General features: G+C 27.9%; 1 protein-coding gene across 2 annotated transcripts; it reads left to right on the forward strand.

The window, feature by feature from the left end:
- Window positions 1-29,959: 29,959 nt before the first annotated feature.
- LOC100199347 (heat shock protein 75 kDa, mitochondrial) lies at window positions 29,960-58,528 on the forward strand. Of its 2 annotated transcripts, none has more exons than XM_065813722.1 (12): window positions 29,960-30,334; window positions 32,722-32,762; window positions 37,908-37,968; window positions 38,618-38,700; window positions 39,658-40,037; window positions 40,146-40,255; window positions 40,387-40,460; window positions 41,830-42,449; window positions 42,554-42,747; window positions 47,889-48,132; window positions 52,401-52,473; window positions 58,318-58,528. In XM_065813722.1, the coding sequence occupies exons 1-12, from the start codon at window positions 30,196-30,198 to the stop codon at window positions 58,462-58,464; spliced, it is 2,166 nt and encodes a 721-aa protein (XP_065669794.1). In that variant the 5' UTR covers window positions 29,960-30,195; the 3' UTR covers window positions 58,465-58,528. The 2 variants fall into 2 exon arrangements, with proteins under 2 accessions (XP_065669794.1, XP_065669795.1); XM_065813723.1 differs by having other exon boundaries at window positions 29,965-30,020.
- Window positions 58,529-72,089: the final 13,561 nt, after the last annotated feature.

Genomic DNA, 72,089 nt, shown 5'->3' on the forward strand with positions numbered 1-72,089 from the left:
CCACATTTGAAGGTTTTCATAGTTTGTTACATGATTTTACGTTACATTACATTACCCGTTTTACGTTACATGATTTTGATAAAAGGTTTTAACTTAAACTTAATAATAATTTTACCGACGAACACTTATCAACAGTAACACGTTATAATAAAGCAAAAATAACATTATATTTATAGTACTCAATTAAATATCTTTAAATATAGTAACGGACAATAAAAATATTTATTTTAGAATATATATATATATATATATATATATATATATATATATATATATATATATATATATATATATATATATATATATATAAACGTGCTTGGTAAACATGACCTCAATATATATTTTTAACGTTCTCCAGCTTTCTTATGCCTATTGTGAAAAAGGATTTTGTAGAAACGAGCACTTGTTTATAATAAACATAATAATCATGGCTGACATTTTTTTTAAACTTTTAACAAATTATTTACTTAAAAGGAATTTTGCTGAAAGCTGCTTTTTGTTTGAGCTATTCTGGCGTAAGTTATTTTTGAAGATAATTTATTCAATTCGTAGTTTGAATTTGTTAAAACCAAAATAGTTTTGAGGGAGGTGGTTTCAATTGCTTTATTTTATGGTTTTATAAATAACTGTTTTATAATTTACTGAAATGTTAATTTGAAATCAAATATAATTTGATTAGTAAAGCAATACATACAGTGCCGCCGAAAAAGGGCGGAGGCGAAAAGGACAATTTGTCCCGGGCGGCAAATATACAAGGGGCGTCAAATGAAAACAAGGTACCCTAAAAAAAAAAAGCTCATTCTTCTGTAATATATAGAAATTTTGATAAATAAGGGCACCGATCAGAGTTGCTGTCCCAGGCGGCGTGATGGCTCTCGGCGGCCCTGCATACACATACATAGATTCATACGTATACATACATACATTGAACACTTACATAACATATATATATATATATATATATATATATATATATATATATATATATATATATATATATATATATATATATATATATATAATAATAATAATAACAATGATAACAATAAAATAATAATAGTAGTTATGATAAAAAACTAAGAAAAGTAGTAAAAAAAATATATATATATATATACATATATATATATATATATATATATATATATATATATATATATATATATATATATATATATATATGTATATATATATATATATATGTATATATATATATATATATATATATATATATATATATATATATATATATATATATATATATATATATATATATATATATATATATATATATATATATATATATAAAATAAGAATTATAAATTGATCAAAATCTGTGGCGTTTGGAAATGGGTTTATTTTGGTCTATTTATCACTGTATTGTTATTATGTGTGTGTGTTTTTTTTGTGTGGTAAACAAGAAAAAAAAAGTTTCAAGTAAACGTTTTTTAAACTTTTTGATAAAAGAAAATAGTTACTCGTTACAATTGCATATATTATTAAAAAAAAAAAGATTATTAAAAACAATAACCAATTTTATACATTGAGGATTAAAAGTAATAACCAGCTTTATACATTTGAGGATATAATTGCGTACATTTTAAAACACCTACACACCGTCTGGTTTGTATTTGTAACACTTTAACGAATAGCAAATAAAAACCACCGTTTGTTTGTCTAAAATAAGCTAAAATAATTTGTTCGTTAATTATGACGTCATAACTTCTTATGATAATTTATATAAAACATTCGCTTGTTATTGGTCGATTACATAAGTTTGTTTTGGGCATGCCTACGTTCAAAAATAACTAACATTCTTGCTTTATTAAATCTTTTAGATTTTATTAATGCGAGATTTCAGATACAATATTTTAGTAGCAAGTTTTACAATATTTTAGTAGCAAGGTTTCATTTTGTGATTTTTGAATTTTTATTTATAAACGGTATGTCTTTACCTACGCAAGTTACTTTTCACGAAGCAATTCTGCCACCACCAGCTCCTAAAAAAATTCCAATAAAAAAGCTTTTGAAGGCTTCTTCCCAAGTTAAGCGAAAACTTAATTTTGATTCATACGCAGATATAGTCTCCAGTGAAAAAAGAGCAAAGTTGGCGTGTCGTGTTGATAATTACAGTTTTTCTCATTATACAGTCAATGGTATGGCTATGCAAAACAAGATAAATGAACGAAACATTCAGAGTCAACTGTCATCGTACTCCAGCCGTATTCATATTATTCGACAAGGTTTGTTAGACAAATTAAATAAAGATAAACATTGTATCGTTCCCGACACCAATATCATTATACAAAATCGAGACACAAAGAATGATAATATAAGAACAAACGAGCTAAATAAAAATACCTAAGAATACAGATGTAATGGAGTGTAAATAAAACATGCGCTTTTCACGTTTTTGCTGTGAATTGCATTTATTCGTTTATAGTGCAGTTTAAGAATTTTAATTTATAAAAATTCATTTATAAATTTTAATGTTAAAGAAATTGGTTAGATTTATATATAAAATTTTGATTTTTTATTATTTTTTTTACTGTAATATAGATGTCTATAGTAAACTGTTATTTAAATAAATTAATATTTTTTATTGTTTGATATCCAAGAGTTATCTAAGTGGGAAGTCCAGTTTGTACTCGTATTTCTTTAGTTGAGAATTTCGTTTGTTTTTTTGTTAAAATGAAGTATTGTAAACGTTATAATAAAATAAACAAAAAGATTTGAGAGCTTAGAGAACAACTTTTCAAAGGATTATAAAGGTAGTGATATTTTTCATGTCTGAGAACATGTCGATCAGACGATTACTCAAATGTAAAACATTTGAAACCTTTTTATAAACAAAAGTTTGTTTTTTATGAAACTATGTTTTGGTCGTCTGTTAACATAAACTCGTGTTTTTTAATAAAAAAAAACCTTTTGTTACCAAATCAATAACTTTATTATGTTATTAAATGTCTTTGACAATTTAATTTACTTTATACTTTAGTTAACTTAAGGACAAGGCTCGTTTTATTTTAAACAATATTTAAAAATATTCTTGCTTGTACTAATGTACCAATTATTGAACGCAAAATTTAATGTGCATATATTACTTTTCATTATTGTGCCAAAAACTAAACATTAAGGCACATTTTTTATTAGTTAGCCAGCTGCCGCGTGTTTTGTGTTTATTTATTTGCCGTATAAATCTGAAATTACAGAAATAATAATAATAATAACAGTAATAATAGTAAAAATAACAAGAAAATTATACTGAACACATAAAATATTTTATGTCTTCGAGACATAAAATATTTTAGCTCTGGCAGCTGTACCCTGGTGTTTTAAAATACATAATACCAATTCGCTCAGTGCTTAATGAGTACTGATAGGAAGCTATCGTTCGTGTGCTCTGTGGGAAATTTATTGAACGTTTTCTGAGACACTAATGAAATTACTTTTTTACTAAGACGTTATAACTATTTTACTATCTTACTGTGCCTTTAAAATATAAACAATAATCACAACCGCTATTCCTTAGCGAATAAGAAAATGTATTTAACAGCGCATTTATAAAGAAATTATTTTAATGGAGTATTTCCTTCAAATAAAAAGATAAACTACTGGGGGAACTGATGCATTAATTAAAAAAAGATGATCAAGATTCCGCAATAAACTGCCGTAGAATTGAAAAAAACCGTCATTCCTTGGAAAAGTGTTTGTCAGAACAGTTCAACTAAAACTAGTCTTATTATGTCACATACCAGCGCAAAAAATATTGCTTATGGCTTTTATAGTTCAGAAAAGAGTTGATAAGGTCGTAGGCATAAGGATTGGGTACCAGAACAGATAAGTAGAAGCCAAATGCGAGTTTGTCATCACCGTGGCCCTGACAGGTTTAATCCCAAATACATTTAAAGAACTGTCATACTACTGCGTATGTAATAGTTTGTGGTTGTTTTAGTATAAAACAGGGCGAGAAACACAATGCTCTCTTTCTAAAAATGAAAAAACTATTTCTTAGCACTGCATAAAATGTTTTTTATGATATTACTTTATTTATAGGCAAAATTACCTAAAATCTACACGTATTTAATTTGTAAATGTGGCCATGAGAAGTTAATGTTTTTAAAATTACTTTTTTTTTTACCACGAAAGTAAACTTAATAATAATCAAACTTATCGAATTCTAGTAAACTAACTTAATGAACGTTTTATTTACAAAAAATGTGTGTGTATATATGTATATATATATATATATATATATATATATATATATATATATATATATATATATATATATATATATATATATATATATATATATATATATATATATATATATATATATACTGTGTTTTCAAAATATATATGGGCGCAGTAAAAAATTAAGTTCCTTTTCTTTTTTAAAACATTTTAAAAACCCATCCATATTTCCCTAATTTTTTTTTGAACAACAGGAAAAAATTTCTTTACAACTTTCATGTCAAAAACAAGTTCATATTAAGTTACTTTCTTTTGATAATTTACTTTTTCCAAAGGAATACAGAAAACATATCGGAAAAGATTGTAAAAAAAACAAGTAAGCGCACAATCTTTTTAATTGATATCCGTTCTATTTTCTTGTCAACCCAATTGTCAAAATAACATATAAATTAATTAAAAAATTCACAATTATTTTATTAATTTATATTTTAGTTTGACAATTTCCTATAAAAGGTTGGATAAAATTATTTATGATGATCAGTTTAGTCATATTTAAAGCCTTTTTAAATATTTTGATAAGACCTAAAAGTAAATATACAAAAAAATGGGTTGAAAGACAATAAGCGAAGCAACAAAGTGGCAAATAATAGGTATGAAGGATGGCTGATCAGTAATAAAGAAATTGATCAGTAATAAAGAAATTAAAAATTTTAGAGAATTTTTTTTTAATTTTATTTAGGTGCTCCAAGAAGTCCTTACGGCTTTATCACAGAGCACCGCGGAAGAGCATTTAACTGAAGTTCACGCCTTCATCCTAACCAATTTTATTAAAACTTGCCCAGAGGTGGGGTTTGAACCACGGATCCTTTGTTTTTGAGGCAAGTGCGTTACCACTGCGCCACGGCTGCTCTTACACTTTCTTATACTAGAATTGCGTCAGATATACTCTAAAGACATTTAAAACAGCAGGTGGCACCCAACGCTACGCTGGATCAAGAAGTTTCAAAAAAACTAATGAGCGCAAAAAAATTCTTATATTTCGTCAAGTAAGAGCCAATCCGATGTTAAATTATCGTGAACTCACCGACACATTCAAGGAAAACAATGAAAAAAAACCCAACGAAAACCATGAAAAAAAAGGTTTCTATGCAGCTGGTAGAAAACCTATGTTGATTGCCACAGATCTTAGTCAGAGAAATTAATCAAGGTGCAAATACAATCTATGAAAAGCCCTAAAGCAAGAATTAAGCACCATTTGAAGAAGAGTTCCAAACAAAATCTGTAACAATCTTGTAAAATCGATGCAAAGAAAACATATCTAATAGAATAGTAAACAATTCTATAAAATCAACAAGTAAAAAATTCTATGATTTAAAAATGTACTATAGTACATCTGCATTTTTAAATCGTAGAATTTTTATAGCATATCTTAAATTTAAAATATCCTTATATTATATATATTATATATATCCTCCACGAGTTTTTATGTAAGTCTAGTTGAGAATAGAACAAAAATTATTTTATCAACTTGTTGCCCCTCACGTTTTGGGTTGAGGGGATGAAGTTCTTTCTCAGAATCAAGAGGTCTAAGGTTCAATGTTGGCACAGACCAGATCAGCGATATTGGTAAGAAAGGATGTGTAGACTTTCTAGTTATATTGCTTTTCCACAATGCTTTGTAGTAAGACGCTAAGTCCTTCTTTTAGCACCTTAACAACTAAAAAAAAAAGTCATCGTAGGTGTTTGTGGATTGTTGTGAGGACTTTCCAAGTTAAGTAACAACTCTAAATTATTATCTTTATTAATTATTTTATTTATTATTAATTATTCTTCTTCTGAAGAATTAAGACGAAGTTTTTTTTATTTTTTATCAATAATTATGATTTTAAATAAATTGGATCTTTGTTGCAATGATTTAATATTTATGATTATTACTAAAATGAACATTCCATTCATCAATCGTTTTTTGAAATTTAACATATCTTTCTGTTTTCAATATATTTATTGACATCTGGTTCGCAAGTAAATAGACTGCCTTGTAATTTCAAACAAGCTAAGATATAATATCTCTTGGACGCCTAATGTAAAGATTGCAGTTCTTTCTTTGCTAACCCGCTCCGTCTCAGTTCTTTCTGTCACAGGTTTCAACTGTATTTTATATTTTTAAATTTTTTTTAACAATAATACACATTTCCTGAAATATTTCAAAATTACCTAAATCTTGATTTCACAATGGTTCCGATATTTAAGTATATTACCAGGAGAAATTTTAGTAATCGACGGTATTTCCGAAACCGATTGATTGAGTTCAACGTTATTTGAAATTGTTTTATAAATTGTAAAACCTTATTAAAAACGTAATACATCAGTTATTCCATTATTGTATCTTTTTTCAAAAACCATAATACTATTTTTTTTTCTTCTAAAGAAAAATAGCTAAATTTTGCTAAACTATTTGCAAAAATGATACAATCATCCAAGTTTTTTGATGCCTACAAACTGCTTCTACGACTACTGAGCAATCAATCTTATTTAATAAAAACTTCCGAAAAATAATTTATTGTTGACTTTATTAAAGATAAATACAATAACAACCCTGAGTAAAGGCAATTTTATAAAATAAAATACGCCTATTACTGGGAAGAATCTAAAGAAATTTATTAATATTGTTTACTAGTTTATGATTTATTAATTTATTAGTTTGTTACTTCTTGTTGCAATATTTTTTATTTTAATCGGTATCTAAAATCAGTTGACAAAATTAAAAGCAAATTATTTCCTAGCGAAAACAAATTTTTACTTTAGTTAAGACTTTTTTTTGTTTAAACCCAACTTTAATTCATTTTAGTTCAAAGTTATCCAACCAGAATATAAGTTGCATAAATTTCTGCAAAGATATCTTGTTTTTAAGTTTTTTAATATTTTTAAAATTTTAAAAATTGAATTTAAAGTTCAACCACAAAAAAAAAGCAAAAACTGAATTATTTATTTATTTAACTTTTATTTTGCTGATTAAACAATATTACAATTTTTCATATAAAATAAATAACATCGTAAACATAAAAAACCTTTATAAAAAACGTTTTTCAGCGGCGGTTTTAAGCACAGGCAAAGCAGGCATTTGCCGGTGGCCTCGCGCTCAGGTGGCCACGCATTTTTTTTTCTTAGTACAAGTAATATAAAAAAATTTTCTTAGTATAATAAATATAAACAACGAAACTCATTTATTAAAATTCAATATAATGTATGCGTACAGTATTTTTATAAACAGTATTTTTATAAAATATTCAACTTTACATATACATCTATTATTATGTATGCAGCAATTTTTTTTTGCGTTATACATAATGCCTGGCAACCATATGAAAGAGTATTCGGTTTCTAGTCTCATATACATTGACAATGACTGTGACAAATATATCTTTGCCCATATACACCTACACGTCTCAAAGGCTTTTTCTGTTTTTCCATCCTCCTAACTGAATGACTTTTTGTTTGTTTGTTTATTTATTTTATATAATATTGTCTTTACATTTTTACTGTTGCACAAGACATAATCTGAGCAGTGATGGGATGTTATGCTGGTTCCGGGTATTTGTTGTAGCGGTTTCTCTTTGAGCTATAGATCAGTGTTTACTCCATGTATAGGTGTTTTATCCATGTGGATAAAACACCTATACATGGTGTATAGGTGTTTTATACATATGTGGATTCGATGAAGTATAGCTATATTTGCTAACAGTTATTGACAATAGTCCCATAAGCGGGCCTGCCCCCTCCCTGGGAATATCCTTGGTGAGTTGGTGAAGTCTAAAGTTGGAGACTCTCCTTGCATTGCTGTTAAAGCCATCTTGGGTTCTTTGATTTACGACTGGCACTTCCCTTATTATTGTTGTGGCTTTTATATTCACTCCTTACGCTGGCTTTTGATTAGACTCGACGTTACAGAACTTACAACAAAGACTGATTTTTCTTTTACTAATTTATCACATTTACATACTATTTTTATTATTTTACATTAATGTTTCATGAGGACGCTTGTTCCTTCCTTCTGACTTTGAGTCTTTATGGATTTTATGAGTTGAGTTCTTTATGTACATTTTAATTTACAAAATCCTGGTACGTTTTTGGTTTTATATTGAAAAGATTTGTGGTTTCTGTAGTATTATATTAGTTTCTCGTTTGTTATAGTTTGTTATATTGCTATAGCTATAGTATGATTGTTGTTGGTATAAAAAATGTTGTGTTATGATTGTGCGAGTTACAATTTTTTGGTATAATGTAAGTAATGAATGATGTAAAAAACCAAATTAAAAACTCATAAAAATTTTCAAATTAAAACTCATAAAAAACTATTTACGTTCCACTATGGGTCAAGACCGCTTATCTGCATTAGCTTTAATTTCCATTGAAAATAAAATAAGCCGGTCCTTGGACTGTTCTGATTTAATTGATGAGTTTGCGTCTTTAAAAGTCAGAAAGGTTAAGTTTTAAGTCAATGTAATCGATCCTCCTAAAATCTGCGAAAAAAATAATATAATGGTATCGCATAAAATGGTATCGCATTTTGAGTAGTCTTATTAGTGCATCTTCATCTAAAATAAAAAAAATACTTAATGTACATTTAAAACCTATGTGCGTTTTTTGCTTCGTTACGTTCTAATAAATATCCAAAACACAATAGAACACAAGAATTAAAAACTCAACTAATATAATAGAAAACTTGCCTATGGCCTCGCATATGGTAAATCCGCCACTGTTTTTAATCTTTTTAATTTTTAATATATATATACTGTTATAATCGGTATTTTTTAATTTATAATATATATATATATATATATATATATATATATATATATATATATATATATATATATATACATATATATATATATATATATATATATATATATATATATATATATATATATATATATATATATATATATATATATATATATACTGTTATAATTGTTTATTGAACTTTTCTAAAAAAATTAAGTAAGAATAATTGGTTAAACAAAAAATATAGAATTTTGGACCCCCCCCCCCTCCCTAGTGTTGGAGTTTGGTTCGTGTGTGGAAGTTAGCTATCTCTTACACCAAAAAATCATGGATCCGTCACTGTCGCACATAATCCATAAGTGACCGAAGTTATAGTATTTTAAAATTCCACAGATTTTGAAGAAAAAGGGCACTTTATTTATGATTTTTTGGTCTTAAATGACCGAAGTTACATTAAAAGACCAAAGTAACTGTTTTTAAATGACCGAAGTAACATGTCAACCAAACTTAAGCGATTTTACGGTATATAAATTTGTACGCTCGAAAATAAAATACCTTTAGGTCAAATATAATCAAATATAATTAAACAATTTCATCGATATTTTTGATTCGGTTAAACTTCAATTAAATTCTATTATTTGATGACTATTATATTAATAATTCAAAAACATCAATTAAAATTCAAAACTTATAACGTTCAAAACTTAAATACTTTTGCGCTAAATATAATTTAACAAACTAAATGTTTTCCATTGATATATTCAATTAATTCGGTTAATTTTCGATTAAATTTTATTTATTAAAAATTTTTAAGGTTGCTTTAACAGAAAAATACATAATACTGGTAAAGTCGACAAAGAGGAATCATCTGAATCTATATCAAAGAAATATGGCATTCCAAGCAAACATTGTCCGTATGTTTGAAAGAAAAAAATACAATATATTCAGAAGTCTAAAAAAGTAAAACTTCTGTGAAAAGAGTAAGGATGCGAATCCCCCTCAATTAGGATTTGGATAAAGCATGCTATATGTGGCTTTTAAACAGCCGACACTAAAATATTCCTGTGTCATTCTGAGTCTACAAGTCTGGAAATCTCAATAAGTCGGATATTTTCAAAAAGTCAGATATAACGAGAGCTTCGCTTAATTCGGACATTCGCTAAGTCGGATAGTTTATATGGCGTCCTATGATTCAACCGAATCGTAAATTTCAATTTAGAACAGATTATGAGAAATTTATTTTGCAACCGAAAATATTCACGAAAAAAATTAGAACCGAAATAATTTCGATCGAATTTTCGATCGAAAGTTGTATTTTTATTATTTTATTATTATTTCGATCGAAAGTTGTATAATTGTATTTAGAACCGAAAAAATTTCGATCGAAATGTCATAGATAATTTTTGAACCGAAAAAATTTCGATCGAATTTTCGATCGAAAGTCGTGAAATAAAGTTTTTAAATTAAATTAAAATATTAAAAGGAGGGATTTTGTAATTCGATCTAAATTTTTTCGGTTGTAAAATTCGGTTTTAAAACTTTCGGCGCAAGAAAGGATTTTGTAATTCGATCCTGCTATGAAAGTATACTTTTCGGTTCTAAATTTTTCGGTTGTGAAATATTTCGGTGATATTTTCGAGGATAAATATTTTTGGCTCTATCATGTGACACGGTTTATATATACTCTTCAGAGCTCGAGTTGACGGTATTTTACTGTGTTTGCGTGTATATATATATATATATATATATATATATATATATATATATATATATATATATATATATATATATATATATATATATATATATATATATATATATATATATATATATATATAAATGTTTAGTTCAAGCAATTTTATATTAACTAAGATTAAAACTATTTTAAATTGTTTAACTCAATCGAGACAAGAGTAAAGCATACAAATCGTAATCATAAACAAATCTGTTTGCCAAGTATAACATTTACTTTAGACTAAGAATTTTAGTTAAAAAACAAACTATTTATTTTCATAACTTGATTACTTTAAAACAATTGTAATTATAAAAATTTTAATAAAAATCACAATATTTTTAATTCTTGACATGTTTCGTAGTCTTACTACATTTTCAAAAGATTTAATTTATATTAAAACTCTGGTAAATAAATTTAAAAAGCACTTCATATTAAATGGGAAAATCCTTCTTTAAATAAACAAACATCTCATTATATTATAAATTTATCTATCTAACTTACTATATTATTATTAATATTTTAATATTACGAAGTTTATTTTATCACAATTTGAAATATAATTTTTAATTGGTTTGTAACAAGTTTATTTGTCCGTTAATTTTTCTCTGTATTGTCTTCAGTTTTTAAATTTATTTACCAGAGTTTTAATTGTAAATTAAATCTTTTGAAAATATAGTAAGACTACGAAACATGTCAAGAATAAAAAATATTTTGATTTTTTTTAAATTTTTTACAAATTTATTGCTAATGCGATGTTCGAAAAAATTGTAATTATGTTCTAAATATTCTAAGATGTTAAAAGTTATCATTATTCGTTATTGGTCGTCAAATCTTTATCTTTAAACTAGAGAGCGGACAACCGCGATTTTCGATTATTGATTAATGACCAACCAAATTAAAAAATTAATGATTAATTCGATTAAAGTTGTGTGACCGTTTTAATCAGTTTCGAGTAAACTATTAATCATTTTAATCAAATAAAATCATTTTAATAAAACAAAAAGTCTCTCAGTTAGTTTAGATATTTTTGTTGGTTTGTTTAAGAGGCAAGGCTTCAGATGATTTAGGAATTTTTCCTCTTTTTTGAAGGCTGTCGTGTTGGCTGCTCTGCCATAGCATTATCTTCAAGTTCATTTAAATCTGAGCTTCTTCCAGGATTGGTTGAGTCAGAATTTGTGGCAGAAGAAGGTTCAGACTCTGAAATGTCATCCAAACTCTCAGCAGGGACATCCTTCTTGTTCAAATACCACTTTCCTTTTACCAAGTCTTTTCAATGATCATAATTTTTGTTAATGTAAATCATTTTCTCAGTTGTCTTTGGATTTAGATTATGCCTATGTTTTGTCAGCAGTTTCTCTGCAGTGGAAAAAACTCTCTCTGATGAAGATGAAGTTGGTGGAATGGCCAATACACCTCTTGCAATTTTGGCAAGCATTGGAATTACCTTTTCATTATTCCTATTATTGCGATTCTTATTATTTTAATTAAAACTGGTAGTTAAATTAATAATTTAACTGTTATATCATGTTAATTTAATACTTATGCAGATTTTAAAAGTGAAAACACCAAAATTAGTTATATTGGTACAGGTGAAACAGGACCAAAGACACCAAGGTCCAGGGGCATGCCCCTTTTTAAAAAAATTTACCTAGAAATAGACTTTTTTTTTCAAAATAAGGGAGTGTTCCCCCTCTATTTTGAAAACCGTGTCGTCGGCCCTGTGAAATAATAGCAACTAAACAAGTAACATATTAAACAATATATATGTTTGTATGGAACTTATTATTATTAAGAAACAAATAGTATAGTCATAAGTAATGGTAAAAGTGATCAGATACACAGAATGTTATCTTTTCAATCAGCTTTTACATATGATATTAGTACCGTTAGTACCGATAGTTAAGAAACGAGAGGTTCTTGTTCAAAAACACAAGCATTTGCACTCGGTCCGGAGCTAACCGGCTTCTTTTCCGGTCGCAGATAAGACCCGCAGTACTAAACAACCGCTCCGAAAACACTGTACATAGAGGCGTCCCTAAATACTTCTGTGCTAGTTTTTTCATGTTAAGAAATTTGGATTTTCTCCAGTATTCAGAGACGTCTTCGTGACTTGCAAGTAGAGGTTCTTTCAAGTACACTGCTACTTCGTCTGAGATTGTGCAATGCGCAATATAAATCTAAAACATTAAAATAATTTATAGGCTTGCAATATTTAAAGTACAATACTAATATAGAAGCACAATACTTACTACAGAATTTGTGTTGATTAATTGGTTATATAATGACCAGACAGCACCTGGAGCAGGTGTGGTAGATTCTTGATTTTCAGCAGCTTTAATTTCATGACCCTCGTCTATGTCCAATGCATTTAACTCGCCAATTAATAAAGTAACAGCTTTCTCAGCCATCATCCTGCTCCTAAAAATCTTGCTTTTAAATCTGGGATCTAGTATCGTTGCAAAAGCATATATAGGTTTGTTCTCGCAGTCTCCGTAACGTCGATGCAAAGATTGACACAGAGATTCTTTAAAATTTCCGTAGTCCTTGATGCGATCAATTGACTTGTTAACTGCATTTATTATTGGGATAACTTCTGATGTGGTCACTTACGATGAACTTGCAGTAAGCGTGACCTCTTCAAACACTTTTAAAGCAGCAACGAGAGGAACCAAATTATCCCATTCTCCGGTTGACAACTCCTTGTTTTGTCGAGTAGCTTTTGGAAAATGTGGCGTTACCAACAGAATCGCATCTTTTTGTTCAATTAAACGGTTCAGCATGTGGAAGGTGCTATTCCATCTAGTTGGCTCATCTTGAATAATGCTGTGTTTAGGCAGTCCCAGAATCTCCTGAGATTGTCTCAAAAGTTTGTATGACTTAACCGAATGTTTAAAGTTTCCTACTATTCTTCTACAGGTAGCAGTTAGTAAAGATATGCGTTCATTGTTGAGGCAGTTGTCTTTCACAACCAACTGAAGTGTATGGGCAAGACAAGAAATATTTGTAAACTTCCCGACTTCCATAGCAGAAACAATATTTCTGGCATTATCTCTTACTACTACATGTATATTATGTAAAAATTAAGTCATTCTTCTCTGAAATCTTTCGAAATTGCCCTTGCCAATGATAAGCGTAATCCTAAAAGACTGTTTTCATACATAAATAGTAAACGCTCTGTAATAAATCAGATCTCATCTATGCGAATCACCAGTTCCAGTGAGATCATTAGCTCTGACAAAATTACAATAGCCAACTCACTTAACAATCAATTTCAATCAGTTTTCAGCAAAGAGCCATCCAATGACAATCTTCCCCGTTTTGATCGTAGAACTAACACAATCCTCAATAGCATATCTTTTGATACTCTGGCCACTCTAATGGAACTCTCAGCACTAGATATATCTAAATCACTTGGTGTAGATAATGTCAGTCCTCACGTTTTACGCTTTTGTTCTACCTCAATGTCTTCTCCACTTACTCTCATCTTTCAAAAGTCATTTGACAATGGTGAAATTCCAAGCTCATGGTCCAAAGCAAATGTAACACCTTTATTTAAGAAGGGCTCCAGAATCGACCCATCAAACTATAGACCAATATTCCTCACCTCGATTCCGTGTAAAATAATGGAGAAATTAGTTAAGAAGGCAATCATGCAGCATTTAAAATCAAACAATCTTTTATCAGATAGTCAACACGGATTTTTAGAGAAAAAAGCATGCATTACAAATCTCCTTGAAACAATGGACTTCTTGACTGGAAATATAGCCAGAAAGCTACCAGTTGACGTCGTATTTCTGGATTTTGCTAAAGCTTTTGACAAAATCCCACATCAACGAATGCTTTACAAATTAAAAATGTACGGAATCGAAGGCAATCTTCTCAATTGGATAAAAGCTTTTCTACTCAACAGGTCTCAACGAGTCATCCTTGGCGACACTCAATCGAATTGGTTACCTGTGACAAGTGGAGTTCCGCAAGGATCAGTCTTGGGTCCAATTTTATTTGTTATTTTCATCAATGATCTGCCAGATGTAATAAGCAAAGAAAACAGTTGTAAGATTTACGCTGATGACACTAAAATCCTAAGCATTGTCAACTCACATATATATATATATATATATATATATATCACATATATAACTCACATATATATATATATATATATATATATATATATATATATATATATATATATATATATATATATATATATATATTCGTAGAAAATCACTTAACTAAATTTTTCCATTTGACGCTGTGTTTCATCAACAAAGATTCATCAGAAATGAATGATCAAATTAATAAAACTTCAATTTATACCAAAAATTAAATTACAGGAAGTTGCAAATGTCTTAACTACTGTAAATTTTCACACATTTGTGGAATTTACTGACACTATTATAAAAAGAATTCTTTAGAAATGATTACTTATGCTATTTTTTTACAATGTTTTTTTAAAAAAGGTAGTTAATGTAAATATTATTTGAACTCATTTATTTTTATAGTTTTTTAGGAGAAACTTATTTTCGTGCCTACATTTAGAAATTAATTCCGATCTTTTGTTTAATAAGCATTCTTGATTTGCATGTGTAATTATTTCAAACTTTTCTTGTAGGCATAGTATGCATTTTTTGGAAATATTGTTATATGCAGGCGCTGTTTTAAGGATAGACCAATTCAGTATAAAATCATCAATATTTTTTTCTTTTAATTCCCATATATATTTTGACAGCATGGTGTCTTTTGAATACTTTTTATTCTTGAAAGATTGCTTATGATTGGCAAAACGTTTTTTCCATTCACCCTCTGTTATGCCAATATATTGTTTATCAGGTACATTCTTAGAGGAAACAACACATTTATATACCACATTTTTTGATAAACAACTTCCACTCATTGGACAATTGATTTGATTGATGATTATATATATATATATATATATATATATAAATATATATATATATATATATAAATATATATATATATATATATATATATTTATATATATATATATATATATATATATATATTGTCGATCCATATATATATATATATATATATATATATATATATATATATATAGATCGACCATATATATATATATATATATATATATATATATATATATATATATATATATATATATATATATATATATATATATATATATATATATATATATATATATGGTCGATCAATTTTGAACTTTTTTTAACTCATCAATTTCTCCTTTTCAATGGGGGTTTCAATTAAATGCTCCATACTCAAGATGGGGACGAACTTGTATAATATGCTGATTATACTTTTATCTATATATTCAAATGCACGTTTAATTCTTCATATTTCTTTATTTGCTTTATTAATTGCATAGCATATATGGGGAGCCTTTTTCGACTTTTACTTTCTATAGTGTAACTTCATCAAGTTGTATTTTTATTTAGGGTTGTTATTTTCGAAATGCATTATTTTACATTTTTGCGTGCTTCATTTTATCTGCCAGTCATGTGTCCATTCTTGTAAAATATTAAGATCGTTTTGTAAACTAATACTATCTCATTCTGATTTAATCTACTTTCTGTCATTCTGAAACAAATCCTCCGACTATTACTCTTTGAAATCTTTCGCTTAGAAAACTGTTACACCAACATAATAATTTGTTTCTAATCCCGAGCCAATCGAGCCTTACTAATAACCTTAACAATAAAATAAAGAGTCAAGTTCTTTTGCAAAATCTAATAACAACTCATCTACATTGTATTCATCTGCAAGTGCCTTTGTGATTAAATCAATTGATTCAAGCAAGTTAGTAGTGCAATTTTTTTATTAACCAAGCCATGTTGTTGATTTATTATCAAATTGTGCACTACTAAATGATTCGTTATCTCATCACGTATAATTCGTTCCATTAATTTACATACAACTGAAATTAGTGAAATTGGAAAATAATTAGATATTTCTAGTTTACTTTTAATCATTTTTTAAACATGGGTATAATGTTTGCTTTTTTCCAAAGGTCTGGAACAACACTTGATTAAATATTGTTGTGATAGTGATTTAGAACACATTTTTTAATAAAAATTCAAAATAATATAAAAGTTACGTGTTTTTTGCAACAAAATTTTATTTCTACTTAGCTAAAATATAGGGTAGATTAGAGTAACTAAGCAAAAATTGAAACATTTTCAAAAATATTATTGCTGGATCCAAAATTGCTGCGAATAAAAAAATTTTTAGGAACCATTACTCATGATCCAACTAGATATTTGGGCAACCAAAATTTTTTTAAAAACACAAAGGTTACCAAAAGTGCCCTTTTTACCTAAACCACTTGGTAATATGAGCAATTTAAATTAGCTCAAAAAAATAACATTAAATAAAAAAAATACCAAACTGACAGTTCGAACTAATTTGTGGAATATAATGATTCGTTATTAACAAATCTTTGCATTAAAGATCAAATTTTGCCACTTTTTATTGAATACTACTTTGTTTTACTCAAAAAAAAAAAATTTTTACCTTTTCAACTTTATTAACTCTAACAGAACAGAACAATAATAAATAAACAGAAGTTTATTTAGTATTGTTAAAACATTAAATTGCAGTGGTTTTAATTGCTTTTTGAATTAAAACAAAACATTGTAAAAATTACTATGTTTTGTTTTAATTCAAAAAGCAATTGAAACCACTGCAATTTTAGGACTTTAAACTAGGTGTTTCAATGAAAACAAAGGATCCATTTGGAACTCCGTCTCGTCGGATTTTTCTCGGTTTTTCGGAGTTCGAGAGAAATCGAGGAACCTCGACAGAACTTCGACGAGGTTTTTAGAAAATATCAATTTTTACTTGTAAAGTAATTAAATTCTTATTTTATTTCTACGCTGCTTTTACAATAGTTCATGTTGTTTTCAAAATATAAGTGTTCTCTTTGTTCAATACCAACACTAATTTACATCACAAAGCAATTAGTAATGCACAGTAGGCCTAGTGGTGGTGGTTGAAAAAACCTCAAAAAAAAAGCTTATTCTATTCAAAACCATTTAATAAAACATTCTCGTACTTTTCCATTGTACTATTTCCAAAACTCTTTTGAGTATAAAAGTATCTTTTTAATAATAGAAGTTTTTAAATCCACAAAAATCAGTTGTGGCATAATAAAGTATAATGCATAATAAAATATCTTTTTTTATCAAAAAAGCAAGAATTTTTTAATTTTTAAGCAAAGATTGTTAACAGTAACTTTTAAAATATTATGCGTGTGTGATATTAGTTAATGTATTTTAACTATTTAATAGTTTACCTTAACAAAAAAAATTTTTAAGTCAAAATCATTATTTATAATATATACAAAAACTGGTCGAGGTAACAACGAGGTAAGTTTTAAACATATAATACATTTTTTTTTTTACAATAATGTCGTATATCGTATGATCAAAAAACTTTGTCCACCATAAGTCTAATATTCGGCCCACTGTGCATTGTGGCGAAATTATGTAATAAAATGTTATCACTGATAACAAATAATAATAATTAATGTTTCATTATACTTACCTATTAGAATAAATAACTTAATTAATAACTTAAAATGTGATAACTTATCAAAATTAAAATAAAATTAAGAACAAATATCTATCACAGTCAAATTGATAATTTTTCTTTTATAGAGAAAAATGGTTTCGAAAGCGTGGAAATACTTTGATAAAGTTGTGGTAAATGATAAGAAATACGGAGATTGCAAAAAATGCCATAAAAGAATCGCTTGTCCAGGAAACAGCACAAACGGCCTAATTGGTCACGTCAAAAGTTGCGAGAAAATAGTTTTAAAACCATCCAGTACCAGACCAGTTTTGATTAAGATGTCGTTAAACTATCTTCTTCCCAAGTTGACAGCTCTTGATGGATATTCGATTAGGTCCATAACTCAATCTGAAACACTTAGAATGCTTTTTGAAAATTATGGGGATAGTTTGCCCAAGTCAGCGTTCACAATTTCAGAAAAAATTAAGATGTTTCATGCTGAAGCCAAATGTTTAATGATAGCTGAATTGGCTACATTGAAAGCAAAAGGGAAAAAAATTTGGACTAACAAGTGACGAATGGTGTAGCAATAGAGGTAGATGATACTACAATTTAAATGTTCATCACGAGCGAACATATTGTTTAAGAATGGTAAGATTGCCAACTTCTTGTTCTGCCAAAACATTAAACATTTTGATAATGCAAAGATCAAAAGAATTCGATATAGATGATGAAGATGTTGCAGGTAAAACTTCGGATGGCTGTAGCTGGATGATGAAATTGGGTATCATATTTAAGTTTCCACATCAAATCTGCCAGAATCATTCAATTCATTTGAGTGTGTGTGATTTTATATACGCTAAGATTTTATAAAGATTGTCGCGAAACTGTGAACAAAGAAACTGAATCGGATATTGAAACAGAAACGGAAACTGACGGAGAGACTGAAGGAGAGTTTTTTATTGAATATTCGGAGAATGAGATTGAATATGAAGATCGAAAAAAATCTACAGAAACTTCGAATACTAATTAAGTTTTTAAAATATTCATCGTTTCGATATGAAGTTCTTAAAAGAATAATACACAAATTTTACGGATCTTCGCAAGATAAAGGACTGTTGCTCGACAACCGCACTAGATGGAACAGTGTTTTTCAGATGATCAAAAGATTTATGGATTGCTTAGAAGCTGTAAAAAAAAAACACTCGAAAAACTAAACTGCTTATACATGTTAGATGAAATTGACTTGGATTTCTTAAAATTGCTGTCTAACTTATTGGAAGTCATTGCTGACGCTGCAGTTCGCTTGGAAAAACCAAATACAACAATTTTGGAGTGTGACATCGTTATGGAAACGTTAGTAAGGAAATTGAAGGAACTAGAAACTAAAATCAGTTCTAATTTTGCTGAGGCGTTAATCTCCAGATACAAAAATCGTAAAAACATTATGTTGGTATCATTGAGTCGTTATTTGCACAATCCCGATTTTTTTAAAAATAAAAACTACACATTTTTTTACGCTTCTTAAAAAGATATTCAAGTTTATGCTGCAAAATTATTAGATAAACTATTTGCAGCAAAAGAAAATAGTCTCCAGACAAAATCAGATGATTGCGCTAAAAGCAAACACGAAGAACCATTACAATCGACATCTTTTTTTGCCGAAATTCAAGAAGTTTTATATCAAAATTAATCAACAGCTAAAAAGACAAAAAAAGTCAAGACCTTCACCGATAAGTTAAAAGAATACGAAGTAACTGGTGTGAAATCAGAAGCAGTTTTGAAATTTGAACAAGCCATCCACAGAATTCAAGCAATTTCCTCGGAAGCAGAAAGAGTTTTCTCCTCGTCTTACAGATTTGTCACAAAGTTTCGTAGTTCGCTTTCTGATGAAATGGTAGATGTTTTCATCTTTTTAAAAAAATTATTTTAAAAGATCTTCAGAATAAATACTGTTTTTTTTTAGTTTTTACTATAGGTACCTCAAGAAGTTTTTATTACAGAGCACCGCGGAAGGGCATTTAACTGAAAGTTCACGCCTTCTTCCTAACCAATGCCGGTTAGAAAGCCATTTATTAGATATGACTTGTTCGTTAAAAGATTGTGATAAGAAAAATATCTAAGTACTAAGAAATATATAAACATACATTTTTTAAAAGTTTATTATTAATTATAAATCGAAATATATAAAATTAAAAAAAATAAATATAAGAACAATGTTTAATTATCAACTAGATAGTTTAATTTTTTAATTTATAACAAAGTTTTATCGAGACTCCAATTTTTTCTCGACTCCGACGGAGTTTTTTCTCGATTTTTCTCGACTCCGTTTTTTCTCGATTTTGGATCCTTTGAATGAAAAACACTAGATAATTAGAGCATGCTCAAATTACACAAAATTAAACAAAATGGTATCTTTTAATAAAAAGCAGCATGTACACAGCATATAAATTACATTTAATTAATTATATACGCAGCATATAAATTTAAACCAATCATACAGCATATAAATTTACGCCAATTATACTGATTCCTGTTATCACCACATGAATTCGATTCAAAAAATACAAAACAACTTTAACTTCACTGCCTACATCTAAAAAATCTTTTAGCATGCTCATATTACCAAGGAGCTTTTATTACCCTAATCTACCCTAACCAAATTTAAGGTTAATTTGAATATTCAACGTTATCTTAAAATGTTTTTCTTACTGTCTGGGTCCTTTATGTAAAACTCTAAAAATAACCGAAAAAAGTTAAGACTACTATTTTTATTATTTTAAGTATGATTTTCAATAATATTCATTCTCAAACGACTCACTTTAAGGTGGTTCATAAATACACTTGAAATTTTTATTAAAATTTTTTTATTTTTTAAATTAAATTTACAAAGCTAAATTATGATTTAAATTTAGTATTTTAGTAATTCCAACGAAAATTTTGATTTTAGTTTCATTTTTTATCTAAAAATTATTTGTTAACTTTTTTTCTTTAGATAGATCTACATATCATAAATTTAAATCTCCTTTGCAGAGTTTGTGGTTGTTTTATTGGAAAAAAAAAGTACCCAATTGGAGCCATCCAAAAATATAAAATTGAATAAAGATGTTTCACATCAAATTAACAGATTTAGAAGGGGTTTATCCTTCACAAATTTGTCCCAAATGTTACAAAACAAATAACACAGTAATAAAAAGAATGTCATCAACTACTCTGCTTTTATGTACAAACTGGACATTGTGATGACTGCTATACTTGCGATCAGGTAAAAAAACAAGTCAAGGTGTTATTATTTCAAATTTCCAAATAAGGAATAAAAATAAGTTTATTGGCCGCCCTAGAATTGGCAAAAAGGTTTGGAATTTTACTATGTTGAGTACTTTAAAGGAAAATATTTTGACATTACACAAATTCGAAATAGACGATAACGATTTGATAAATGAATTTAATCCCTACTTACACCTATGCATTTGCAGTTTATGTGGTAAAATACCAAAGCAACCCATATCTTTGAAAAAATGTGAACATCTGTTTTGTTTTTTCTGTTTAGTGGAGATTATTAAAATTAAGTTTCTTAATGAAACTTTATGCCAAAAATGTAATGAACCTTTGATACCCGAAGACTTAGTTACCAGCAATAAAACAAATTTTCTTATAAAAATGTTGACTGTTGAATGTATTTTATGTAAAGCAAAGTTCAATGTAAGAAAAGAATATGATGTATATATACATTATAAGCTTATATGCAATGAAAAATCAGTAGCAATCATTATTTTTGTCATCGCCATTATCTTCACCAAGTTTATCACCATCATCATATACTTTCAACAATAGTATTTCAGAGATTTTTAATCTAACAGCTAGTAGTAATATACCAAGAATAGTTGAAGATGCTACCCTCCATGTTCTTAAACAAAAGATAAAAAAAAGTGCAACTGAAATGGTAGCTATGAAAGCAGATCTCTGCATACCTTGGGAAAAGCTAAAAAATATATCTAGGTTATTATTTTTCTGCCTGTTTTTAAGTTTGTTCAAAATATTATTTATTTTTATAAAATAGTGCAACTTTCTGGAAATGACTTTATTGTAGAGAATGCTTTGTTTACATTTGAAAAAGAAAGTAAAGGAATGTTTGAAATAAAGAATACAACTTTTGGCTACGTTGAAAGTTTGCAAAGACATATTTTGAGACACCTTGATCAATTAGAAAGGTGATTTTTATTAAAATAATGAATTAAATAAAAATTAGGAAACATATCTTTAAAATAATTTTGCACTTAAATTCCTAAATTTTGAATATCTAAACATACATATTTGTTACTTATTTAAGGTTAGAACAAAGACTCTTAAATTGTCTTATTTAACGCATTATACTTTAATTATTTTATTTTACTTTCCCAAAAGCTAAAACTGTAAACTACATATACACAAATTTTTATGCATAATATTATGGTAATCTGAATAATATTGATAAGCAGGTTAGGACAAAGTACACTCAATCAAATACAAAATATCTACATTCTAAGTTCCCAACTTTATATACATAATGTTTATAATGCCTGTTTTTAAAATACAAATACAAGTACGTATTTGAAAGGCCTTCGCTTAATGCTTTAAAGCAGGACTTGTTTTAAAGCGTTAAGCATAAAGCAATTTACTTTAAGAGATTTTAAGCAGTAAGTGATTTTGGTTAGGCAATTTTTTATTTTTTTAAATATTTTTAAAATAATAAAAAAATAAAAAATTGCATAACCAAAATCACTTACTGCTTAAAATCGCTTAACACATACGTAAATCGCCCTATGCGTAATGCTTTAAAACAAGGCCTGCTAATATACAGCAACTCTCCGTTGCTGTATGGTGTCTATAATTCCTTGTAGTTTGCTGTATTGACAAGTAATGATTGTGTTCAATAAAGTATTGAATGAATTTTTTTCAATCTTTTTTTTAATACTTTTCAATCAAATACAAACATTAAAAATTTTTTAATGGAAATTCATATAAAAAAATATGGCATATTAAAAAAATAAAAATAGTTGACCCCAACCGCTGTGATTAAGTTATTTATAATGTTATAAGCATGATTCGTGCTTATAACATTATAAATAGTTACATATTTGTAAAAAGTTTTATATTATGGTTAACAAAACATGTATACTCATTAATACTAGCCAATTTTTGTTAATATAGTATTAATATTATACTTATACCTCTTCTATAGTTGTAAAAGTCTTCATTACCATGAGTTTTTCTGACAAAGAAATACAGATTAAGATAGGAGGAGATTATGGCGGCGGAAGTTTCAAAATGACTTATCAGGTAGCAAATACCATGAACCCAAACAGCAAGGATAACACTGTTGTTTTTAGTATTTTTGAGGCAAAGGATTACCAAATCAACATTAAAGTTGCCATTTCAAGATTTGAAAAAGAAATAGAAGATCTTCAAAAAATGAAGTATAAGTAAGTTTTCTTTAAATACTATAAGATAAAGTATAATAATTTTTGCTTTATTTGTTTGCATTCACAATTCTAAATCATCAATATATTAGGTACATAATATTAGGTACATTTAGGTACATAATTAGGTATGTTTGTTTAGAGCTATGTTTAGTAAAACTTATGAAGGGATTTTTTTTTAATGAACAACTCAGATTTAAAAAAAAGACTTTAGCAAGTTGAATATTTTTATTTAGACCTAATAAGATGAATAATTGTTAAAATATATTGATAAGGTTTACATTATTCATTTCATAATCTTTATATGCGTGGAGATTTTATTACAATCATTTGTGTATTACACATTTATTTATAGTGATAGCAACATCAGAGTATTTATTTTTGATGATTACAAGTTTCTATGTGCACTTTATGGTATTTCAGGTGCTTCAGGTAATTTTTATTTCAAATTTTAAATTATTGGCTTTTTAGGCTTATAGATAACTGATTTTCAATTTATGAATTGAAAATCAGTTAATACTTGTCTAACCTAAAATTCAAAATGATGACCCTGTTTAAATAACACAAAATAATATAATTTTGATTCTTAATTATCAATATGTTGCTTATTTTATTCTTAAGGGTGGCATTGTTGTTTTTTCTGCTATGCGACAGCAAGTGAAATAAAATGTATTGACCCTGAAATAAAATATCGCACATTAGAAGATTTATGTTATGATCATAAAAGGTTTATGGAAAATGGAGGTCTAAAGAATATTACAAAAAATTTCAATAATGTCGTAAACGAGCCTATTTTAAAAATACTACTAGATCAAGTAATTTTATTTTTTTATTGTATAACAGTCAGATAATGATAAATCAGTAGGAGCAAGATATTCAAAAATAATAATATCAAAGTACTATACTATATACAAATTATATTTAATTTAATTTTTTAGGTATCTTTATCTAGTCTACACATGGCTCTTGGTATTTTTTTAAATTTTTTTAACATGTTTGAAGAAGAAGTTCATCAATTAGACATATTGATGGCTGCTGAACCACTAAAAAGCGATATGAAATGCTCAAAAGGGTATGAAGTTTTTATAAATAAACAAAAGCAATTGTGGAATCTTCAAATAGAGATTCTAAATATTGATGATCAAATTCAATTAATTAATTATGTCATTTTATTAGCTGCAGTTAACAGTTCAGATGATGTAGATGATGTTCAATCTACAGAAATTGACCTACTTGTTAATGAAAAAGAAAAAAAGGTAGTTTTCGGAGTTAATTATAATATTAATTATATGAAATTTATTATAATTATTTTTAATTATAATATGTTGATAGTAAGATTGTCTCGACGTAAACCTGAACTAGTTTTTTAAGCACTTGGTAAAGTAAGTGGATTTGGGATAAGTACATTTCAGGATAAGACATAAATTTTTTAGTTTTTACTCAATTAAGTTCATACTTAAAATGGTAATGTTAGGTATTAAATATATAAAGGTGGCTTTGGCTCCTGGCGCAAGTGGTTTTAATGGCTCAGAAAAAATAAAGAGCAAAAAAGAAAAGTTTTTTAATGTAAAAGGTATAATTACTATAAAAATTAAAAAAAGACACCTATTTAGTCATTTTTGCCTCATGCGCAAAATCTTCACTATGCCACTTGTTAATAATAGTATTGAAAAAATTTTGAAATCCATTGATGTTATGTTTTTTTTAGACGAATCTATTTAATACTCTTGAAGAATGTTTTTAAAAGAAGGGTCAAGGACCTTGCACTCAAATGATTGAGACAATATTACAACAGCCTAATGTTCAACGCCAAGCATATCATGGAAAAAGCTTTATTGGAAATCATGTGCATAAAATGCTCAAAGTAATATTTATTACTTTTTAAGTTTTATAAATAATTATATAAACTAAAATGTATATTTAAATAATTTTTTTACTAACTAGTAAGCAATTAACTAGTAAATAATTGTAAATAATGCGTTTATTTTAAATGATTTCTGTTTAGAAACGTTCAATACTGCGGTTATGCAACTCTCTTCCTAAGTTTGTTTATGATGAAGGTTATTCAGGGACCAATATACATATAAAATCAATTAAAATTAGCAACCGATACAAGCAGCTCTTTGACAAATTTGCTCAATGTTATAACATATTTTCATCCAAAAATATAGTATTTCAGCGGTAAAATAAAAGTATTTTAAGTAAGTTTTATTTATTATTTTTATAATTTGCTTAAATGTTATTCCTGATTTTTTGTATTACCTTTTATTACATTAATATTTAAATTGTTCAGAAAAGAAGATAAAGAAGTTGATGCAATTTTATCGGGAAAATTGGCCTGAGGCCTCAGTGTCGCCCAAGTTACATATGCTGGAACGTCATGCTATTCCGTTTTTAGAAAAATGGAGAGCGGGATTTGGGTTTTATGGCAAACAAGGCGGTGAGTCAATACATATGGAGTTCAATAAACTGAAAAATATATATCAATCAATTCCTTGTCCAACAATGCGATTAAAAAGTATTCTAAAATCCCATTACCAAAAGACAAACCCAGAGAATATGCGGCTTAGGCTATGTGTAAAAAAAAGAAAATTTGTTAAAAAACTTGCTTAAAACTTCAAGTCTCCGAAAATGGAAAATTAAAAACGGCTATTTTCATAGCCACAAATATATAAAAAGCATTATTTAGTATAAAATAAATTTTGAGCTATGGGCGGTAAATAAATATCTCCCTAGTTATTACTTTTTTTTTTACACGCTCATGCACCCAACATAGGCTGAGAGGCTGTTCAAATAATACGTGACACTTTTTAGATTCACTCCCTCCCCATGTGCCATTTTTGTCAACCCCCTTCCCCTATATGAGACGTGACATTATTTTTAAACAAAATATATCTTATTTGACCTCAGATTTCGCAATTTTCCGCTGAAAGTTCATTAATTCCGCTGTTATTAAAATTTAAATTCGAAAAAAATTTTGGCACGTCACACTGAAGCTAACCCCCTCCTTCCCCATGTAATATTTGGTGATACCCCGCCTACTCTAAAGACTGTCGCGTATTATTTGAACAGCCCCTAAGGCGGGAGTTTTGAGTGTGAAGGGGGTTCAAGATGCCAAAAAATTGAAAACGTCATTATTAGAAGTCTACTCCTAAGCATGCAACTCCGTGTATAAATAAAAGAAAAAGATGCAGATTATTCTATAGCAAGTAAAAAGTATTTTGTTTAAAAACAAAGTCACGTCTCATTTATTTGTTTCAGTATCTCCATAGATAATGATCCTGATAATGGTAAAATTGTTAGTTTTTAAATGATTAACAATTTGTGAAACTATGCCATTAGCAACATCATCATGACTTAACGTTAGATCGGGTATAATGCGCTCTACTTTGGCATGCTGATCAAACATTGAGTGTAGGAAACCATCTAACTTTTCGATTTTTAAACGTGCTATTTATAGTAGTATTGGATCTTTTATATTCCTTTCTTCTATTTTTAAATCGCCATATATCTAATACTTGTTTACGATTTATATATCGATCAATAGCAACTGAAGGAGAATTCGTAATAGCATAATCAATATCATTGCCAGCTAATAAATGGTTAACAAATTCTTTCACTTGATCAACTGATAGAGTTTTTCCTTCTTTACACAAAAAAATAACATTCTTATCAGCAGGTATGACTTTGAAATTTGGAGCTATTTTTGTTTTTCCATGGCAATTAAAAGCATCGCTTTCATTCTGATAAAATCTCCTGATTAGATTCATAAAAACCTAGACTTATTAGCTCAACATTTTTATATTCATCTATATTGTGTGTAACCATTACATAAGGTAATAAAAATTCAAAAAAATCGTTATTTACTAATTCTTTAGCAATACCAGGATTTTCTTTAATAATATTAAATTCTTCAGTGGTTTTTATTCTATTGAGAAACTCTTTTTTTTCTTCTGGGGATTTTAAAAAGTTAGGTTTGCTATTTTCTTGATTAAAAGCTCTTATTTTTTCTGAGAATTCTGCTAAAGAAGCCGATAATCTTTCATCATGCACTATTTTATCTATTTTTGAAATAAAATCCGCTTTACTAATATCTGCAAATGTTTTCATAATTATTACCAAATAATTAGTCTAATACCTATTATTATATTGAAGCATATAATAGCAAGCTCTAAATATATATATATATATATATATATATATATATATATATATATATATATATATATATATATATATATATATATATATATATATATATATATATATATATATATATATAATACGGCAATTTACGGGTACACAAAATATACCCATTATTATTTGTCCCCGTAGGTATATGTTATTTTAAAAAAAAAGTAAGAAAATGTTCGTAATATATATATATATATATATATATATATATATATTTATCTATATATATGTATATATATATATATACATATATATATATATATAGAACCCTTAGATGTTGTCCGAAAGTTTTTTCCATATTTTGTTGACAAAAAGTAAAAATTAAAATGCAAGACCGGAATTTTTTTTTTTTAATAATGATAGACTGCCTGCCCCAACCAAACCCTCAGTCGATGTAGCAGCACTCCCTTGCGGGTCAGGCTATTTGTCAGTCGATGTAGCAGCACTCCCTTGCGAGTCAGGCTATTTGTCAGTCGATGTAGCAGCACTCCCTTGCGAGTCAGGCTATTTGTCAGTCGATGTAGCAGCACTCCCTTGCGAGTCAGGCTATAAGATAGTCGATGTAGCAACACTCCGCGCATGATTTACAGTAAAAAAAATAAAATTAAAAACATTTTATTAAAAAAAATAAAAATAAAAACATTGTTTATATTGTTAAAAACATTCAAAATGTTTTAAAAACATTCAGAATGTTTTTAAAAACATTCTGGTCAATTAAATTTGCGTTTTTGTGGTTTTTTTAAAAAACGATTAATTTGTAATTAAATTAATGGTTTTTACTTTCGTCCAACACGGAAATGTTGGACGAAAGTTAAAAGTAATTAAAAGTGACGTATATGTTGGCGTAAGAATCACTTTTTTCCTTCCGCTCTTCCCAAAGCCAACAAACTATAGATCTATATATATATATATATATATATATATATATATATATATATATATATATATATATATATATATATATATATATATATATATATATATATATATATATATATATATATATATATATTTAAACAACTTTAAAAAGTATTCTACACAATAGAGTGCTCAATGTTCTTAAAAGAACAGAGCAATTAGTTAGCAGTGTCAAATGGAAAAATTTAGTTAAGTGATTTTCTACTAATATATATATATATATATATATATTTCCAAAAAATGCATACTATGCCTACAAGAAAAATTTGAAATAATTACACATGCAAATCAAGAATGCTTATTAAACAAAAGATCGGAATTAATTTCTAAATGTAGGCACGAAAATAAGTTTCTCCTAAAAAACTATAAAAATAAATGAGTTCAAATAATATTTACATTAACTACCCTTTTTAAAAAAACATTTTAAAAAAATAGCATAAGTAATCATTTCTAAAGAATTCTTTTTATAATAGTGTCAGCAAATTCCACAAATGTGTGAAAATTTACAGTAGTTAAGACATTTGCAACTTCCTGTAATTTAATTTTGGTATAAATTGAAGTTTTATTATTTTGACCATCCATTTCTGATGAATCTTTGTTGATGAAACACAGTGTTAAATGGAAAAAATTTTTTAAGTGATTTTCTACTACTAATATATATATATATATATATATATATATATATATATATATATATATATATATATATATATATATATATATATATATATATATATAATATTGTTTAAGTGATATATATAATATTGCAAAATATGTATTGTAAGTTATTGTAAAATACGTTATGATGTATGTTATTGAACATGATGTTAATTTAATTTTTATTACATACACAAACACACGCACATATATATATATATATATATATATATATATATATATATATATATATATATATATATATATATATATATATATATATATATATATATATATATATGTATACATATATATATATATAATATATATATATAATATATATATATATATATATATATATATATATATATATATATATATATATATATATATATATATATATATATATATATATATATGAATTGAATCGTTTAAAAATGACTTATTGTGGACAATAATGAGTTAATAAGTTGCAAATAACTATTGATTAAACTTTTAATTTAGGTGAATAATTGATTGGTCGGCTGTAAATGAAGTCTTTTAAAATGGTCGGTTGTGCAAAGGTTGGTTCTACCCTTTGTCTTAATTAAGAGCGATAATGCAGAAGTCGACTCTAAATTATTCTCACAAAGTAGTCGGTCGAAAAAAATTAGGAATCGGTTCTGTATTAAAATTGAAAAGTCAGCTTCGGCACTAAAAAACCAAAAAAATTGTTCCGTTTGGTCAGTAAAATCAAAAATGGCATTTAGAAGCGTGATTAAAGCATTTAAAAATAAAAAAATTGTCACATTTGTGCCAACATCAGTGAAACCGATTCCTTCTAAATACTTTTCTCATTCACATGATTATTTAACAAGATGTATTAAAAAGTCAAATGGTAATTAAAATTTGCATCTATCTAAATAGTTCCCAATATTCTTAAGCACCTACTTACCTAATTACTAGGCTATCTATTAGTTCAAAAAAGAAGATGTATTATCATAGGTAAATTCAAATATATGAATCTTCATACAATGTGTAATTCAAAAAAAAAAAAAGGTTTTAACAACTTTCAATAAGCTTTGGAAAGCTCAAAAATTTGAAATTATTTAAATATCTACTAGACATTAGTTCATATCTTGTCATTATTTATTCATAATAGAGCTTGCTGATGCGTATTATGTATATTTTTTTTATTTTTTCATTTTAAGTTGTTATTTTATATTCACATATAAACTTGTCGGCTGGCACAGTGGTTTATTGAATTCTTAGATTACTAAATTTCACATCAAAAGCAAGTCTAATTTAAAACTGCTTCTGCTTTACATGATTCTGTTTTTCTCAACTTCTCTCAAAATCAGACTGAATCATTTGCAAAGAATTTTCCGATTTATCTTTTGATTTTAAGGAAAAAATGAAACCAGAAGGAAGACAAACATGTCCTGTGTCTTTGTCAAACATTTTAGTTACTTCTGTTTCTATAGCTAAAGTATAAGTTCTGCTTCTATAGCTAAAGAGTCTAGTTTCTCACTTAGACTTTTATTATGTCTCTTACTGACTGTTTGTGTGAATGTTTTTGTAAGAATGCTTGCTCGAACTCTCCTCTTTACTCTTGTACAGTCTTATGTAATGTCTCCTCTTTAATCTGTAAATTCTTTTGTAATGACCATTGCATATACTGTCAAATTAATTTTTTATTATTATTAGTTATGGATATTTTTAATTTAATCCAATAACCTAGTTTCTGACAATGATTTCTTATTAGTTTGCTATGGTGCTGATTTATTAATATTAATTACCATATATTTTTATCATGCATAAATCTACTGTTGCGGAATAAAGTTATAATTGATAGACAACATCCCTCGATTCCAGTAGCCTCAGGGGTAACACAAGGCTTTATTCATCAAAGTCTCATTATTCCTACATTAACAATCCTTCTGACTGTCTTACCAACAAAGTGGCTTTATTTGCTCACAAACAACTGTATTGCCTAATTTTTTTTTTATTGATTAAATGTCTCGATAGTTTAAAACAGGCAGCTGATATAGAATCAAAGGTGGAAAGTAACAAATTACATTTACTCGTGTTACTGTAATTGAGTAGTTTTTTTGTGAATTTTTACTTTTTAAGTATTTCTTTAAATATTTACTTTTATTTTTGCTTAAATATACATTTTTAAAGTATTGTACTTTGCTACATTTTAAATCATACATGTTACTGAGAAAAAAATTTATTGCGTATTAGTATTTAATTTTACAAAAAGTATGAAATTAATTTTTTTAGTGGATAAAAATTGTTGCTTATTTCATAAAATTGTTTCCATATATTTTCAGTGATGTTTTAAGTGAAGTTACAAAGATATTAAAAATTGCCTTGCTTCCATTTTGAATTTTAATCTTTCTTGTTGAATTTTAAAAGAAAATTAAAAAAAAAATGTTTAAAGAGAAAATTTAAAGCAATGGTTTACTATGTTTATATTTTATACAAAGTACTATGAAAAAACATGAAAAACTAACTTTATATTTTTAATTAATTATATATCCTAGTTAAACAATTATTGGCTTTATTTTGAAGATGTTCCTTTTTAGATGCTTCTTGTTATTATGAAAAAAAAATTATTCAAAGCATTTTATACATATATACATAGCGCGCATACCTTCACAAAATATAATGAGAAATTTTCCACTTTTATGTTTCTGCAAACACAAAGAAAAATAAATACTTTAACTGACAAAATAAGTGTTGAATAATGACGAATTTAAATATTGTATTATCTATATTAAAAGCAAACACACTTAAAAATATTACTTAAATATAATTATTGTAAATATATACTGAAAAGAATAGACCATTTATGTTTTTTATTCGACTGGTCTGTTACCTGAGAATGGCTGTTAAAAAAGTGAAAAAAACGCGGTAACGGTAACGATTACTCAGTACATTTTTAATGAGCTATTTTTTAACTTTTGCTTGAGTAAACTTTTCGACTGGTTACAATTACTTGTACTTGAGTAAACTTTTACTCAAGTACAAGTAGTTGTGATGTATAGTATATGTTAAATTATTAAATAATTTGGGCAGGATCTTCAAATGATTTTTAGCACCTTTTATTTTAAAAAGATTTTATTAGATGGTAAGATTATTTAATCAATATTTTGAATAAATTACTATATAATAAGCATATAATTTCAAGCATAGAATTTCTCAATATAAAGCATAGAAAAGCATAGAATTTCTCAATATAAATAATGTTAGTAATAATAATAAAGTTTTACAATTTAGGTTTTGTAACCCAAAAGTTATATACAACTGCATCTTCTTCTGTAAGTTTTTTGATGTTTTTAATAAGTTTAATGATAATAAATATATATTTAAATTTGGTGGTTGATTTCTGAAATTATTGCCTTTATTAGATTAAAAAAAAGTATTATTCAAAGACTTTTTTTAAACATTTTCACTTCCAACAAGGCTGCTAGCAACCACTATTAGAGTTGAACTGATGTTTGAAGAAAAAAAGCTAGACAAATAAGAGTTTTTGGAGTACTTAGGAAAAGTCACAGCAAAAGGATGGGACAAGAGCAGCACCCGTTAGCGAGTTAGTGTTAGTGAGCAGCACCCGTATTTATAGAAAAGTGAAAGCAAAGCAATAATTAGACGATTTGACAGTCGTTGAAAGTTGGCTGCAAGAACAGCTCCAACTATGTTTGCACCTTGCATTTTGGCACCTTGTCTAAAAGAGAAAAGGATCTGCTCTAGATATGGCAACAGTATTCTATACAAGGACAAATTTGAGATTTATAGAAATAAAGAATAAAATCCATAGTAAAAAAGTGGTGAGTATGATAAAGAGATGCAACCTTAGCAGATGCTAATTTTGCAATCAATTAGATATATGGTTTCTAAGAAAGATCGAAAGTAAAAGTTAATCCTCAATGATGAAGGGTAGATGACTCATTACCGTTCATAAATATAGGAAGATTATTGTGAAAACGATTAGCTGGAAAAAATGAGTTTTAACAGAGTTAAAGTTCACCAGCCACTAAGAACCCCATGCTGTAGCCATAGTGAGATCCTTTTCAAACTCAAATGCTCCCTCCAAGCAATCAGAGAGTGTTGGCTTCTTATCAAAACAAGAATAAATGGTAGTATCATCAGCAGATAATGCCACCTTAGATGTGAGAATTTCTGAGAGGTTGTTAATGCAAGTTAAAGAAAGTATAGGGCCAAGGATAGAACCTCGAGGAACCCCTGAAGTTACAGGAAAAAGAGTGCTGTCCAAGCGAGGACAACTTTTATACTACTATTAGTAAGAAGGATTCAAAATTCTAGGAGATGTTACCTGATACACCATGAGAAAAGAGTTTGTGGAGATGCCAATTTGCATGCCAATTTTTATCAAAGGCTTTAGAAATATCAAGAGCTATCGAGAGAGAAGTTTATCAAAGGTTTTAGAAATATCGAGAGCCTTAACTTCTCCACATCTAATGCACGATAAAACCTATCACTTATTATGGTTAACAAATCAGCAGTAGTATGAGATTGTAATTTATATTGATGATCAGAAAGTAAGTTATTATATTCAAGATGAGAGATTAGGTGTTTGTTAATTAAAGACTCAAAAACCTTGCTGATGAAAGGACAAAGACTAAGGGACAATAGTTAGATGAGTCTGATCGCTTTCCAGAATTTTTATAAATAGGGATAACAGATGCCGTTTTCCAGCAGACTGGAAAACAAGATTCTGATAAACACTTGTTAAATAGTTTTGAAAGTATAAAGGACGCCTCCGAAGAACACTTAAGCAAGACTATAACAAGTATGTTGTCTGGACCACAAGCTGGAGTGATTCTAATGTCAAGCAATGGATCAACCTGTTTGTCTGCTATATCAGGTAGGATGTGATTAGTGGAATCAAGAGATGAGATAAATGAAAAGTTCTTAGCAAATAATTCAGCTTTGTTATTAGCTGAGATAACAAAATCTGAATCATGCAAGTGAGTAGAAATAACAGATTTGTCTATATTATCGACAGATGTCTGTTTTCTGGAGAATTGTTTTGGCAATAGATATGGAAGTAATTGTTATGATAGGAAATTGCAGCAGCACAATAAGAGGAAAACCATGGAGAAACAAGAGGTTTGACTTGGAATCTTCAAGAAGGTATAAAAGATCCCATGCTTGCCTGAATCCAAAAAGTTACATTAGAAGCACATTTGTCAGTTGGAAAAGTTAAGATTACCCAGGGGCCATCACAAAGAAAATCACAGAAAGAGTCCCAATCAGCTTTAAAGTAGTTGTAAGAGATGATAGGGGCATTCTGATGATGAAGAAGAATGGGATAATAGTTTTAGAGAGATCAAGCCATTGGACAGTGGACCAGATAGTGGACAAAACTGTTTTTCAAAATGTGAAAATATAAGATTTTTTAATTCTAATTAGTAATTTTTTTTTCGTATATTGTTGCAGCGTAATATAATTTTAATTTATATTACGCTGCAACACGACTGACATTTAACCATACTGCAAAGCATTAACCATGTAGCTTACATAATATGTATATCTATGAAGAATAAATGTATGTAATTTTTTTTTGCAACTGCAATATCTATTTTCATGGTGTATACTTAGCAAAATCTGTAATTGTGGCACGGGTTTTTATGTCAGGGGAGGGGGAAGGGTTTTTTTTTTCAATATTTTATATTATATTTACAAAAATTTATATTATACTTTATAATAAAGTTCAAAAATAAGGGAAAATGTTTGGAGAGAAGGGGGGGGAGTGTGCAATGCACTGCAGACCAGAACAGCTAGTTTTGAAGAAAAACTAATATAGAATTTAACTGATATTGTTATATTAACTAAATTTGAAATAAGTAAAAATATAAGGTCTCCGCTTCGAGGGATATTTTTTTATTATTGATTGCTATGGATACCTCATTTTTTATAGCAACAAGCTTTTTGTTGTCATATTCAGTTTTATACAAAATTCATAAAATACTCTGTATTTGCGCGAATGTTAAATATAAGTGTGAATTTAATATATTACAACAAAATCGTAAACCAGTGGCCTAGGAAGGTCAAGAAAGTTAGGTGTGCTCAAAAAAAAAAGGGGGCTAAACCAGCCAGAATTAGAATTAGAATGAAAAATGGGAGTTTGGGTTGGTTTGGAGGGGGGGGGATTGTCACCTTTGTCCCCTCTTTCTACGCCAATGTTGTAAACATTGGCATAGAAAGAGGGGACAAAGGTGACATATTATTACATATATTACATTTATAGCAAAGATAAAACATTGTAATTGTAAATTATTTATAAAACACTGCACTGTAGCTATACCAACAATAATTCAAATTAAAATAACAAAATTATTCTAATAAAGAATGTAACTTAGATATCATTTTTATAGCTTGAAAATTTTAATAGTTGAATTGCTTCATGTGGAAGTTGAATTTTATTAGAATTTGATACTGGTTTTCTCAAACTGCTAATATATGGATCAGATGAACATTGACAAGGATTAAGCCAGATTACTTTTTTTTCCATACCACTTAACTCTAATTGAACAAAGCAGGTAATAAACAGGCTTCCTTCAATATTAAGATTGCGTACATCTTGATCTGGCTCAAATTGTTTGTATATTGCCTGACCTGTTGCACCATCAAAACCAACGTTTGATCTTAAAGTTAATCTTGATAGCCAACTTTGTGAAAAAGCATTACTTTGTAAAGAGACCAATCTTAATGCTGCTGCAGATCTTATAAGTTGATATGCATTTTTAGTCAGCCCACAATCTAAAATTAAAGCAAGCGCTTCATCAGCTGAAAATGTTTTTGACCCTGGTAAATTTCCTGGTTAATTACAGCAAATAATAATTCTTCTGGTTTTGATATAATTTTTATTTTATTTACTTTAGATGAAGTAACAATTAAATCAAATATACAATAATGTGGAACACAACTTTATTTGTTTAGTTTCTTTTCCTTGATACTTAATTCTTTTTCAAGCCAAATATTATAAAATTTTCTTTCACCAAACTGCTTATTCTTTTTTTTTTGTTTTAATTGATGCTTTATTGATATTAAATCTTCCGCCTTTTTTTAACTTTTTAGTTTTTGCATATAAGTCTTAATCTAACCAGGAGCTAAATTTCTCTTCAAAAAAAAAATTATTTCTCTTGCATCTATTCCATTTTCTTTTATACAACACGATAAATTGATCCAATTTTAAACTATTACCACCAATATATGTACTTTATATTGATATCTTTAGATAAAATACTCAAATGGTTTTCTCTTATATAATGGTGTAATTTACATTTTTTCATTTTCTAAAGTAAAAACTAGACTGTACATTTCATAAATATTTTATACATGAATTTATATAAGAGTTACTATACTAAAAAACAATATAATTACCTTAAAAGCATCACTTAATTTTTATAAACTTATCAGCAATGATAAGTATTTTTTTGATTAACTTTCGATTAAATAATTTGGTCAAATACTTTTTGTGTTTGTAAAACCACAAAAAATATGTTGGCAATAACAGATGTTTAACTGCGACGGTATAGGTAACTTAAAAGTTTATGAACTTGTTTTTTAAAGAATAAAATACAATTGGACTAACAAGATAAAATTATTAATTTTCATATTTTGATCTTTAGCTAGGTTTTTTGAAAATTTGGGTAATGTAAGAGAGGGATACATGCATAATCGATAAAAAATAAGAAATATAAAAACAATAAGAAATATAAGTACCAAATATACTGTACATAGTACAAATAAACACTACAACTAGCATAAAAAGGTTTTTGCTATGCAAAATTAGATATCCATAACAACCAAATAAAAAAATATTACCTTCATAAGTATCATTGACTTCAGTATCGTGAAAATAGCATAAATAAAAAACCTGCAACTCCCAAAAACAACTTGTTGCTATGCAACAAGGTATCCATAGCAGAGTAACACCTGCAGAGTCACTAACACTAGAAAGCCATTCAGTGTGATGAGCATTAAAGTCACCATCAACAACAATATTGGCTGAAGAATAAAGAGAAAGGGCTTGGTCGATTTGATCAGAAATAACATCGAAATGAGTGCTGTCTGGAGACAAAGGAGAGCAATATAGAGCTAAGAGAAAAGTGATAGAGTAAAGTAGTGCTGAACAGAAGCACATTAAAGAATAATCTGTGGATTCAAACCTAATTTTACCATTGTCTGCATACATTTTGCAAATGTTTTTGCTGCAACAAAAATTTAAGAAAAATTTAATTTTATAGCATATTATAATTATAACATTTAATATCAAAAAAGCTTAAAAAGCACATATTTAAACACCATGTCCATTAATAAACAGTTAGATTTTTTTCAAAACTGTTGTTTTTTAAAATAAATAATATGTATTAAAATTTTCACAAAATTTTCAAAATATCTTGTTACTTTATTATCTTGTATCTTTTTTTCTTCAGGTTGAAGAAGATAAAGTTAAAGATGAAACCCATGTTATAACAGATTCAGAAACAATACAAGGTTCTTCACACATTATTATTATATTGATGTTTTATTATTATTTTTAAGTAAAACTAGGTAATAGAAAAGTTAAAATATTCAAAACCAATTGCTTCTCAAACTTAACAAAAAAACTTTTGGAAAAAAGAAATTGTGTAAAAATAATCAGAAAAGAATAAACCATGCTGTTAAGGTTTTATTTTTTGACATGTTTGTTTCCTGAAAATGGCACAGTTTAGTCTTTAATACATTAAGATCCTTGACCCAATTTAGATATAGTATTTTGTAGTTAGTCTGATTTTCTGTTTTACCAAAACGATACTCTACTGAATCCACATGACATGCCATTTTTAGTGGTTGAAGTAATGTTGTAGTTTACAGTAAAATGTTTATTGAATGATCTGCACTTAAATCTTTCATTCTAATTTACTGCGTTTGTTAATACATTTTAATTTTTAAAGGTTTCCTTTGATTAAAAACAACTATATAACAACTTTTGCTTGAGTACAAAATTTTTTTACTCTTTCCACCTCTGATAATTTAGTATTATCATTCAAAAAAGTTGTGAATTTTGTGAATTCTATAAGTTTGTTATATTTTAATTATGTGTTTATATAAATTTAAAAAATAATCCAAATGCAGACTGGTAAAATATTTTTTTAATCCGCAGGGCCAAAAGTTAAACATGAGTTTCTTGCAGAAACAAGACAGCTGTTAGATATTGTTGCCAAATCTCTCTATTCTGAAAAAGAGGTAAGTTTTTTCAAATCAAGTCACTTATATTCAGGAATTAAATCTCAAGTTAAAAAAAGTTAAAAAAGTTAATTTTTTTTAAGATTCCCCTATTTCTAATACTTAAATAAAGTTTCAAAAAGAAAATGTGACACATTTGAATGTATTTATTTGGAGATTTAGGGTAACTATATATTATAAGATATTAATTTATAACTTAGTCCAATAGAGTATTCATTGTCATCACAAAATAGTTTGACATTTTGCAGAAATTGCAATGTGTTTAATCTTTATTTATCCTTTCCCCCCCCCCCCCTTTTAATCAAAGATACTCAACTTTTTTTTTAATTGTGTAGTGTGGGTCATTTATTTTATAAAATATTATAAAATTGATCCTTTTATGAGATTAGCTTCATTTAAGTATATGAAATTTTTCTAATAAAATCTTAAATCACTTTTCTAATTCAATTTGATTTGACATTTCAAAGATTTCAAGGCCCTATTTAATACCTCAACTACCTTTGACTTTTTTCTTCAGGCTTTTATGGGTTAACAGAATTTTATAGTACAAATTCCAAATCAATGTTTTATATTTCTGAATAATTCTTTGCTAATAGAACTTGTTTAATTTATTTTATTATTTTTCTGAAATGTTATCTATTTTTTTACTGGTACTCTTAAAATCTTCATTTTACAGAAACTATAGAAATCAATTCTTGTGAATGTATTAACCAAAATGTTGAATAGCAAAGCATTAAGTTAAAGTATTCTGGCTAACTATTATAGCTTTAATCTTGAAAATGTTTACATATTTTAATAAAGACAATTTAAATTCTTATATTTAGTAAAAGAATAAAAGAGAAAAAGTTTTTTAATTAAACCTATTATTAAACAACGTCATATCTTTAAAGTGTAGTTTTATATAAGTTATAAAAGTTATAAAAAAATGAAAGAATTTAATAATTATTTATTTTTTAGGTATTTATACGTGAAATTGTTTCTAATGCTTCTGATGCATTAGAAAAACTACGACATCTACTCCTTACAGGTGCTATGGTATCTGATGCTGATTTGCCACAAGAAATTCATTTAACAACAGATGAAGACAAGGGATTATTTATCATTCAAGACTTTGGTGTAGGAATGAAAAAAAATGAACTTATTGAAAACTTAGGAACTATTGCAAGATCAGGTTCAAAATCATTCGTTCAATCAGCTTCATCTAATGTTTCAACTCAAAATATAATTGGTCAGTTTGGAGTCGGTTTTTATTCAACGTTTATGGTGGGTTCTAAGATCGATGTTTACACAAAATCATATGAGCTAAACAGTCCTGGCTATCTGTGGACATCAGACGGGTTTTTTTTTTTTTTTTTTTTTTGTTGTTGTTTAAGTTAAGCTTAAAATTTTGTTTATCTTATTTTATCTGCTAAAATTTTTTTTAAAACCTAATAATTATAAATTAGCTCAGGTACATATGAAATTGCAGAGGCTGATGGAGTATCACGTGGTACAAAAGTTATTATTCACTTAAAAGAAACTGAAAAACGGTTTTCATTAAAATCCACTGTTGAAGGTTTGCAGTAATTTTTTTTTTTTAAGAACTTTTATTAACAACTTATTAAAAAGTTGTAAAATATCTTTTTATTTTAAGTTGTAAAATATCTGTTTTAAATATATATATACTCTTTTTAAATATCTGTTTAGATATAATTAGGCGTTACAGTAACTTTGTTGGATTTCCCATATATTTGAATGGTACTTTGTTGAACAATGTTCAGGTAACAATTTTAATTTTAACTTTTTTTCAATTGCACCTTTCAGAGTAAAGTTTTTTTTTAAAGTATAAAAGTGTTCTTTACATATAATGGAGTAGTACTTTGTATTATACATCTAATATCCTTAATCCTGTTTGCTTTCTCATCAAAATTGATCTTTCTGATAATCTAACCTCTAAAATTTATTTACTGGTGACACAACTATATATTCCAGTTGTTTTTTTTATCTTTTTGACAAGGTCCAAAAACGCTTATCATTGTAAGGTTGTATTTTTTTTTATTACAAACGCTACAATGGCTGCTGCTTCAATGAGCTATCATTACTTGTTTATAACCAAAAATTAATCTTGAGTGATAGACACCAAGTTCGGATTTTTTCTTGAACATTGATAATTTTTTCCCTTCTTCATGATTTCCTGACTCATAAATATACAGTTTTTTAAGTCTTCTATCAACCACTTTTTTGCTATTTTTTCCAACATAATCAGTGGTTGCTTACAGCATTGTTAGGAGTGATTTTGTTCAAAAAAAAAGTTTTTTTAGATTTTATAGTGTGAATATTCAACATGATGGTTTGTGTTTTTATCTTATTTTAGGCTCACTTTTGTTTTTTTTTGTTTATATATAGTTTAAATAAATCTATTAATTTATTCAAATATAAATTTATTTTTTGTCAAGCATTCACAAATTTCAATATGGATTTGCCTTTCTCTTAAATATAATGCATTATGGTATTTGTATGTACTTTGATGCAATCATCAAAAATAAGTAAAATGTCAAATATTGTAGAAACTAAGATTTTCTCTGTAGATATAAGTGTATTTTATTCCACATCTTTTAACTCATTTATTTAAATTCTAAAAATTATATGGTTGAAGTAAACCTTTTTAACAGTAGTACAATGTTTGAGGTCATAGAAATCATGGTGGGGGTTTTAAATGTTATGTAAATGCTTTAGCAACTCAGAAAAACATAAAACTCTTTTTGTTCATTTACCAACAGACCTTATAAAGATGGCTTAGGATTGTAAACAAACCCAGAGCATCACAAGGCAGAGTTTGATTCACACCATGGGCATGGTGGAGATAGAACTCAGAACTTCTCCCTTATGAAGAGAGTACAACTACACCACTACTGCATCAAAAAATTTATAACTTGTTCAAGTAGTCTGAAACTTTAAATTTGTTCATAGAGTTATAATAAATCTAACTTCAATTACTCTTGATTTTAATTGTTGTTCAAAAAACATAAAGTAAAAATTGTAAATATTACAGTAAAAGTTGTAAATATCACAATAAAAATTAAATATTACAATATAAATGGAATTTTTTTGGCGATGTTTTTACTATTGATCATACTAAATTTATTTTAGGCGCTATGGACAAAACCTGAGCGTGATGTCACAGATGATGAGCATAAAGAATTTTACCAATTTATTTCTAACACTTCAGATACACTCAGATACTCACTGATGTACAAAGCAGATGCTCCATTAAACATTCGTAGTGTTTTTTATGTACCTTCAAACATACCTGAAATGTTTGGTTTTGGTCGTATGGAATCTGGAGTTAGTCTTTATAGCAGAAAAATTCTTATCCAATCCAAATCCCCAAAGTTGTTACCAGATTGGCTTCGTTTTATGCGTGGAGTTGTTGACAGTGAGGATATTCCATTAAATTTGAGTCGTGAGCTACTTCAAGACAGTGCTTTATTGCATAAACTGAGTGAAGTTTTAGTTGCAAAATTACTGCGCTTTTTTATTGAGCAGTCAAAAAAAGATTCAGAAAAATTTAACAAGTTTTATAAGGAATGTGGTAATTTTTTCAGGGAAGGAGTTGTTACAACTCAATCATCAAGTCAAAAAGAAGAAATTTCAAAATTGCTACGCTTTGAATCATCAAAAGGACGTCCTGGAGAATTTAAGTCTTTAACTGATTATTTAGCTGATATGAAAGAAAATCAAAAGGAAATTTTTTTTCTTTGTGCTCCAAGGTATTATTACTATATAAATATAAGATTAAATGAGTATTGTATTATTTTAATGTAATTTAATGTAGTTTAATTCATTTAACCTAATTCTAATATCACGCTTTTAGTCGTGAGTTAGCTGAATCATCACCTTACTTTGAGGCATTAAAAGCTCAAAATGTAGAGGTTTTATTTACTTACGATGAAAATGATGAAGTTGTCCTTGCATCTCTTAAAGAGTTTCAAAACAAAAATATAATATCTGCTGAAAACTTTTTAATGAAAAATGAATCCGCTACTGAAGTCAATGAACAAGTAGAAGGTGAGATTCTTTTGACTTATTTGTTTTTAATATTGTTTTGTACAAAAAAAAGTTATTGCATAATATTTAGTTTGAAAAATGGTAATTTTGTTTTTAATACTGTTGTTAATAATATTATTACCATGATATTAATCTTTGAGTGATCCCCAAGTGTCAAGACATACTGTGTTCATATTAAAGAGAATATTTGAAAAAATATTTAGGCTGAATTTTTTTGATTAAAACAAAATAATAAATGTATACCAACAAAAACTAAATTTTAATTTTTTTTTAGTATAATTTTAAAAGTGTCACGAATATTCAGTGACTATTTAGTATTTTGCCTATTTGGCTACTTTTTTTGCTTTTGGTATTCGTTCAAATATTGCAAACTAATTGAACGAATACCAAATACCAGATTATAACAAAAAAAATGCACAAAAACGGATTACGTATAACTATTTTTTTGAGTTTTCTATTTTCAAAAAATTATTGGAATATTTGATACTTAAAATCTATTTGCTTAAAATGTTGGTAGGTTATGATGAAAATATTTTCATTGTTTGGTGATAGCAAATGATGCAAATTCTGAATAAATTATACATACTTTCAAAAATAACGATTCACTATGTTCACTGCCACCGGCAAATAATAAGAAAAATTTTAACAAGTTCTGTCAGGGTAATCTTTAGCACTCGAGGTTGGCTTTATAGAGAGTATCGCATTGTAAATTTTTTCAAGATTTTCTGTTCTTTTGCTTGTATTTCAGTACAACAAAAACTTTTGCTTAAGCCATTTGAATTGAGCAAGTGTGTGAAGCTACCTTTAATGAGAAGTGCATTTAATTCATCCTTAAGAGAAACAGGTGAACTTTCTGATGTTGTACATGGTGCTTCAGCTAGTAGTGGTTCCTCATCATTAGAAGTAAATCCAAAAAGCCTAAATGCAAGTTTTCCAGCAAAGTTTAATGTATTTTTTAATGGAACAATTGAAGCATTTTTTAGGCACTTTAATAACTGCATAACATTTCCGTTAATTCTTTCATCAATGCACTTTTTTAAATTTGAATGCAATAAAGATGTAATATCTGTATTCATAGCAAACAGTTTTGCAAGCATGAATTCAAGAACAGTATCTGCTCTCGATAAAGTTGCATTTTCTCTGCTAAAGAATTCCACTTCTAGTTTTGCTAGCTCTAAAGCAGCATGTAATGAAGCTAATGACTCAAAATCTAGGTTGTTGATTACATCAAGAGCATTTAACTAGTAAATGTCTGGAATAAGCATTTCTTAGTTTTTAAGGCGCAGTCATTTAAAAAAGTGAATTCCAACAATGACGAACATTGAGATGCAGTTCGATTTTTTTACCAAATTCCTCAGAAACTTTTTTCTGAAAAATTTCATTACAAACTGATGACATTTTTATGAATTTTACTACTTTTTGTGCATTCATCAAAATCTCAGGGTAGTCAACATTAATTTCATGGTTTACTGATTCAAAACAAGTTATCATCGTAAATTCCATGTTCATCCTCTACTGAATCAATGACCGTTTTCTTGGGAACTGGTACGTTATGTCTTTATTTTTCTTGTATAACGTGTCGCATATGCCAAGATGAATTGCATGATTAAAGCAAAGCTGATCAACAATGTTCCTTAACTGCATGAGCTTATTGTTGATTGCTTGACCATCTTGAGTAGAACCTACTACATCTCTTTCCATACAGATACCAAATGAATTCAAATGATCCTTAATATTTTGTATTAAATTTTCAGCTGGACAGGAACCATAAATCCTAATGAGGCCAGTTTCATAGGTTTTCTTACATTCGCTTTCTTGCAGGTTGACACCAATGTGCCTTCTGAGCCTCAAAGATGTCTATTCATCGTGCGTTAAGCTGAATTTATGTTCCATTTTAATTTTTTTGATAATTTCTTGTTTCATCGCTCCTTTTTATCAAAAAAATCTTGATGGATTAAATTCATCACAGTTGTTGGACTTTTAGGAAGATGATTTCCTCTTTGTTGAATCGATGAGCAAATAAATTTGTTGCTTCTTATTGTATTAATCGAAACACCGTCTGTAGCAAGATCAGCTACAATTTCTTTAAGGTTCATTTTTTGAAAATAACTGTCCATGGTTTTAATTTTTTTTTCTGGTGGTGGGTTTGAGCTGCTGTTTGATTCTCCAGTTGTAGGGCTATTGATAGTAATTCCATAATGCAAAATAGATTTCTGTAAATTAGTTGTGGATCCACCGAAGCATGTTACAACAGAACCGGACTTATTACAGATGCCTTCAACATCTCTTAAATTTAGAATTTTACGCAGGGCAGCAAATTTCCATAGTGATGACATGATTTATCTGGAAGATATATTTTCAAAAAAATTAATTATCAAAAAATTAAATAATTGATAGATACATTATCGTGAATTATTTTTATTACATATCTATACGTTAGTATTTTGTTAAACCAAAATAAACGCTAAAAATATCTGTATGCTTTTTTAAGAAATAAAATTCTTCAATATAAAGAATAGGCCATTCTATTTGAGTATTCGAATACTTTATATTCAAATATATTTGACTGTTTTATTCAATATTCAAACATTTTTTCGGAATAGTTGATTAATTTTGAAAATGAAAAGACATGTTAAGCTTTCCATCAAAATACAATCTAAATGATGAAATAAAAATTTAATTTCTTACAAATTTGATTTTTTATACCTTTCCATAATAAATAAACATTCAAAAGACATTATACAAAAAAACTGCCAAAACCTGCTTTTGAAAACCGGCGGTCATTTCATTTATATCGGCTTTGACCAAAAACTGGGGTTTTCGCTTATTGGTTAAAACCAATTGGAAACCCTAGTGCTACTAGGCATCAGTGATGGTTCATCGGTGTCAAGTTGCTTTTCACAGGGAAGAATTAACCCTTCACTTGTTGTGTTTAAACTAATCCCTTGAAATTAGTTTTAAAATGTGCATCAATAACAAAGACTACTGTATAATTGATATTTCCATTAAAGTTAAACCCATTAAAATTCAGGTTGTAGTGATGATATCATTTTTAATTAGTTTAGAGTTCTATGTGCTATATCTATTAATAGCAACTTCTTAAATTACTTCAGAAGTGCAAGTATACCTGAGCAAGTTCTTTTTGTAATCTTTTGAATGGTTTGAAGAGTATGATACTTTTATGTAAATTTGTTTAGTTATTTTACTTTATAATTTTCCAAAAATTTGCATTAATATGAATAAAATATTTCCCATGTTTTAATTTTATTTATTGTTATAAACTGGTTTTGTGTTATATTTAATGTTATTAAATTATTATCTTTATCATGATTCTGTTAAAACAATTGTTTTGTATTATTTAACTGTATATAAAATATAGTTAACAGAATTTGTTTTGTAAACTTTTCAGCGGGTACCCATATTCTCGAAATTCTTTATTAGTCATGTAAGAATACATTTCATAAAATATATTTTATAAAACATTTGTTACTTATCTTTTTTTTTTAAATATCACATAAATTAGTTTGTATTTTAAATTTATTTATTAACATAAGTTATTATTACTTATTTACTTATTATGATTGTCTCATCTAAAATTTAGTGTAATTTGATTTTATAATTTTATATATAAATTATTTTATGAACTTTATTTAAATACGTATAGAAATACTTATTTCTTATTTAAAAAGATCCCTGCCAAAACCTTATTCCTCAGTTGGTGTATAAGCACTCCACTGTGATTTCAGCTATATCTGTAATTACGTACGCTCTTATTCTATGAAACTTTGAAAAAAAAATAAAAGAATAAACATAACTATAAATAAACAATAATAATAGTTTAAAAACATAAAACACACTCACGATACTTATATAATGTTTCTATTTTTATTTATACATATTTAAATTTTTTATTTTATTATTAAAATATGTTTTTGTTATTTTTATTTATCACATTATATTTCATTTTTATCTATTTACAAAATTGATTAATTTCTGGCTTAATTAGGTTCTGAGTTCGATCCCTAACACATCCCTGGTAGTACCGCGCTCAACTTGTTTCTCCGCGCAGCAGCCTTGTTCGTCAAGGTTCGTGTTTCGGAGTTATAGAGCTGAGAGAGGATTATAACCACAATTAAGTAGCCTCCTCGTCTGTAGTGGCCTTCTTGGCCTTGGGGAGGTGAATTAACAAATATATATATATATATATATATATATATATATATATATATATATATATATATATATATATATATATATATATATATATATATATATATACAAATATATATATATATATATATATATATATATATATATATATATATATATATATATATATATATATATATATATATATATTAATATGCACAAATAAATTGCAAATCAAGCAATTGCTTAGCAAGCAAACCTAAATTTACAAGTACATGCAAGCACTGTGTAAATGAATTAAAAGCAAAGTTTTTTTGCTTTTAATTCATTTACACAGTGTGATAAAAATAGCTTTTTTTGGATGATCTAGAATCTCAAAGCCTAACATTTATATTTAATAAACTTAAATAGTAAAACAAGGTTGTTTATAAAAATGATCAAACAAAACATTAGAACAATGTTAAAATTACAAGAGAAATGCAATATTTAACAAAATGTTAAATAAAATTAAAGCCTGCTTACAAAAAAGAAATATGCCTATAAGAATTATTAAGAACAAGTTTGATTAATATAAATATTATTGATTAAAGAAAAATTATTTACAAATATAAAATTATAACAAAAGTAGTAAACTTATTAGCCATACTACTTTATAAAAAGATTTCCTCTGGTAGCTGCGTATTACAGTTTTGCACTGCTAACTACATATTACGATTAAAACTACCAGCTGTCTATTACGATTGGCGCTGTGTGATTGGTTAACATTGCTTGCTTTTATTTTTGAAATGCACACTTTAATTCAGACATTTTTATCAGGAAAAAAAAAAGGAGGGAAATAGTTTTTTCTATGTAGATACTGCCTGCTTAAACTTAAAGTTTTTTGATTTGGATTTATCTACTGAAGCCCTGCTTATTGCTATTCAGTATGACTTTATGCACAGCTAAGTATCCATTATTTGCTTGACTGATTAAAAGTTTATATTGATCTTTAGATAAAAATAGTTTATCACAAACAGAAGCATCAGAACTTTTGGATTGGATTCAAAAAGTACTTGGAAAATCTAAAGTTCCTAATATTAGAGTATCCAAGAGACTTATAACACATCCTGCAATGATTACTGTTCCAGATATGGGTTCAGCTAGAAGATGGCTTAAATTTGTGAAGTCAGGTCCAAACGCAGAGCTTCTAAATATGAAATATGATATTTTACAGCCTACTTTTGAGATAAATACTAGGTATGTGAAAAATTTTATCAAATGTTTATATACCTATTTTCAGAAAAATATAGTGGTATGATATATAATAAAAATATAATATTTTATTTATTTAATTATTAAAGTCAATTTTAGATTGGTTATCATTGGCTTATAAAGTAGATCTTTTACCTTTTAATATTCCAAAAAGCAACACTTACAGAGTATATGAGGAATAAACATGCTGTTCAAACATTTTTAAATTTATTTTTATAGATATATACTTAGATAAGTAAGCTTTTGTTCATTTGACAACTTGCAGGATTATGTTTCGTTTTTCTTGAGATGTATGCATTTTTGGTTTCTTATTTTGCGATTGTAATGTAAATAATCATTTTTTTTTTTTAACAAATTCATTTTCAGCAAGTCTTCAAGCAATCACTATTAAGAGTCAACAGAAAACCAAGAAAGTGGTTGACAGATGAAAAATTGTGAATTAATTAGGATTTAAACATTAAACATGAAGACGATAGAAAGAACTCTGAAGCACCAAAGGAATAGTTGTAGTAAAAAGGTGTGACCTTGGCAAATGACAAGATGAGTTTTGGTTAATAAAGTAAATGGTGATAGCTCTCTTGAGCAGCAACCATGGTAGTATTTGTAGAAAAGAGATGAAACCTTGGTAAAATAAGATGATAAGATAAGAGATGGGACCTTGGTAAAATAAGATGATAAGATAAGAGATGGGACCTTGGTAAAATAAGATGATAAGGTAAGAGATGGGACCTTGGTAAAATAAGATGATAAGATAAGAGATGGGACCTTGGTAAAATAAGATGATAAGATAAGAGATGGGACCTTGGTAAAATAAGATGATAAGATAAGAGATGGGACCTTGGTAAAATAAGATGATAAGATAAGAGATGGGACCTTGGTAAAATAAGATGATAAGATAAGAGATGGGACCTTGGTAAAATAAGATGATAAGATAAGAGATGGGACCTTGGTAAAATAAGATGATAAGATAAGAGATGGGACCTTGGTAAAATAAGATGATAAGATAAGAGATGGGACCTTGGTAAAATAAGATGATAAGATAAGAGATGGGACCTTGGTAAAATAAGATGATAAGATAAGAGATGGGACCTTGGTAAAATAAGATGATAAGATAAGAGATGGGACTTTGGTAAAATAAGATGATAAGATAAGAGATGGGACCTTGGTAAAATAAGATGATAAGATAAGAGATGGGACCTTGGTAAAATAAGATGATAAGATAAGAGATGGGACCTTGGTAAAATAAGATGATAAGATAAGAGATGGGACCTTGGTAAAATAAGATGATAAGATAAGAGATGGGACCTTGGTAAAATTAGATGATAAGATAAGAGATGGGACCTTGGTAAAATAAGATGATAAGATAAGAGATGGGACCTTGGTAAAATAAGATGATAAGATAAGAGATGGGACCTTGGTAAAATAAGATGATAAGATAAGAGATGGGACCTTGGTAAAATAAGATGATAAGGTAAGAGATGGGACCTTGGTAAAATAAGATGATAAGATAAGAGATGGGACCTTGGTAAAATAAGATGATAAGATAAGAGATGGGACCTTGGTAAAATAAGATGATAAGATAAGAGATGGGACCTTGGTAAAATAAGATGATAAGATAAGAGATGGGACCTTGGTAAAATAAGATGATAAGATAAGAGATGGGACCTTGGTTAAATTAAGATGATAAGATAAGAGATGGGACCTTGGTAAAATAAGATGATAAGATAAGAGATGGGACCTTGGTAAAATAAGATGATAAGATAAGAGATGGGACCTTGGTAAAATAAGATGATAAGATAAGAGATGGGACCTTGGTAAAATAAGATGATAAGATAAGAGATGGGACCTTGGTAAAATAAGATGATAAGATAAGAGATGGGACCTTGGTAAAATAAGATGATAAGATAAGAGATGGGACCTTGGTAAAATAAGATGATAAGATAAGAGATGGGACCTTGGTAAAATAAGATGATAAGATAAGAGATGGGACCTTGGTAAAATAAGATGATAAGATAAGAGATGGGACCTTGGTAAAATAAGATGATAAGATAAGAGATGGGACCTTGGTAAAATAAGATGATAAGATAAGAGATGGGACCTTGGTAAAATAAGATGATAAGATAAGAGATGGGACCTTGGTAAAATAAGATGATAAGGTAAGAGATGGGACCTTGGTAAAATAAGATGATAAGATAAGAGATGGGACCTTGGTAAAATAAGATGATAAGATAAGAGATGGGACCTTGGTAAAATAAGATGATAAGATAAGAGATGGGACCTTGGTAAAATAAGATGATAAGATAAGAGATGGGACCTTGGTAAAATAAGATGATAAGATAAGAGATGGGACCTTGGTAAAATAAGATGATAAGATAAGAGATGGGACCTTGGTAAAATAAGATGATAAGATAAGAGATGGGACCTTGGTAAAATAAGATGATAAGATAAGAGATGGGACCTTGGTAAAATAAGATGATAAGATAAGAGATGGGACCTTGGTAAAATAAGATGATAAGATAAGAGATGGGACCTTGGTAAAATAAGATGATAAGATAAGAGATGGGACCTTGGTAAAATAAGATGATAAGATAAGAGATGGGACCTTGGTAAAATAAGATGATAAGATAAGAGATGGGACTTTGGTAAAATAAGATGATAAGATAAGAGATGGGACCTTGGTAAAATAAGATGATAAGATAAGAGATGGGACCTTGGTAAAATAAGATGATAAGATAAGAGATGGGACCTTGGTAAAATAAGATGATAAGATAAGAGATGGGACCTTGGTAAAATAAGATGATAAGATAAGAGGTGGGACCTTGGTAAAATAAGATGATAAGATAAGAGATGGGACCTTGGTAAAATAAGATGATAAGATAAGAGATGGGACCTTGGTAAAATGGAGCAGAGGGTCAATCATAGCAGCTAGGGCAGATCCAACAACAATTACAAAACATTTTTGAATCTTGTCTAAAAGAGAGAGGGTCTCATTAGAGAAACCAAAATATGACAACAGTATTTTGGTTTCTCTAATGAGACCCTCATAGATTTTCTAGAAGTAGAGAACTAGAGTTAAGAGAACAAATATGACAAGCGCAGTAGAGAGAGCGGACCTTAGCAGATGTTAACTTTGCAATGGATTGTATATATGGTTTCGTTGGTTTCATAGGTAGTGAATGATAATCTGAGAAGTCATAAAGTAGAAGACTCAGTAAGAGTGTTGCAATTCATCAATAAAGAAGTATCAACAATATCTTGATAAATATTAACAGTATACAACTGAGTTTTGTTTGGGTTAAAACTCACCAGCCACTTGATTTCTCAGGATCTTGATTTTAATTAGTTACAGTAGTAGTTAGGGAGTTGTTATATATTGTCTTAGCTGCTGTAACTTGGTGAACAATTACTCTCCGTTATAAATTCTAAATCCAAGTTCATTTCAAAAACATTTTCAAATTTCTTAAAATTTTGTAAAGGATAAAACACTATATATTGCAAAAAAAAGCCAGTTTAATAAGTAAACCAATATTTTTAAAAATTTTACTATTATTATATTAAAAATTATTATGGTTGTCTAATTGTTATGTTAATTTTAGTATTTTAAAAAGTGGCCTCATCTTGCTTTACTTTAAGCACTGATTTTTGTAAAAAATAACTTCTAAAAATATTTTGTATATAATAATGTGAACAGACTTTACTCATCTTTTTAATTTAAAAGACTGCCTGCCTAAAATAAGACTAAATTGATTTAGGTACATTCATTACATACATTTCTTTAAAAATCAATTGGTACTTTCAGTTGGTGGTCAGTAATTTTTAAACTAATCTAAGAAATAGGAACTCAACATTCAAGTGACAAAAAAAGTTTGCATTATTGTTAAAGAATGTTTAAAAAATTTATTACCTTACTGATACTAAATAGAACTTTTGAAAAAAAAATTTCTTTGAAAATAGGTCAGGTGAATTCTACAAAAATAGGTCTTTTAGTTTTTGTTAAACCTGGTACTAAAATAAAGCAAAGTTTAATAAAAATTCTAAAAATAATATTAATTTCATGTAAACATTAGTTATTTTTAGAATTTCTATAAAGATACAAACATATAATTGCTTCATTTGAATACCAGGTTGACTTTTTTTTAATAACATTAGGGACTTGTTTAATAAAAAAATAGCATAAACATGTACTAAATATTGAATAATTGAGCCAAAGTTTAATAGTTTTAGAAATATTTAGTTTTCAACTTTTATTTTAGTCATGAGTTAGTACAGTCTATTCATAAGCTAAAAAGTATTAATCCAATGTTGGCTGAGCTTTTTATATATCAGGTAAATTTTTTATTTTTTTTTAGTAATTTTATTTATTTTCAATGTTTATTTATTTATTTTTATTTATTTATTGTTCGTAATTTGCATCATTGTTTTGTTATACCAAATTAGGCAAATTAGACGCTTATCAAATTTATTAAATTGGATCGACTTTTAGAAGTGTTAAAACGAATTTTTTTTACTATTTGGAATTTTGTTATAGAAACTTTTTTATACTTAATTAATTAACAAAAAAATTTCATCAAAAAATGTCAGGTTTGATATCATTGTGTAACAAATTAATACTGATAACTTTTCAGATTTTTAATAAACTACATACTAATAACTTTTAATATTGCTTCCTAAAAGAATCTTTTTATGTTAAACAGATCTTTTTCGTACATAGATTTTACCACATCTTTATCAGTTGGTTAGTGAATATACACTTCTCTTGACCCTATATCTGTGTAATTAGATCAGTAATCATCTTTGTCATCGACGCTTACATAATTTTATTGGTGACTGATATCTTTTTTTTTTTTTTGTAATCATTGATGCTTTTGGCTTCTTGCACTGTTATAAAAAACATAATTTTTCTATCTCTTTATCATTTGCCTAAAGTTTTTCAATAGGGCTTTAATTTGGTGGATGATGTGCCTGGCTGCAGAATTGGCTCTATTCTGTTGGCGCTATAAAGTTGTATTATTCAAGTTATGACAAGTTTTTAATATACAAGACCTTAAATAAGGCATCATGATAAATTTAAATTTCTTAAGCTTCTATTTAAATTTTTGATTTACATACATTTAATTCTTGTAGTCATAAAAAACTTCTTTATCACAGTCGAAAATGCCAAGCAAGATATTTTTTTCTAAAATTTTTCTAGACCCAATGTCTTAAATTTGGAGAGAATGTTGGCTTAATTAATTGCAGACTAGAAATGATGTCCAGGTGCTGCTTTTAAAAAACCAACACAGTAAATTTTGTTTTCCATTACAATGCGTAGTTTTTTCTTTCGTCAGCAATTTAAAAAGCTTGGAACTAAAAATTGTTTTTGTTGTTTGATTTTCTGAATTTTTGAGCTAAATTTTGTTGTGAGAGTTCTGGATTTTGCTTGAGTGCTTCCTTTATTTTCAAAAACTTTTTTTTTTTCACTAAGAACTCTCATGTTGAAGAGTTCTTAGTGGAATTCCCCATTGAACAAAAAATATTTTCTTTGACAACTTTTGATTTTGCATTAAAAAAATTAAAGATGTTTTCTTTATGCATTTCTTGTTTTGCGCACATTTTGATAATTACTAACTTAAACTTGTTTAAATAAATGCAATGTTAAATTTTGATAAATTTTGACGTTTTTGACAGAGGAATTTTTTTTTAAATACCGTCATTATTATTATTAAAACACACAAGCTCCCTGTCCAAAGGAACTCCAAAGAATGCTTTTTAAAAACTCAAAACTTTCAATCTATAAAAAGTTATGCCTATCCAGGAAATTATAGCGTTTAAAATATTTAAAAAACAATTTTGATTTTAAAATCATTATTAGGTATAATATTTGCTAATAAATGTCGAAAATATTCGTATTACTTGTCACTTGTATGACACTGTTTAATTTTTTTTTTATGTATGTATGTACAAAAATTTTAACATTTCTAAATAAAGCGGACATTTATCCTAATATATGCTTTACAATTTATCTTGTTTTGTACATAACTTTCATTCTAGACACATAAATTGTTTGTTCTAATGGTTTATTTAACTTTCTACATAATCAAGAACAAACAAGGGCCATATTGTGTAATTATAAAAAGTTATTACTTGACAAAGTTAAAAAACCTTGCGTAATCCAGCATTTCTGCTGGGTACCCATAATCGGGGACTCAGCATAAACTGGTTCTGGCTCGTCTCTAATGTATGTATACATATAATATATTCATGTATAATATATTTATGTTTTATATTGTACATATAATGTTTAATATATTTATATATTTTATTTATGCTATGTATGCATATACAAACATATGTATATATATATTTTATATTATATATATATATATATACTTTATATATATTTTATATACATTTATATATAAATATATATATATATATATATATATATATATATATATATATATATATATATATATATATATATATATATATAAATGTATGCATATACAAACATATATATATATACTTTATATATATATCATGTATAGGGTAGATTAGGGTATTATGAGCACCTTAAGCAAAAATTGGAATAATTTCAAAAATAATTAAGCTGGATCCAAAATTTTTTGCGAATAAACAATATTTAGGGATCCCTTCTCATGATCCACTTAGATATTTGGGCACCCGAAATTTTTTCTTAAAAACACAGAGGTTTTAAAAACCTCACAAAAATGCTCATTTTACCCAGACCACTTGGTAATATGAGCACTTTAAATTAGCTCACAAAAAACATTAATTTTGTAAAAAAATACCAACCTGACAATTAGAACTAATTTTTGGAATATAATGATTTGTTATTAACAAAACTTATCATTAAAAGATCAAATTTTAAGCCACTTTTTGTTGAAACAATACTACTATGTTTTCCGCAAGAAAAAAAGAAAATTAGTTTGTAATTTTTTCAATTTTATCAACTCAAACCTTTGAACGATAAAAATTCAATTTTTTTAAATTTAAATTACAGATTTTACAATATTTAGTATTATTAAAATATTAAAAAGTTTTACTATATTTTATTTTTATTCAAAAAACCAATTAAAACCACTGCTTTTTTAGGACTTTAAACTAGGTAATTTCAATGAAAATCACTGGGTAATTGAGCATGCTCATATTACACAAAAATGGCATCTTTAAATAAAGTCAAAACTAAATAGTTCTATGCATTGTTTTTCAAGCCAAAAAGGATTGGATATTTAGCAAACGTAATTTTTTTTATGAAAAAATTAATTTCATTATTTTAGCACCAAAATTTCGCGCCACAGACTTATTCATGCGTGATGATATTATTTTAAAAAAGCAAAAAATTTAACAGCGTTTTAATTAGATGATACCCGCTAATTATTTTATATAGATTTACGCTAATTGCACTGATTCCTGTAATCACCACATAAAGTCGATTCAAAAAATACATAGCAACTTTAACTTCACTGCTTACATCTAAGAAATCTTTAAGTATGCTCATATTACCAAGGTGCTCATATTACCCTAATCTACCCTAAATATATATTTTATATATATATATATATATATATATATATATATATATATATGTGTGTGTGTGTATGTATATATATATACATATATATATACATACACACACACACACACATATATATATATATATATATATATATATATATATATATATATATATATATATATATATATACATATGTACTTGTCTATTTGTGTATCATAGTACATGCATATTTGCTTTTATACATAAATAAAATGTTATACATATACGCTTCTATTTAACATACATATATGCTTGTAGCATTGTGTGCATTAAAATCTAATGCAACATACATTTCATTTTATAGTATCATTTATTTTAAAATTTAATAAGTGTATATATAATATACATAAATATTTTATAATACACATAAATTTTTTACAAATAAGATAACTCATAAATATTATATGGTATATATTATAGCGTATTTATTGTAAAAGTAAACTTATTTGTTTAAGCTTGTTTTGATTGGATACCTTTTTTTATTTTCTTAATATTATAGAAAATTCCTCTGATAGCAGTTTTAATTGTAGGGTATAGCTAGGGTTGTCAGATGCCCAACGTTTACAGAAGAGAATACAGTACCAAACTTGTATAGATAAATTTTTTTTCTGTGCTCTTCGTAAAAGCCGGACATCTGGCAACCCTAGGTATAACAGGGTTAAATTTTGGCATTAACAGCATTCCAATAACTAAGTTTACTCCTGCCAAACGGAGACATAAGAATACGAGTTTATTTTATCGTTGGCGTTAAAAACTGCCATTTTACTTTTTTTATCGACATGATCACAGTAAATGTGCGTACATCGATTGAAAGTTTTGATTAGAGAAAGGAGAATTTTTAATTTTATATTGAAACAAAATTTCATGGGAAAATATACTTTACATAGGAATATATATTTTATTGCACCTATCCTTTAAGAATTAGTTACTTAATGTAGAAATAAATATATTTAAAAATTTAATCTACGTTTCTAGGCTTTTTATAGAAGTTTTTTCGTGTGCGTGTGTGCGTTTTTATAAAGCAAAAAGTTTTCGGCCGGAACCGAATTTGTCGAAATTGTTAATAAAATTCCGGTCGAAACGAGAATAATATTTATGTAATTTTTTACCTTCAAGATTAAAAGTGAAAACCTGCACCTCAGCATCGTGGCTACATAATATATATTTATAACCTATAATATATATAACCTATTTCATTAACTTGATTCTTGATAATTTATATTTAAAGTTATTTCTTTGTTTTCTATTTGTCCATTTAGGTTAACATTAAAATATTTACTGTATTAGGCATCCTATACTTTTTATTATTTAATTAACATTTTAAAAAGTTCATTTAATTAACATTTAAAATGATACTATTTTCAGAGACAGGTAACAGTTTTGATGAAAAAAGTGCTAGTTTGTTGCCCAAAACTGAATAGCAACTCTTTTTACATCACAATATTCCTAATCTTCTAGGAATCCTTACATAATTGACTGCTGCAAATAAAATTACATTGTGTTTGTTAAGAATTTTGTATATTACCTAGGTTTACCTATTGTTCTTCATTTCCCTGTAGGACAATTATTTTTTGATTTAATTTGTGTCAAATGTCTTTAAAAAAAAAGATAAAAAATTCCGGCATTCCGGCCTGAAATATTGTGATTCCGGCCGGAACCGTAATGACCTAAAAGTCAAAAATTCTGACTGGAATTCCGATACATCTCTAATTAAATTAAATGTGTTTCTAAACGAAATTTTTTTGTTTGTTTGAAATAATTGCTTGTCTCTAAACTTGAATAACAATGAGTAATCAAAACAACCTATACAGATTTTTAACTATATAAAAATATCAATAAATTAAGTAATTTATCAAAAAATTTCTTCAAAAATAACACATTTTACAAAAGTTTTGCTCCGCCTTCTTTTCAATGTCAAATAGGACTTATTATCTCGTAACATGCTCGGCATGTTTATCTAATGGTTTTTTAGTTATATTGCTCTTTCAAATTTAAATAAAAAATATATAATTTGTTGAAAGCCATTTTAACGTGTGGGTTTAAAGTATTAAAAATACTTTTTTTAAACTAAATATCACTATTTTACAAAATAAGAATTTCTATATAACGTTGACACTTTTCACTTCGTTAAACTGGCGTTAATAAAAATTAATATATTAGATTTGAATGTATAAAAAATGACGTTTATTAACTATATTTAAAAACTGGTGTTATTAGTCTATCTGATTGATGTACTTGTATTAATACATAAGTCTTTTAGTATTTTTATTTCTATATTAAACCGGGCTGTAAGATTATTTGTAGTGCGCCCTTTTTTTTTTTAATAATGTACCTTTTTTTTTTACAATGCGTTTACTACACGTGTTAGCGCAACACCGACCGCGTTACTCTTTGTTTTTTTATTAATCTAGCTTAAAAATAAGCTTCCAAAACTTCGATAAAAATTTCATAACTGTTTGGTTGTTGTTAAATTTAACAAAGAAGTTGTCCTTATATAATTGTAAATTTTTGTAGTTGTATGTATATATGTCCTTGTATGCGTGTATCATACACGGTGTATGCGTTATTAACTTAATAAGTATATACTAATGTTAGAGGTAATATTTTTTTAGTTGTTTGACAATTCTTTAATAAATGCTGGTCTTATGGAAGACACAAGAGAAATGGTTGGTCGGTCAAATACACTTTTATCAAAAGTGTCATCACGCCTTATAATAGAAGAAAACAAGCTTAAAAATGCAAACGATGTGAATGGTTAACTTCAATAAAACCTTAGTTTGTAATTATTTTAACAAGATTTTATAAAAGACTTTTTTGTAATAATGGAAATATTCTTCGTTAAATAATTTATTGTTCTAGAAAGATATATTCGCTAATTTTAGGAAATGCCATAAAGTTTCTAGTATAAGCTTTATTATAAATGAATTTTTTAATTCATAATTTAATTTAAAAAAAAAGTTAATTGGTATCACATTTCCGTATTAATGCAACTAATATTTAATAGGCTTTACTCACATTAGTTATTTTGAAATTGAAGCATTTGGCAATTTTGCATTAATGCCTTAACCTAGACATGCATGCTAAAGTGTTAATCTATAAGCAAAAAACAATTTAAAACCATCATTGTTCTACCTAAACAGCTCGAGTCTCGAGATGTTGAGGTTTGTCTGACGTCTCGAGGATTGTCGATGTCTCGGGATGTTAAGGAAAAAACAATTTAAAACCGTCATTGTTCTACCTCAACATCTCGGATTAAAAACAATAAGTATTATTATTTGCAATATTTGTATTGCAAAAAAAAGTAAAATAATGAGATCTATACCGCTCTAAAATGTAAAGTTAACAAGAATTATAAATATTATTTAGGGTTCGTCCATTAGCTGTCATGCTTTTGGGGGGATTTGTGACGGAACTTGTTACTAAAGAGTTACGATATTGTGACGAGTATGGGGGGGGGGGTTAAAACTGCGTGACGTAATTTGTGGACGACCCTTTACAATAATAAAATAAAAATAAAACAACGAGATTTATACCACTATAGACTGTATTATTAAAAAAAAATTATTAACCAAACAATTTTCGGTATTATTAACTTTTGATCGTTTGCAGTGCGATGAATTCTAATGACTTGTTTTTATATGGTTACCAGCCGACTGAGGCCCGGTTCCGGTCTTATTTTATATATTTTATACAGTATATAACGTTGTGTGTTAAGTTTGTAATTAAATATGTAAATAGAAATTTGTTTATATTTATTTTTTTAAAAGTTGGATGCTAACTACTTACGGTTGATAACAATTTGATACAAATTTAAACCGAAAATTAATATTAGAAATTTTATTTTAGACATTATAATATTGTCAATTAAGTCTATTATAAAAAAAATAATTAAATTCTAGATCTTATTTTATCAAGCCTTTTCCTGACTGATAAAGCATAGTTTTGTACAAACTTTAAGTCCATATTCCCAAGGCATCTAACAATTTCTTTTTCTAACTTAACAAAATATTTAGCTGTCCAATTGTTCTTCTAAACCTCCATTTTCAAGTTTCCTCAAAAATCTTATATTGGACGAGTTTCCGGCAAACTTGCTGGATTAGTTATTTTCGGGACAAAATGTATATTCTGGTCTTAGTTAAATCAAAACTTAGTTATCTTGGAAACGTAATGTCAGGCCAAAACACATAAAAAAACAGCACTATAGATTTTTTAATAAAAGGAAAGAGTTTATTCTTTAGAATTTCACTATAAACGCCTTGCTTAATCGCATTTCCAGATTTTCAAAAAAAAGGTTTTGTCAATTCTTTCAGTTATGTGCCATAAAAACCACTTTTAAAGACATTTTTCTTTGAAACTGTATTTAACATTAACCGGTGTCTTACTCAAGTTGTCAGAGTAGAAAGCGTCATTGCCTGGCTGATCAGTATGGCTCATGGTAAAGTACGATTCATTATCAATTAAAAAATTACGAATTATATAATGCAGTAAAATTTGTCTGCATTTGGATTGAGCCAGCTTTTTTTGTTGTTCCGTTCGAAGTGGGTTTTTTTTCTATACTTAATGTTAGTACGCATTTTTAACAACTTCTAAACATACGGCTGAGAGCATCTAAACTTTCTAGCGGCTGTTCTTTGAGAACGTCCTGATCTATGATTGAACATATTTTTACTTTTCTAATGTTACTTTTTGTTACTATTTTTACTGGACAACCATTGGCAATTTTTCTTTTTAATGTACTAGTTTCATTTAACTGCTTAATCTAACGATATATGCTACGTTTTGAGGCTAAAGATCCAATGAAACGCATTGCAATTTCATTTGGTTCTATTTCAGGATTTTGAAGAATGAATTTATACAATTTTATTTTTTACAGTCTCGTACTTTTCCTGTAATTTGAAAAAAAAGAAAAGTAGTAAAAATTTTTATTAAACTTTATGATAAAATACAAGAGCTTTATTTTAAGTAATTTACAATGTATAATAATAAAATTATATGCACTTTTGTATTTGTGCCAAAGCTTAGTTATCACCCATTATCAGTACCCAAATATCTGCGCACTAAAAGACTTTTATGAATCTATTTCTAACTTTATTACTACATTTTTAATTTTATTTTTTTTTAACACTTTAATAAGTTTGTTTTTAACGCTGCGACAGCCTAGCATATGCTAAATATGAAAACAAAATTGGATAATGTATTTTAAATATTATTAATCAATTTTATATTTATTTAGCAATAGAAATTAGGAAATTATATTACTTATTTATCATTAATGTTTAGACATATATGCAGTTTAATTTTCAGATACACAAGTTCACACAAGTTCTGACTTTTGTCAGGTCAGACGTGTGGTCGTAATAATCGCCATGTGGTAATATGTAAACCAGTGCATGCTAATATGCAACCCAGTGCAATTTGTTCCGTGTTCTGGTGCCTTGTAGGATTCGCTTTCTATGCAAAGGCTTTCTTTTGCAAAGGTGTACTTCCTGTCATTAAAACTACCTAATATCTGTCATGTCTATAGTGGTATATATTAGTTACGGTGTTAGCTCACCTGTAATTTACTATATATGTTTGTATCTAGTCTAATTACTGGTGAGTAAACAGCTCTGGCGTGGTGTTTACTCACCCGTATGTTCCTATATGTATGTTTGTATTCCTTCTGTACTTCTGGCGTGGTATTCATTTACCCGTAAGTTACTATATGTAGGTTTGTATACTGTCTAAACGTCTGGCGTAATGTTTGCTCACCCGTTAGTTGTTTCATGCATATTTGTCCTCTGCATAAATCTCTGAGTAGCGTGAGCTCAGTTACCAACTAGTGAATCCGACTATAAGTCGTATTCTGTTAGATATAATATTTTTTCTAATGCATTTCCGAAAACATCCTGTACAATGTTTAAAAGTACTACTTAAAAGAAGTAACTTCTTTTAACTACTCCAGGTCAAGTCAGGTTCAGGATCATCACAATCACCCAGCTTCAGGTATCATGTGACCCAGTACTACATGCCCCATTTCTTGTAGGGTTTACTTTTTTAGGCAAAAACTAGGAGAAATAAATTATGACTTAAAATTCCCCTGCCTTGAAGCTATTGGTTAAGTAAAGGCTAGAGATGGTGTTTCGATAAAAATATTTATCTTGGGGAGATGTTAACTACATCTAGATACTGTCTTGTAGCTGGTCTTGTAAAAGGTCTCCTAAACAAATACTTTAGGGATAAACAGAATAACTCTGGTGTAGAGGTAAACCCGTGTTTCCTACATAGGATAATGAATGCTGGATCTTTATGACTCAGTCATAGACTTTTTGCTTATACCTCTTTTATAGTAGCTATGCGTCTCTTCCTTTTACCTCTTATGAGGGCAAAGCTTTAAAACTCAGTTTAATGGTTCTTAGGTCGACTACACCTTTTCAAAATGTAATTGAGAACTTGAAAGTCGTAATTAAGAAACGTAAGATGTAATTTTGAAGATGAAATTTGTAATTGAGAAACGTAAGATGTAACTTAGAACATGAAAGTTGTAAATAAGAAATCTTAATACGTAATTGAAAAGAGAAAATTATAATGAATACAAAGTTCTTTGTATTTTGAATTTTGTATTCTTAATATACTTTGTAATTTAAAGCTGGAAATAATAATATAATATCATTAAAATATAAAAAGTCATGAAAAAGACATTTGAGGTTTAGGCGGTAACTGGAAAAATCCTATTGGGTGTCAATTAAAACTTTCTTTTATTTTTATTTGTGAAAAATTTAATTGAGATTTCAGATAAATAATTAATAAAACACAAATAATTTATTTACATAAAAATTTAAAATTTAAATTTAAACAACGTCATTAAAAATCATTGCAATATTCAGTTAAGCACTTTCTTGGACGTCTTCCATATTTAAATCTGAATACAGGTGGAATGCGAATAACATTTTTAACGTTTATTTTTATTTTGGACCAGATAGCGAGTTTCCATCATGACGACATTTGTTGTTGATATAGTTGCAATCAAATGTATGTTTGCACCTTTTGAAGAATTGAAGGTATTTTCATTACTGATTTTTTTCCCTGTTTGGCACGTTCTTGCGTTTTTCTCTCCAAAAAAGATTAAAATTTGTTTCATCCAAACTATCTGATGACCATTTGTGATGGGTTCGTTAATATTCCTAACATATTCAGTTCTTTTTTGTTTGTTTTTATTATTATTCATTGTAGTAGGCTCCTTGTGCACTTTTTTAAACGAAAATAGTCTGCCTTCGAGGTAATTCGCAATTGTGGTTGTGCTGACGCTAATAATAAATTGTCTAAACATTCTTGTTTTAATGGCCACCAATGTCAACAGACAGTCACTTTCAATCTATGTTAGTGTTTCTTCGATTTGATCATTGGTTAATTTTTTTGGTTTAACCTCTTTCAATAAAATTTATATTTCCGCTGCGGACCCAATTGTATTGAGTCACCCAATCGTCGTTTCGCGTAGCTCATTCAATTACTTTTCTTCTATCATTTAATGAAAATAAAACATAAGGTTTTTTTTCAACTTGTTCAGTTGTATGTACTTCATGTCTACAAATTGGACAAGGTGGTTCTGATTGTTCCAGAAGTGGTTGTAAACAAATTTGGTGAAATAAATGCTTGCACGGATTCAATTTAATAACAGACTTTCTATTCATAGTGTTATGACAAATAACACAACGATCTTTCGATTCCATTAGTGTAGTACTGTATTGCTGGTGCATACAAATGTTAAATTTGATATCATTAATTTATTAATATGCATGTCCAAGAAGATCTTTTATAATGACCTTTAAGCTTACATTGAATTCGCAATTACAAATAATGTATACTCACTTACATATTACGATTTCATAGTTACAACTTTTGTTTTTAAAATTACATATTGCAAATTCTGATTTACATGTTGGGTTTCTCAATTACATTTTAAAGTTTCTTAATTACATGTTGTGTTTCATAATTACATATTGCGACTTCTAAATTACATATTGTATTTCTCAATTACATCTTACTTTTCTTAATTACAAATTTCAAGTTCTCAATTACATCTTGAAAGGTGTAGTAGTAAGCACTTTAGGGTTGGGGTCAAATACGTTTGATCAAATACAAATACAACTACAAATAAGTCTAGATTTTCAAATACAAATTCAAATACAAATATTTGTATCCATGAGAGAGATCTCGTCTTGTTCTCGTTTCTCGTGAGAAATGGGACTTCTCGTGAGAAACGAGAAATAGAAAATTCTCGAGAGAAGTAGAACGAGACTTAAATATTATATTATTTTCCAAATTAAAAATTATTATAATTTACAAAATGCTTAATAATTTGTTTTTTTAATAAATTAATATTTTGACTCCGTGATTTTAATAAATCTAATTAAAAATTTAATTTGTTTTTGACAAAAACAAATTAAATTTTTAATTAGATTTTTAATTAGATTTTTTAATTAGATTTTTTTTAAAAATCTAATTAAAAAATTTTAATTAGATTTTAAATGTTTTTAATTAGATTTTAAATACAAAAACTTTTTGTATAAAATGGTGCACTTTCGACTTAATTTCATTAGTTTACCAGTGGAATTCAGAGAGAGTTTTTAGCTCAGGTGGAAATGTCGTCCGATCATTCAGACACAACTTACACCTAGAAAAAGTAGAACAAATCATCTTAATCAGAGAAAACATTGTCTTGTTGGAAAAGTTTGGCAAAAAAATTCTGAATTAATATTTGAAAAAGTTGTTTACATTTGACAAATGTCATTTGTGTCTATTTGTCAAAACCATGTTTACATTTTTTTTTTTTTACTTGGATTTTAATAAATTTGTTTTCAAAAACTGTTAAATTTCTCGTCTCGTCTCGTTCTCGGTCTCACGAGAAGTACTAACTTCTCGTCTCGGTCTCGTCTCGGTTTAAAAAAACCTAGTCTCGCTCATGGTTAAATATTTGCAATCGGCATTTTCCAAATACAAAAAAAAATATTTATACTTATAGTCAAGAAAAAATACAAAAATTTTTTTAAGACAAGATTGATAAAATGGTTTTTAATATAGAAAAATCAAAACAAGTTTTATAACCAATATCCCTTAAAATCAAATAATTGTAAAGATAATTTATTTTGGCGTTAAAAAAAGAAAAAAAACAACGAATCTTTTGATATTAACCAAAAAAACACTACTTAACCTAGTTTATGGAACTGAAAATACATTTTAATCAAATACAAATACAAATATTTAGGAGATTTTTTTATCAAATACAATACGAATATAAAAATGCCAAATCAGCCCATTTTTACCAAATACAAATACAAACACATATTTATTTGACCCGAGCCCTGGTAGTAATGTTTCCCGAACTATGTGGTAACTCTCAGAGACGCTAATTCCACCAACAGATAATAATTTCAGAATTTTAACAGTGCCATGTTGCACATGAATAGTGTCCATGATAGTGCTTTTCATTGTTTAGGATGCGGTACTCTATCTATGAATGAGTTAAGTTCTCTTTAAACTCAAATTATGGCCGAAGTAAGCAAACATATTATACATAAAAATTATCACCACCACCCATGCAACACTAATCACTCCTTGATTTGTGTCTTGTCTCTTACCCTTGTTTGTGTTTAGTTTCTTCTTTAGGTGGTTTTGACCATGCATTGATCTCTATAAATCTATCATCCTGTACTTCTTCTTCGGACTCACCCTATCATCACACTACTTACTATTATCCTAAAACTGACTAGAATTTTTTCAGGATTCTCTTTGTGATGGTTTTTGGGCTGATCTATTTTCTCTCTCTGCTGATAAATGTGACTCTTACAAAACGTCCTAGATCCAAGCGGGAAAGAAAGCTTTTATTCCTTTTCATCGGTCCCAAGTCAAGCCGTATTCTATAGTTTATTCCATAGTTTAATATTCCCCAGTTTGCACCTTCTTGTGCAGCTGCTATATCTAATAGTAATCTTTTTTTTAAACTTTTTCAAAAGAACAATTTTCTTAAGAACAAATGCTTGTTTATTATTGCAAAAAATCAATGTAAAAAAGTATTGTCTGATGTTAGGCTCTACTGTTTCCAAATACTAAATCTAGTATTTTGTATATTTATTAATTAGCTCTAAAGACTTTTGGTAAATCTTCAACAGTGTCATTACCAAAGGTAAGTCTAACATTCAACCTCTAATTCATGAGACTGATCTTATTATCTCTCCCAAGGATAAAACAAAACTACTTGCAAAGAACTTTTTTCCTAATTTGATTCTTAAATATAATGGCTATACTTTTGCTGCCATTCCAGTTAAGCAGGTTAACCCATTGTAATACATGAAAATTACTCCAGCTTTTGTTGCTAAACTCATATCTCAATTAAACTCTTCAATCCAGAAAACATTCCTGTCATAGTCTTACAAAAGGGTTTCACAAAACTCTCTTTAATTTTCTCTAAACTATATAATAAGTGCTTGACTCAGTATTGTTTTCCGGTCTGCTGGAAAATGACATATGTGTTTCCAATTTTTAAAAACCCTGATGAAAATCTTGACCGATCAATCTTTTCTCTATTATTAGCAAGGTCTTTGATTAATAAATCTCTAACATCCCATATTGAGTCAAATAATTTACTCTCTGACAATTAATAACGTTTTCGATCCTCTCTCTCTCTACAGCTGATTTGCTTACTGCTGTGACTGAAAGATTTTATTGTGCATTAAATGGAGGCGACAAAGCAAGAGCTATTGCTATTGACATATCTAAAGCTTTCAGCAAAGTTTGACATGCTTGTGTTTTCCATAAGCTTGCCTCTTATGGTGTATCTGGGAAAGTTTTTGAGTTTATCAAATAATTTTTTTCAACCCGTTTTAATAAAGTTATCCTCAAAAACCAACACTCTTTTTCATATTCAATTACTTCTGGTGTACCTCAAGGTTCTATCCTCGGTCCTGTTTCGTTTTTTTACTTTTTATTGTCTTGACAAATTGTCTTCTCTTCTAGATTACTTAGATCAGGCAGCCGATCTTGAATTTGATCTCACTTTTATCACAGATTGGGGCTTGCAGTGACTTGTAAATATCAATTCCAAAAAAACTCAGTTATTTACTGCAAATAACTGTTGACATTCCTATTCGCAACACTGTCGACATTCCTATGTTGACGAATGGCAGCTCTCTCACTGGTTGATTACAAAGTTTGCATCTGCTAAAGTTGCTTCTCTTTATAGTGCTCGCCATTATCTTACTCATGATTCCGTTCTTTACCTCTAAAAATCTCTTATTCGTCCTTTTATGGAGTAATATTTTTATTTTTGGGCTGGTTTTTATAATGATTCTCTTTCTCTTCTAGACAAAGTCCAAAAACGCATGCTAAACGTAGTTGGACCTTTATCTGCCAATCTTGAGTCTCTCTAACATTGCTGTAAAGTTGCATATCTTTTTCAATTCTACAAATAATATCTATATATAATATTGACATATAGTATATAATATACACTATATGTCACTGTTCAAAGGAACTATCATCTCTAGTTCCATCAACCATTTATCACACACTTTTACTGTATCTGTTCCCGCATTTAAATCCTTTAGAACTCTCTCCTATCTTCATGTTTTCTTAACTCCTACAACTTTTCAAGCCTTCTATCAACCGCTTCCTTCCTCTTTAATTTATTCTTTGTTTTATAGTATCTTCCAAATTAATAGTGAGAGTTCGAAGCCTTGTTGGGAGTGAAGTTGTGAGAGTTCGAAGCCTTGTTGGGAGTGAAGTTGTGAGAGTTCGAAGCCTTGTTGGGAGTGAAGTTGTGAGAGTTCAAAGCCTGGGAGTGAATTAAAACTAAAACAAAAAAACAAAAAAAACAGTTAAATCTAGTTAACTAGGTAAGTGATTATAGTTTTCAAAAAGTTAACAAAAATTGATCAGAATAGTTTTCTGTTAGAAATCCCTTATTTAAATATATTGAACACCACCACTAAACGTAATAAACTTGATAGTACCTTAAACTTCCATTTGACTAATTAATTATACTTATTGAGGTGGTCAATGTTTTGCGGATTCATTTTATTAGATCATGGATATTTTTTTATATTATTTTTTTTTTACTCAGAATTTGTTTTATATCAGATTATTAAATTAGTGTTAATGAAAATAGCATTAAAAAATAAATTTATTGCAACATTTTAATATCAAAGATAAACCCAAGCTCCATAATTAAAAAAAGAATTACGCTTTTTCTTTTTGCTTTATGGTCGTCTGGTAAAAAAATTAATTAGTGTAATTAAATAAAGAAATTTGTGCTCGTTTAGAAAATATATACATTTACATATTTTTTCTGTTAAACCTTTCTAAAATTTACTTCATTTAAAGTCGGTGTATTAAATTTTCCCTTTAGCAACTCCCTTAGCAACAATGTTGTTTTGGGGTCAAAAATATAACCATTATTACAAATAAATTTTTCCCTTAAGAAAACAGAATATTTATGGGTTTATTTATAATTTAGGATTTATCGATAAAGAAAAATACCACGAAAGAGAATATTTTTGATCATTTTGAAAATCTTTTTTTTTATTTTGTTAGTTTTCTCTATTTGTAATTTTTCATTCTTAAAACACACATATCTCAGCTTCTATTACTCATTTGTAATAGAAGCAAAATTACATTTTGAATGAAATTTTTAAGGTTTGTTCATCTGTATATAAGTTAGTATGTGAACTAGAATCAAATTAATTCTTAAACTATTTTAGGAATTATTGAACGATTTTTGTCAAGTTTTACCCCTTTTTTTAATTCCCCAAATAAGTATGCCTACCATTATGGATCTAAAAATAATTATAAGTTTTTAATGATTCGCATACTAGTTTTGTATATAGATTTGGTGTGCTTCTGCATGCAAAAGCACACCAAAGTTCATGCAAAACTAATCTACAAATAGCTCTTTGTTTTAAGAAAGTGATGTTTTAAGAATATTTTTGCTGATTCAGCATTTAGAAACGTTTAATAAATTTTTTTTTCTTCTCTTTTTTTTTTTTTTTTGCAATATAAATAAAATTTCTTTATGTCGAAAAAAAAACAAACTTTGCGACAAAATATATATATGAGGCGCCTCACGGGAAAAGGTACCAAGTCTTTGTTTCTAGTTACAGAGATATTTGACATAATAGTTAGTCAGGTCAAAAAATTCAAAAACGAGATTATTGTTTTTTTTTTATAGTTTTATCATATTACAATACATATTAGGTGTTTTTTTGTGAAAAAATTTTTTGGTAGTTGCAAAAAAGGATTTTTTTTTAATGTGGAAAAGGTACCAACTCTTCATCAGAACTGTTTAGATAATGTTCTCTCCTCTAGAAGTAAAGAACTCCTTGTTCTTTACTTCTAGAGGAGAGAATTATTTTTTATGCTGTTTTATTAACGTTTTAGCGTGCCAGTATATAATACTTTTTATTTTTGATCAATAATCGTTGAAAATTCTAAGAAGTTATTGAAAATATAACTTATTTGTATGTTATTTATTAACTGTTTAAATCGAGTATAATGACCAAATATTTTATGAAATTTTTTGTTTTGTTTTTAATCGTAGTACCAACAATTATTGATTGATTAAAAAAGTTCAGATAAAATTAAACTTTAAATTTAATTTTAATGACTCGTTTAATATTGATGGTTTTTAGTTATTATGAATTGTGAATCCAGTACTTCTAAAAATGCTGATATAGCAAAGCTTTTGAATAGTTGAGGAACTGATGGTTTAGATCCATCAGACGATGCCCTACACGATTTATTTGAATATAGAGATCGTGAAAATGATTTCGATGATGATTTTTAATGTCTGATTCATCTGATAACCAAGCATCTAGCGACGATGAAGCGGTGATAGATGAGAATCAACCTTTAACCTCGACTTTGCGCTTCTCACATTCAGACTACAATGTTTTGAGATTGATGGGATGTTTGAACATGAAAACAAGCTGAATGACAATATTGTTGCCCAGTTAAGTGCTCTGCTTCACACAAGTGAAAGGCTAATGTGTTGTAATCGTTTTGAAGATCAAAATGAACTTCGATCAAAAACACTGATGGATTATCGGTTTCACGGATACAAGATATGTTTGAAAACATTCCTGTTTTTGCTTGGGATTGGTCGTAAACGTCTTTGTCAACTACGCAGGCGAGCCATTAAGTTTGGAATTGCTCCTCGTAGACATGGCAATACTAGAAGACAACCCTAAAATACTTGTACAAAAGTAGATGCCACAGCAGTTGTTCAATTTATAATGAACTATGCTGAAAACAATGCACTAGTTTTACCTGGAAAAACTCGAGGAATAAGAGATCATCGGATGATGCTTCTTCCGTCATGGGAGACAAAGAATACATGAAAAAAAGCATACATGAAAAATATAAATCCGCATGTGAATTGTCTGGAATGCATTATCTGCAAATTATAGCTTTCTCAAAGATTTGGAGAATGACCTTGCCTTTTATTGTTATTCAACGTCCGCGCTCGGACTTATGCAGTGTGTGTCAGAATAACACTATAAAAATGTCTGAAATGGTTAATCTAGAAGTAGAAGTCAAACGAGAGCGTATAACTGAGATGTTAAAACACCTAAAGTTAGTTAAAGAAAGAGCGTTCCGTTTATCATGATTATATCAAATGGGCGAAAAAAAAAAGAAATTTCACTCATTTCTTTTGACTATGCACAGCAAATCTTTCTACCAAACTTACCAGATCAACCTGGACCTATCTATACTTAAACTCCGTTTAAAGTTGGGATTTTTGGTATCGCAAATGAATCGGCCTGTGTTCAGCACAATTATGTAATACCTGAAAACATGTTAACCGGAAAAGATGCAAACTGTATTTGAGTATGATTCATCACTACCTTGCTGAACATAAATGTTCTATCAAAGGTACTCTGTATTGCCATGCTGACAACTGCGTAGGGCAAAATAAAAACAACATTGTAATGCAGTATTTCTCTTGGAGAGTAGCTTTAGGGTTAAACCAAAAAATAACTATTATGTTTTTGCCTGTCGGTCACACGAAAATCTCTCCAGATGCAGGATTTGGGATTCTGGAATCCAAGTTTCGGCGAAGTGAAGTAGCTTCGGTCAAAGAGTTTGCTGCATACATAGAAGTTAGTACTCCAATTTCAAAATTGAATAAATCAGTCATCGTTGGTGACGAGAATGGTTCAATTTTTGTTCCAACATATGATTGGCAAAAACAGTTTTCACCTAATTTTAAAACGATACAATTTCAATTCAATTTGATAAACCTGGAGTGATCACTTGTAAGATTGATTCGGACAGTGCGGAGGTAGAATTCCTAATATGGCAACACCAACTCATCTCAAAAACTACCACGCCACAAATATTACAACCGAAACTTCTCTCACCAGAAAGACAATAGTATCTCTACGATAGCATCCGAATTTTTGTCCCAGAACGCGGGAAAGATTTAATTTGTCCGAAGCCACAAGTTGACAAGATAACGTTTGTCCAGGTTTTTTATTTTTTAACCTACCATCATTACAAGAATTAAAATACGAACATATATGACTTAATATTTAGGCTTTGAACAATAAAAACAACACTAATTATCTTAAATTATTTTTTATTTCTAGGTCAGAGCAGCAAATGTTCGCAAAACAGTTCAAAAAAAAGGTTGCCAATCTAGATTTTTCGATGGGTTTGCCCCCGGGTAAAAGAGAGCCGTCCACATGTTCTTACTGCAAACAAGTTGGACATAAATAAAATGCTAAAAACAGTATGCTAAAAGCAGATACAAAATTTTGTATTTAATTAAGAGTTGGTACCTTTTTGATTTTTCAGTTATGTTTCTATTTTTTTATTTTTAAAGAGTTACTGAAATTTATTTGATGTGAAAATTTGTACCCGTAATTTAAACTGTATTATGCATTTAAAAACAGAAAATAATCACCTCTTCATCAAACTGATTTTATAACATTTTTAAATTATGCGAACTTTCAATTTAAATGAGTTGTCCCGCATAAACAGCTATAACTTGGTCAAAAATAAAGATATTAAGTTAAATTTTTTTCTTTTTGATCATTTTACTTTCTATTATACAGTAGTGCTAATAACTCCATTTCTAAGACTTGGTCCCTTATCCTGTAAGGAGCCTTATATATTTTTTACCAGACGACACCGGTGTAGCGTTTTTAAATTATTTAAATTATATAATTAAAATTATTTAAATTATATAACTTTAAATATTGGTGAGACAGTAATATTTTAACGTTGTAATTTTACTGCGCCCGTTATTATTTTACTGTCATTACGTAAAGCGATTTTCTTTTTGTGATTTTCCATTTGTCATTAAGTAAAGCGATTTTCCATTTTCCTTTATTGTGCGACAAAATCTAAT

This window comes from Hydra vulgaris, chromosome 12 (assembly GCF_038396675.1).
Source record: "Hydra vulgaris chromosome 12, alternate assembly HydraT2T_AEP".
NCBI classification, from domain to species: domain Eukaryota; kingdom Metazoa; phylum Cnidaria; class Hydrozoa; order Anthoathecata; family Hydridae; genus Hydra; species Hydra vulgaris.

What these genes read in the sequence shown, in the direction of transcription:
- LOC100199347 (XM_065813722.1), top strand. Translation starts at nt 30,196, where the DNA reads ATGGCATTTAGAAGCGTGATTAAAGCATTTAAAAATAAAAAAATTGTC. An exon ending in ATACAACTGCATCTTCTTCT is followed by an intron (nt 32,763 to 37,907) that starts GTAAGTTTTTTG and finishes TTTTTTCTTCAG; the next exon opens with GTTGAAGAAGATAAAGTTAA. An exon ending in AGATTCAGAAACAATACAAG is followed by an intron (nt 37,969 to 38,617) that starts GTTCTTCACACA and finishes TTTAATCCGCAG; the next exon opens with GGCCAAAAGTTAAACATGAG.